The following is a 72,089-nucleotide window of genomic DNA, read 5'->3' as shown; positions in this document are numbered from 1 at the left end:
TTTTGGATACATTTTCTATCAAGATTGTTAAATATATAATGTTCAGGACTTCTATACACTTTAGAAAACTTACCTTGCCAAGATATTCATTTAAGAGAGTTGATGGTATTGTTAGAGAAGTTTCTAAAGTCTCAGGTTCTTGCTCTTAAAAGCCCTCCCATTTTAATTAAAGTACTTATGACTACTATATTATGAGTGCTCTTGCTCATTGGTTAGAGGAGTTTGGAGGCAACCTATGATTGCTTGGAAATATGTGAAGAGATTAGGAAAAAAGCCATCGATTATGCAAACATTGCTAGAAACATTAGAATGCATGGAAGGTTAGACATTCTTAATAGCTCTTATTATTGCAATAATAAAACATTTTCTCCTTTCATTGACAATTCTTTAGGACATAGTGTTATTGGTGATAATTTTGTCCTTTATACTGATTTTCTGAGGGAGAATTTCTTAAAAGGCATAAAATTTTGACATTCTTCTTCCTAGGATGCGTGTCTATGTTTTCATCCAAGTACTTTCAAGATCTTTAGGGTCTAAGGTCTCTTAGTTTTGAAATGGTTGGTTCAAAACTTAGAGACCTCTGATAATGCTCTCTCTCTCTCTCTCTCTCTCTCTCTCTCTCTCTCCTTGCATAATTTCTTGAAGTGCAAGCTAGGACAACAATGATGAGAGCATTGTGTGTGTAGAGTGGCAGCAAAGCTCCACTTGTAATATCTTGAGCCTGAAAGATGGTATGATTAATCTTAAAGGATGAGGGTAGCCAAAATCCTCTCTAGAAAAGATCCAATCGTACTTGCAAAATCATGATCTAGAGAGAGAAATATTGAATCTAGAGAGAGAAATACTAAAAGCCTACACTTTTTGAGGTCCCCCCACTTTGTGTAGAGACCCAAAAGGTCCCCCCAAAAGCAAAGGGACTCTTGTCCAAAAGCTCCTACAAAAGAGGTCCCACCACGGAGGTACCTACGAATTGTGTAGAGACCAACATGTATAAATATCTCTCAATGGAATGAAGCTCCCACTCTTTGGGGTTCATTGTTCAAGCTCACTATTGTGTTCATGTGATTGATCTCCATTGTGTCCATGCTCTCTTACACTATCGTCTTCTAGCATGCCCTTATCCTTGCACTCCCTATCCTTGTCCTCCCTCGTCCTCCTCCTCCTCCTCCTCCTCCTCCTCCTTCCTCTTCTTCCACCCTCCTCCTCCTCCTCCTCCTCCTCCTCCCTCCTCCCTCCTCTACCCTCCTCCTCCTCCCTCCTCTACCCTCCTCCTCCTCCCTCCTGTTTTACCCTCCTCCCTCCTCCTCCTCCTTCCTTGTCCCTCCTCCTCAACCCTTACCCCTCGAATCCCCGAAGGAGACTAGCTCTCCACTCCTCAACACTAGACTCCTCCTAAACCCTAGAACTCCTAGATAGCTCTCTCAACCTGTCCCCTTTCGAACCGTGAAATCCCTTTCTAAACCCTTGAACTCCCATGGCGGTGAGAGCCTCCATCCATCGTTGTGATCAAGCCCTCTTTCTCACCCATGCGTTCATGAGATTTGCTTTCCATGCTTTAGCCTACACCTCTCATTGGAATATGACCTGAGGACCTATGCTACACTTGTGAACACCTATGCTACAACGAGAAATGACATGACTCTAGGTGACCAACACACTCGGAACCTGCACTTGGGAGAAACAAAGACTAGCACCTGAAGCAAGAGTGGAGCATGTGTTTGCATGTGTGAAAAAGAACCCCCTTCGAAAAGCCATTCAAGGCACATCCCTCAAAGCAAAGGAGAAAAAATACTTCCAAGTGATGCAAAAGGATAATGTTGCCTACTACATAATCACATTAATACACTAGACACAAAAAATTAACCCTTAATCTCCCCCACATCCTATAAAAGTTGTTGAGATACTGTGCTCAACATCATGTGATTACACGTTCATAGCACTAACACATATACAGTGCTATAAAGGGTTAGATGCCCTAACCCTTACCCTAAATGGGTTTGTATATATTCTACATTTTCAACTAAATCTAGTGTACAGTTAGTCATTTGCGGTGTGCTCTCTTGCTGTGCCCTCTCTCCTCATCTCCACTCTTCTCCTCTCCCCTCTTCATATTTTGTCATGGTATCAGAGCATCCTTGCCGAGAGTATGACAATGTGTGATTGATTGAGAGTTCTCGAGTGATTGCAAGTTCATTTTCATTCTCTTCCGTTGAGAGAATTTCCATCCATTTGGTGAGAGATTTTCATCATTCTTGAGAGAGAGAGAAAGAGAGAGAGAGAGAGAGAGAGAGAGAGAGAGAGAGAGAGAGAGAGAGAGAGAGAGAGAGAGAGAGAGAGAGAGAGATTCATTATTCACTTCATTCCATTGAGAGATTGTGAGGGTGAGATGCTTTGAGAAAAAAATAGGGAGAGTTCGAGAGTGTCTCTAAGAGAAAAAGAATCGAGTGAGAGAGTTCTTGTGTGAGAAATTATGAGAGATAAGGAGCCGACTCCTATCTTGATGCACAAGTAACACCTTCAACCTTCGCCATAATCTAAGTGAGGCTCTTGTAACTCCAAAGCCTCCTAGCCTCTACAACTCATGGTTTCTAAGGCAATTGGCTAAGGTGCGGTTTCCATCAATACTCACCTAGAGCCTACAACGACGACAAAGCTATAGGGTGAGCAAACAACCCAAAGTTGACAAAGATTAGCCACTCAACTACAAGCAAAAGGATACACAACGAGCCTCTACAAGCACCCACACACAGTGCCCATTGCCTCCACACACATGCTTTAAAGCTTACGGGAAACAAGTCTATGCCTATCTACGAGCTAGTAAACCTCAGCACCATAGCCAGCTAAAGAGTGTCGTCCTGCCTCGCCTCCAACAAGAAATACGATGATAGAATCTCAGAAGCTCCTATCAGCACCTTAGAAGATTTTGACACACATGGAGGATAAACACTCACCATGGTCAGGTCAAAACAACCTTGGGTCTAGTCGATGGTCACAATCATGACACGTGGTAGATAAGAGTTGACCGTGATTGAGTGGTACAGTCAGGTTGACCCTGAGTCATCCTTCTAGATATGGTTGGTTACATAACCCAAGTTTAAGTTAACCCCTGGGTCAACTTAACTTGAGGTTGGGTCACCACAGTAAGGTGTGGTCAAAATTGTGACATGTGGCACCCTTATCCTCACTGCCACCTCACCTACCACCTCAACACTGCCACGTGGCAGTCCCTTGGAAGTCATAGTTACCCCTTGTCAAGCATTGCATGTGAATCCCTGTGCCACCTCATCACACAATGCCCCAAAGGCACACCCCTCCATAGGCACTGTTTTTGCATGTGACCCCCTGAGTGCCACATCATCACTGAGCACATTTGCACTCCTTTTGCCCCTCCACCTAGATTAAGCCATATCTCTTAATCCAAGAAGAATTTGAGGATGCTACAAAAAGGAAAATCACTCGATTTTTTGTGCTCTACGTACTTGTCACATCACATGCACATTTCGGTACAAGTATCACTCACTTTTGAGCCTCATCGACAAATCCACTTCCTAGGAACATCAACCTCTACATCGATGCATCTGACCAAGCACATAAAAAGAACCAAAGAAAAAGAAATTATTTGTTGTTCTTTCATTGATCGATGGTTGGTTTAGATCTAGATCATAGTAGACTAGGTCGCCACAGTGGAGATGATTTGAATTTCTCCAACTTGCCAATCTAAGCCATGCCCAAAATTCCCGACTAGTTCCTACTCTGACTAGTTCCTGCTCGAGGTCAATCCCTATGCTCACATGCAATTTCACACTCATTACATTTTCTCAAACCCTACCATCTTCAGATCAGTGAGTAGTCTTCAGTGGTATTGGCACATTGTATCAATTGGCAAATTGTAGACTATTGCATATTTTCACTTCACATTGCCACCATTGTAAAGCCTTTAATCAGGCTATTTTTTGGCATTTGTGCACATCATTTTGAGCCTTGTAAAGCCTGTTGGCTATTTCTGGCATCATTTGTCATAAGCCTTGAAATTCATATTGGATTATATATTGCAATTCCACCTTCACCGACAGTTCAGATTTCACTTGCCACAGTCAGTGTTTGGCAGTTGATTTAGATAGTGATTTTCATGGTACTTTGAGTACATTTCTTGCACCATGTCTATGACTAGCAACCTCAATCTGGAGGCATATGCTAAGCTAGATAACTCCAATTACGGCACATGGAAATACCGAATGGAGACCATTCTTGTACTTCAGGACAAATGGGAGTATGTCAATGGATCTACAAATAGTTTTTGCACCTGGTGTCATGCTGTTGGGCGTCGCATGACCCACTCAACGAGGTGTTGCCACACGAGCACTCCCTCGAGTGCCGTGAGCAGCGACTTAAGAGCCTGCATCATCCTGTAAGAAAATAATACAACATATGTGCTCAACAGATAACAAGATCTCATATGCAAGAGAGAAAACAAGATAGTATGAAGAATAAAAATTTTGATTACCGTAGAACTGATACAATAGATGGCACTGCCTCCCAACCATGCGCTCCTGTGAAAGAAGCTTCGATGGTGTGTCGGAAACAGTAGAAGACGGAGGCTGGACGCTAAGGAATCAGGGTTGCTATAGCCAGTGATGAAATGGGCTTCACTGGCTTGCTCTTATATAGCCACCAGTCATAGTCGGTTAGGCTCAATTGGGTGGCCGACCTAGTCCCGAAATAGACCACCGACCATACAATAGAACCGGTGCGCAAAATAGAGCAATTGACCTACGCACACCGTTCGGCCCACAGCCATCCGGGATCATCTGAGGCTCCAAATGGGCCCCGCAACCCTGAGAGTGGGTTTCCCCGGGAAATGCTCCGTCCACCCTCAGTGTGGTTAGTCAAGGGGTGCCTTCCTGTACTTGCATGTAGCATAGTTAGTGGCGTGCCAACTCTATTTAAAGCCGTCCAGCCATCAGGCCACACATGGCCCCCATCTGGTGTCCAAACCAGGACCTATCGGATAACCGAGCTACTCAAATGCCTTCTCCTCATATGGGGGGCTTACAAGTAGAGTTAGCTGGTTCCCGCATAGTTACACGAGAGTGGAACATTGATATCTAACACCCCCCCTCAATGTCCACCCGCAAGTGAACTTACTTTTTCGGCCCGATGCCAAGTCGATGAAGATGCCTCTCCAGCAAATCTCTTACAAGAGCCTTCGTGAAGATGTCCGCAACATTCTTTGTAGTCGGACAGTAAACCAAGTCGACCTCTCCATCCATGATGAGCTTGCGTACAAAGTGATATTGAATCTCAATGTGTTTTGTGGGAGCGTGGAACACCGGGTTCTTTGCAATCACCATGCAACTCTAATTGTCACATGATAACTGTGTAGGCTTGTTCTGCACTACACCCGTCCCCCAAAATCCTCCTCAACCACACTGCCTCGCAAGAAGCAAAGCATGCAAATTTGTACTCGGCCTCGATAGAAGAAAGAGCAACTGTGGGTTGCTTCTTGCTGACCCATGACACACAACTCCAGCTCCAAGTGAGAAATAGTACCCTGTCACTGATCTCCTGCTGTCCACGTCTCTTGCCCAATCCGAGTCACAGAATCTGGTCAAGATGTTGCCCTTGGTATAGATGATGCCATAATCAAGTGCACTCGCATCCCTGCCCTCCAATGGTTCTCCCGGGGCTTATTGGAAAACCTGCTTAGTACACCCGTCGCAAAATGATGTTCGGCCATGTATTGCACAGGTAGATCAAGCTGCCCACAAGCCTTCTGTACTTCGCTTCATCCACCAGTGGTGATGAATCCTTGTTTGAGAGCTTCGCGTTAACCTCTATAGGGGTATCAACTGTCTTGCACTCAGCCATGCCAAACGCCTTCAGTATCTCTCCAGCATATTTCAGCTGTGAAATGAAGATCTGTCTTGGCTCTTACCAAACTTCAATCCCCAAACAAAAATGCATCAGTCCGAGGTCTGTCATTTCAAACTCTCTTCCTAGCAAATGCTTTGTCTACGAGATCTTCTCTTCATGGTTCCCTGTTATGACAAGGTCGTCCACATAAAGGACCACGATCATACACCTGCCTCCTTCTCTGAGGATATACAAATTTGCATCAGATGGGCTCCTCCTAAACCCGTTTTGTAGAAAGTAGGCATCAATTCGCTGGTACCACGCTCATGGGGCATGTTTCAGCCCGTAAAGTGCCTTCTTCAGTTTGCAGACTTTACCTTCTGAACCGGGGATCTCAAAACCAGGTGGTTGTTCCACGTATACCTCCTCCTTGAGATCTCCATTCAAAAAGGCAGATTTCACATCCATCTGAAACACGGGCCAACTTCCCTGGGCAGATAAAGACAAACATTGCGAATTGTGGTTAGTCGAGCTGTGGGAGCAAAAGTATCTTGATAATCAAAACCATGTACCTGTGCAAATCCTTTTACCACAAGCTGAGCCTTGTACTTATCCAACGTGTCGTCGGACTTGTACTTGGTCTTGTACACCCACTTGGTTCCGATTACCTTGCGTTTTGGTAGGCGATCCACAAGGTCCCAAGTGTTGTTCTTCATTATGGAGCCATACTCTGACTGCATAGCCTCCATCCACCTATCATCACCCTGTGCCTCTTCAAGACACTTAGGTTCATCAGCACGGATCACTTCTGTCATCAAAGCATAGTTGACCAAGTGTTCTTGCACCCTCCTTTGCTCGTCTAATCTCTTGGACCGGCGGTGTTCGGATGGTTCCTCCTCAATGGCTGGAGGTTCTCTACCGTCCAAAAGCTACTTTACCCACTTCGGGAATGGCCGTTGCCATTGTGGTTGTGCAAGCTCTTCTTCATCTTCTTTGTCTTGAATCCTCCCAAGCACCGTTGGGGGAGTTCGGTCTGCTGTTGGTGGCGGTACTAGATGGATATCCTGGTCCTGGTTGTCTGGGAAGGAAGCATCCTCCTCCAATTGATGCGGCTGTTCAGAGAAGACCACATCGTGACTTACAATTACCTTCTTGGTAATAGGGTTATAGAGACGGTAACCCTTCGCCTCTTCAGTGTAGCCCAAGAAAATACACTTCCAGCTCTTCGGTTCCCATTTGGTCCTAGTAGCATCAGGGACATGCACAAAACAGTCACATCCAAAAACTCTGAAATGTGCAGCTGAAGGTTTCTTACCAAAAAAGGCCTGCAGTGGAGTCATCCCATTCACAGCCTTGGTGTAGCTACGATTGAGAATGTAAAGTGTAGTGTTACATGCTTCAGCCCATAAAGTCTTTGGCAAATCTTTCCCTTTCATCATACTCTGGCCCATTTCGTAGATGACACGCATCTTGCGTTCTGCTACTCCATTTTGCTGTGATGTATGTGGCGGGGGTTTCTGCCTCTTGATTCCATGATTTTTGCAATAACTTTTGAATTCAGTCGATGTGAACTCTCCGCCTCTGTCTGATCTCAGCTTCTTCACCTTCCTCCCCAATTCTTTCTCAACCATTACATGCCATTCCTTGAACCTAGTGAAAGCCTCGTCTTTTGTCTTCAGGAAGTATATCCATATCCTTCTACTATAGTCGTCAATCAGCATCATGAAGTAGAAGGAACCACCCAAAGCTTCCACCTTCATCTTTCCGCAGAGGTCCGTGTGAACGAGCTCTAGAGGAGCCTTTGCCTTGTTGGCCTCTTTAGGAAAGGGATGTCGATGCTACTTGCCCATCATGCAAGCTTCACATACATTGAACGATCTGAAATCTGCAATCATTCCACTTTTATGCATCTCCTTCAAAGAACTAAGGTTTAGATGACCAAATGAGCACTGAAAGCTGAGAGTTCGTAAATGTTGTTGCGCCGTGTACCTTTACCAACGAGCTTCCCTTGAAGATCCAGGATCTGTGCACCATTCTTATCGAATTAAACTTTGAGGTCCCGATCCGTGATCGCAGAAACGGACAACAAGTTCCTCTTGATATCTGGCACATAAAGAACATCGGACAACTGTTTTACAACTCCATCTCACTTGAGAGCAATTGTACCTTTTCCTTTTGCTGGACATTTTGCATCATTGCCGACTGCTACCATGATGTCATTCCCTATCGACTATAGAGAGGTATACCAGTCCTTCCGACTGGTCATGTGGCGTGATGCACCACTGTTAATGATCCAAGGTTCATCCGCAGGTGTATGAACTTCCTCCATGCAAATCTCCTCAATTGCTACGAACTACTCTATTGGTACTGCTTGTGCGCTGTTGCTGGGCTCTTTCTTGACTCCGTTCTTCTCATCTGCAATCTTCTTTTGGCACTCATTCTGCTTGCGCCCTGCCTTGTTGCAATAGAAGCACTTGATCTTCTTCTTTCTCTTTTTATCATCAGAAGAAGATGGGTTACCAGAGTCCTTACACTTACCTTTCTTTGATCCGATCCAGAAAGCCGAATCTTCTCCAGTCCTCATCTTTTGACACATCTCCTCCTTTAGAAGCATCGCGCTGAAATCCTCAAAGTTGAGGGGTGGATTTCTATTTTGCGTATTTAGCACCATAACAAGACCATCGTACTTTGGTGGGAGAATCCGTATGCACCTTCATGCTAGATTCTTACTGATGATGGTGATGCCAATCGCAGTCATCTGATCACGCAGATTCTTCACCCTGGTGATGAACTTCTCTACCACTTCAGACTCAGACAACTTCTCGTTCATGAGTTGAGTCTCCAGATTTTAAATCCGCATATGATTCTGGTCTCGTACTGATTTTTCAAGACCGTCCATGCCTCCTCCGCTGTGGTGACATGTTGAATTAACGCCATGACGGAATCACTAACACTGCAGACAATAGAACACAGTGCATTTGCATTTCTTCTTGTCCATGCGAGAATCTCATCCGCAGTTGGTACTATCTGTTGTCCTGCATTGGCTAGATCCGGTCTTAGAACCGCCGGCCTCACGTCCACCCTAGTAGCAGTGTCCCAAAGCTCATATGCGCTTAGGATGGTCTTCATCTTGAACTTCCAGAGAGGGTAGTTAGAGCCGTCCAACTTTTTGCTTTCGCCGAACGGTGGAATTCGCAGTCTTCCGGGCTGGGCCATCTCTCACAATCTGCTCGCAAACAGAAACACACTACCAAATCTTCTTGCTAGAGTCCAAGCTCTGATACCATGTAAGAAAATAATACAACGTCTGTGCTCAATAGATAACAGGATCTCGTATGCAAGAGAGAAAACAAGATAGTATGGAGAATCAAAAATTTGATTATTATAGAACTGATACAATAGATGGCGCTGCCTCCCAACCGTGTGCTCATGTGAAAGAAGCTTCAATGGCATGCCAAAAACAGTAGAAGATGGAGACTGGATGCTAAGGAATCAGGAATGCTGTAGCTAGTGATGAAATGGGCTTCACGGGCTTGCTCTTATATAACCACCCCAGTCGTAGTCGGTTAGGCTCAATTGGGTGGCCGACCCAGTCCACCCAAAACGGTCGACTGGGGGTCGGTCCCGAAATAGGCCAATACGATAGAACCGGTGCGCAAAACAGAGCATCTGAGATCATCTGAGGCTCCAAACAGGCACTGCAACCCGAGAGTGGGCTGCCCCGGGAAATGCTCCATCTACCCTCAGTGCGGTCAGTCAAGGGATGGCTTCCCACACTTGCATGTAGCCTACTTGGTGGTGTGCCAAGTCTATCTGAAGCCATCCAGCCATTAGGTCACACATGGCCCACATATGGTGTCCAAACCAGGACCTACCGGATAACCGAGCTACTTAAATTCCTTCTTCTCATATGGGGGGCTTACAAGTAGAGTTAGCTGCTTCCCGTGTAGTTACATGAGAGTGGAGCATTGATATCTAACACATCTGTCCTCGGCTGTCGCAAGGAGAGAGGAGAGAGAATATAGAGAGAGTGGGAGAGAAGAGAGAGAATAGAGAGACTAACCAGCCCTTAGGTTAGTCAAGCTAATCGTAGGACATTAGGTTAGGGTAGGCACAAAAAAAGAAAAAAAACAAAAAAGGTAAGAACAAACTCATAATAAGTTAGGATAGTATTTTAGGTTAGGTTATCCAATCCTCCCTCTTACACACACACACCCCTTTCCCCCCCAAAAAAAAAAGGTCTCTTTCTTAAAAGTGCCCATTTTCCCCCTTCTTTGGGGGCCCGTATCTTGGCCATTTGAAGGCCAATTTGCACTCGGTTTGAACGCAAATTTTACGCATGTAAAGACTTATATCAAACAAAAAATTTCAAGTCTTTTTACTATCATTTATAACTCTCAGTAGTTGCCATCACGTAGGGACTGATTTTGACCCATCGATTACATATTTTTTGCCATTTTCGGGCTACAAAGGTCAAAATCAATTGTGGATTTCAAAGTAAAAAACACTCACTTGAAATATACAATTAAGCATTGTGTATGCACCTCAGATCTGGAGGAAGACTAGCACTTGCATACTTTCGTGAACTTTCTTCTTCTCTCAATGCTCTCCAAGAATTCAACCTCTCACCATCGACAAGTACCATGGAGGACCTAAGGGTTAAAGAAAAAAAAAATAACAACGATCTGCATCCTACAAATGACTTTGATCAACAATGCAACCACAACAACAACAACAACAATGGCAGAAGAGATGTTGGTAAGCTGGAAATGCCAAAGTACAATGGATGAGGGGATCCCGTTAGGTTCCTTCAACTCTTCGACGTAACATGTTGTGCTGGAGGCGATTAGTCAAATGAAACCAAAGCCGCTTGGTTTTTTATGGCCCTAATAGATGAGGCCTTAAAATGGTACTTCGACCTTCTCGTAGAAGAAAGAGCCACATGGGCACTAGATATCTGAGCAGTTCAAAAAAAGGTTCCAAACAGAAAGGTTGCAAGATGACCCCACATTACAACTAGGAAATATAGCAATGCGCAACAAAGAAAAGGTCAAAACATACTTAGGAAGAATGAAAAGATTAATAGCAAAGTGTGTTCCCCATCCGGATGACAAGTACCTCATAGCATGGTTGATCTCTGGACTGAAAAAATCCATTCACAAGGACGTGACAAAAGTCAGCAGTTATGCACATTTTGGCGATGCTCATGAAAATGAGGACATCATGATCAATTCTGACAGTGATAGTGATGGGTATAAATCAAGGCATTGCGATAAGAAATCTTCAAAGAACGGAAGCACTTCCAACAAGGATCACACCACCAAGGACCAAGTGGAGGCCATGGACCTAAGAGTAAAAGATGAAATGATGCAGGCCATCGACCAAAAGTTGCGCATCTCTCAGCCACCACAATACCCATAGAGAGAAAATGTTGAGTGCCCACACTATATGGCCAACCATACATCCAATGAATGCCCAATCCTGAGGAGCAGAGTAAACCCACTAGAAGTGGCTCAACTCCCACGGTTATGGTGTCTCATTTGCAATGTTGCAGGGCATGATGTAATTACCTATTTCTATAATATGTGGGTAGCACAAACCCGGCCCCAACAATTCCAACAGTCGCCAATCCCAATGTACAAGCAACCAACACTATTAGCTAATGCACAAGTGCCACGTCTCAACCCCCTCTCAGCGAGGGCACAAGTGCCTCAACTATTGAGAAATCCCAATACTCCGCAATATCCTCGAGGCTTCGGTATAATGGCATTCCTTGGGGTTATCAACACTTTAAGTGTCCATAAGAATATCGTGGACCTTTTCTTCATGATTATTTATTTATAGAAAACAAGAGATGGATTTAGCATCCATAACCATGATAAGGGAAACCCAAAAGGGGGTGGATGTGATTTATATATGTTTAGACCCCAAGGATTTATATAGGTTGAGACCTCTTCTTATGACCTTTATAATTAAATATTATAAAAAGAAAAATGTCCTTGGTAAAAGCTTAAAACAACTTGAACCTCCACGTGGTGAAAAAAGAGATGGCCCCTGCACAAGTACGCATTCTACACTTGTCAACACTTTAGTGACCTATTACTAATGAGTTGTATATTAACAATTTTTATATATTAAAAAAGATAGAAAATGGACACTTGTACCATAGGAACTAGATGATGGAGGGTGAACAAGGCATCTTGATTGGACCACTAGTGGAATTCAATGACTCTGGTTGGCCTGTGATCCTTCAGGATCTTTTTGTAAGAGATTGTTTAAGAGAGCCTATGTGGGGACTAGACTGGACATCGTCCTCCTCGCCCTCTCTCCCTATTACCAAGATGGAGTACCCAGCACGACATTGGGGGACTGCATACACAGCTCCCAAGCTCATGTTGCAAGAGAATGGGGACGACTCCACTGTACTACGAGAAGATCTAAAATAATGGACTTGTGGGAGCATGGACTTCTATCGTCTTCGCAGCAGCATCAACTTGGAGAATCGTGCTCGTCTCCATTGCACAGGTACTCAATAGACTGTGCATTTTTTTCACTTTGTAAAGGAGCCTCCGTCTCCAAAAAGCAGCCCACTACATTTGCACGTTAGCCATTGTATAGTTGCTTGAGTATTTTACTGAAGCTCTGTCTCCTGAAGAGAGACTTACGAAACAAACATGCTGGGGAGATGGACGAAACAAATTGTATAGCAGCTCTCTATGGCCACTACGCTTACTTGAGACCCGAGTAACAGCTCTCTATAGCCATTATGTTGTCTAAAGATCACGTAGCTTCCTTAAGGATCACTGTGCGACTACCTTCCGTTATCAAAGGACGAGCGCGATTCCACTCAATTTTACGTACACCTCTCTCTATACATAGATGATAGAGTCCATGCGATAAACAAAGGCAAAAAACCTCCACGGTCGAGTCCGTGTTCAAGACGTAATCGAACTGTGCTTGATTGCCTTTAGTCCACTGCTTTGCTACTCCCATTTTTTTGGGTTGATATTTCTTTAATTGGGATCTGATGTGGCACAACTCAATAGACATAAGAGCTACCGGTCTATGCGACCCCAGAAAGCTGTAGGTGCCTTCTACATTCGCACTGCCCACTGTGTTTTTACTTACTTCGTTGTCACGACTTCATACTCCTTGATACTTTGTTGTTGCTTAGTATTTGCTGCCCACCAGCTGCGAGAAGTATTTTAATGTTGGCAATCTTTTCTGGTAGAGAGTTGTGTTGTTGATGGCCCTTAGACTAGTCACTGGCGCAGCCAAGAAGCTCACAAATGTCCTGATCCAACACATGATACTTGGAGCACAAACACTGGCTGGCAGTCATCACGTAGCCAAGCAATGGCCTGTCCCTTTGAAGGACCTTCAACTGTGCGCACGTACCCGTTGGGATCTAATCCCAGACTTGATCGATCCAGTTTTGAGAACTGTTCCTGTCAAACGAGCTCTCTAGTAATGAGAGCAGAATGTTCGCAAATATTATAGTCCCACGCCAACTTTTCATCCATGCAAACTGTAGAGCACCAGCGAGAGGAGCCTTCCCGTTTCGCATTGCCCACTGTGTGTTCACGGACTTCCTTGTGATGGCTAGACTATAATGGACTTGAGGGATCTTCGAAACATTACCACGCCAAGTTGAGAGTAGGATACACGTTGATTGACATTCATAGACTAACTATCCCGCGACGGGATCGGCCCAGGAAAAACACTTATCCAGAGATGTGGGTTTCTTTTTACCCGAGAGACTCCTTCTGAGTAGACACTGAGATTTTAACGTTCCAAACCTGTGGGAATAGCTTTAGACGTGTACAGCTTCATATGCAGGAGATTGCCATGACTTCTTGCATGAAGCATCAAATGAGCCTTTAGCATAAAACAAAGAGTATTTACTTTACATGATCATTCAAATGAGGCTATTGACATGAGGTTATTTAGATTTTCTAAAAGGTTTGTTTTGTTTGCTATTTGTGAACTAATAATGGATTTCCAGGGAATGCTTTATGGGATCTGTTTGAAAAATTTGCATTGTATGCTTTATGGGATCTATTTGGATAATTTCTCCATTTTTAATAGTCTCAAATTTGGGAATGCTCATAGGATTATTTTGGATGGCCATTCATATAGATGGACTCTAACCATTCATATAGATCTTGGCATATCTTCCTATGATTCTTGGATTTGAAGTGACAATTGGGACTTTATAACCCCTTACTATTATTTTTATTAGAGTGTGATTTTTATAGCCTTGGACTATTACCACTACTCCAAGTACATATGGTTGGAAGAAGATTTTGCTGACCAAGGTTTACTAAGTCTTTCTTAAGGATTCATTAAAAAGCAATGGAATTCCCTTTGTTAGACTGATTAAAACCCCCTATGTTTGGGTTTCCAAAAAATCGCTTGGAAATGTCTCTAGCAATTTTTAGCATTTCCTTAACTTTTTGGATCCACCTACTATACCTTCTTTTGGATCCAATGGCCTTAACTTAATAGATAACCATGATTTAATCAGTTTCGATAATATGGTGAGATTGTTTTGGCATTCTTTAATCCAAGGTGATAAACACCGTCCCATTGCATTGGCGTTTGAAGAGAATGTCTTGCCCTATGTTCTAGATTAGTCAAGTGAGAATTCATTTTGCATATATGCTGAGTCAAGAGATATATATTTTTTACCCTTTGATCTATATGCAGGTGTCTATCCATCATTGCGTTGGGTTCTTGTGTGCAGGCCTAACATGATGCAACATCATGATTGGTTGAGATTTGATCAAAGGACAACATGGCCTTTGATTAGTTCATATAACCCTTTGGGAATTCATGGTTTCTTGGAGATTCCCACTTATTACTTGGATTTCACTAACATTTTAAATGCATTTCTTCATATCTTTATTGCCCACCTTTGATTACTATTGAATAGTAAAATGCCAAGATTTGATTATGCTAATCTAGATCGAGTGACACAGATAACAACTATGTGCCGGCATTGAAGCCTACAGTCCCACAATTCATAGTGTGCATGTTCTAACATGCTATGTTTGTGGATGGATGCAGGTGCTTTGGCATACCTCTCCATCAGGTTTGCGTTAGGAAAACTAAGGCATGAAGACACGATGTTTGCAACTACGAGGAGCACTCTACAACAGATTTTCTCCAAGTACTACTAAATAAGATTGAACTCTCTATTGGGGACTAATCATCAGTATCATTATACTTTTTGCAATGTACTGATATAAATGTGAGTGTAATAATTGACTCTCACTTTGACACCATGTTAAGAGGAATGGTATGATATGGATTATTCTCACTTATGCAGTATTGAGAGGTTGGTTATTAATGGACTACGCTCACTAGGTGTTTGAAAAGGGCAATAGTAGATGTTGGCAATTAGTTTACTACTATGACATTGAAAATTGGTCTAGTAGTATAGTAGGATAGATGTTTGATAGGTTAAAAGCACACACTTGTATATCCATTGTAAGATAAGAAAAATCTTACAACTAATGGCTATACTTGGATTGACCTATTTCGACTGATTGACGTTTGAGGCCTGATTGTGGCACGAGGATTATGGGACCAAACCCTTTTCTTAGTTTTGCTATGCTGTGATCCTTGGACCAACATCAAGTTATTAGACAAATCCATTGCCCATGGTATGGAAGATTGACAAAGAGATTTCACATGAAGTCTCCATATGGTAGAGGTAATCTATCTAGAAGCTCGAAATGTTAAGTATCATTAGAAGCATGTTATTTTGATACTTGGGACTGATACCATCGACTAGCTGGTCAAGCATCTTGCACTAGATACACTCTATGATTATTCCCGACCTATTGGTGTAAGGACTCTTCACCATGGAAATTTGACCACCCTCCACCGACTAGTTAGAGAGGATTGATACTTTTTTACTTTTCACTTATTGGTTAGAAAGGATTAATGAGACACTGGTATGTTTATGTTTTAGTTTATGACTTAATCTAGAGCAGTAGTCTAACCCAATCCATTGTGATGGGCGGATTACTGCCTTCACTTGGATTGTGTGTTGGATCTATGGGAATGCAGTCGGTGGGAAATACACACACACACACACACACAAACACACACATCCCCTTCAGTATAATGGCATTCTTTGGGGTTATCAACACTTTGAGTGTCGATAAGAATATCGTGGGCCTTCTCTTCATGATTATTTATTTATAGAAAACAAGAGATGGATTTAGCATCCATAACCATGATAAGGGAAACCGTAAGGGGGTGGATGTGATTTATATATGTTTAGACCCCAAGGATTTATATATGTTGAGACCTCTTCTTATGACCTTTATAATGAAATATTATAAAAAGAAAAATGTCCTTGGTAAAAGCTTGAAACAGCTTGGACCTCCAAAATGGTGAAAAAAGAGGTGGCCCCTTGACCAAGTACTCATTCTAACAAATTTTATATATTAAAAAAGATAGAAAATGGACACTTGTACCATAGGAACTAAATGATGGAGGGTGAACCAAGGCATCTTGCTTGGACCACTAGTGGAATTCAATGGCTCTAGTTGGCATGTGATCCTTGAGGAGCTTTTTGTAAGAGATTGTTTAAGAGAGCATATGTGGGGACTAGTCTAAGAAACGTGCTCTATTATGGGAATAAATGTATGGGGAAGTACATCCTACTCCTCGCTCTCTCTCCCTATTACCAAGATGGAGTACCCAATGCATTCTACACGAACACGACATTGGGGGACTGCATACACAGCTCCCAAGCTCATGTTGCAAGAGAATGGGGACTCCTCCACCACACTACGAGAAGATCTCTCTCTCTCTCTCTCTCTCTCTCTCTCTCTCTCTCTCTCTCTCACACACACACACACACACAAAATTACTCTTGCTCCCCCTTCCCCTTCATTCCCTAATTGTCACCCTTCACACCCTACCGCTACTACCCACCCTCCTTTTTCGCTCCTCTTTCCCACCTTCCTCCCCTCTTTCCCTCTATATCCTCCTCTCCTCTCTATTTATCCCCTCTCTCCATTCACCCCCCTCTCCAATTTCCCTCTCTCTACTTAGTTATCCTCTCTCTCTCTCTCTCTGTGCCCCCCCTGCAAATTTTTTCTTCCCTCTAACTACTACTATAACCCTTTGCCACTCTCTCCAATGATTCTCTCTTCTTTTACTCTCTCTCCACTTATGTTCTCCCCTCCTCACCACATTCTTCCCTCCCTTTTCTCTATCTATTTTCTTCTCTCTCTCTCTCTCTCTCTCTCTCTCTCTCTCTCTCTCCTCTTTCTTTCCCTCTCTTTCCTCTCTAACCCCACCAGCCCCCTATTAACCATAACTTCACTTCTTATCCCCTAACTACATACCCTAAGTATCCCCTAACTACTTCCCTAGTCACACTACTCCATAACTACTCCCTAAACAACCGTCCCTGCCTCCTTGACTCTCCCTCTCGCTCTACACCATCTACCCCAACTCTCCCTCTCCCTCTTTACCGAATGTGATCCCTTTCCCTCCCAACTAGCCTAACTTGCTATCAAAACCCTACCTCCCCACCTCTCTCACACCGTCTGCTCCTCCTGCTCTACCAACCCACCACTCCAATTGCTCTACCCTCTTCATGCCTTGGGCTGTCTACAGCCTTTACTTTTGCACTAGTTTCCCCCTACCTCCTCCCCACCGAAGCTATTCACAGCTCTCTTACCCAAGCTTTTGGCTTCCATCTCCACTCACCGGTAAAGTCCATCGCTTCCATTGTGCCTTGCCCATACTGGCCATCTCAAACACAACTTTGAGCAATGTCCTTTTCAATCTTTTTGATGTTTCCAACTTCTATCTTAACTTCCATTTTCTTTTATTATGTATTTCAACTTTTAAACTTATATTTGCACTAGGACTCGCAAATGCCTCTGCCAATAACTTTCATGTGTCAATAGATGAAGGTAATGCTCTTATTCATTTTTCCCCCTTTTTTTTTAAATGCTCTAATTTCTTGAGCCAATGCTAGTTTTTGACACATTGCTAATTTATGGAAGTTTTTTCTAGATACGGCCAAGGTTCATGCTCAACTTTGTGTCCTCCCATCATATCTTTACACTGAGGGATTTTTGTTTAATATCTACATGAATCTCTACACCTAGGGATTTGTGTTGAATATCTATGCAAATCTCTACACCAAAGCATAAATCAATTTTGCCAATGCATTCGGGCAAGTTTCATGCTCAAATCTATGTCCAATGGGCGAGAACCATCAACATCAGCATCAAAGAGGAAATCATTCCAATAGAGGGTCAGAAAAGTCTCCATGTCTTAAAACAAGCACTGAGAAGTTGGCATAGTAGAATCGACAAGTATTTGGGATACATCAAGTCCCAATGCAGATCATACTCTATACTACAAAATTCAAGGGAAAGACACTACTATTGCACTTTTCTATATAGATGATCTGATTGTGGACAAGAAGCAATGAGAGCTACATCAACGAGCTGAAACAAGACTTATTTGCAAAGTTTGACATGGAAGACCTTGGACTTATGCATTATTGTCTTGGTATTGAGTTCTAGAGAGATTTATATAGAACCTTCATGAGCCAATAAATTTTTTTTGGATTGCAATATTATCTCAATTTAGTTTTCTTATAAAATTTCAATCCATTGCTTTTTATAATTATCCAAAGGATTGAATTAATTGTATGGTTCATTTATTGTTGGGATTATTAAATCTACACACACACACACACACACATTTAAATTTATTTATTTATTTATGTATGTATGTATAAAATTCACAAAAATAGGTCTTGTGCTACAATTGTTCCATGTGTATATTTACTCAAATATACTCTCTTCATAACATAGAATCCTTGATATCATTAACTTGCTGTAGAACATACATGGCTTTGCATCAAATATTACATTTCCTAGCCTTTGGAACTTGCTATCAGCAAGATATATGAATCACATTGAGGTGAGGAAAATAGGCTAGAAGATAAAGTTTTAGCCCTTATGACATTTGATGTATGCCTTTTGATGAGTAAAGTTTATTGGAGAGTATTGGTTCTGAGTGTTCACAAAGAGCACAATAAGTGTATCCTTGGTTTTTGGTAATAGTGCACACAAAGACCATAGAGTCATGCTCTTGTAATTCCACAAACCATTTGATTTAATGAAGTGGCTCCATGTGTGAACCCCTCAACTTGGGATGGGATGTTTTCTTACATAGATGGAAATGGAGGTGCGAATTTTGCACATGCTCTCACCAAAAACAAAGTCTACTCTCATTTAAAATATTCAATTTCACCTCTCATTTTCAATATTCAATTTGAATTCGAATAATAATTAGCTACTGGAAGAGGCTCAGGTTCACCCCTTATCTTTGCAAGACATGGCCTGCATCGGGATGTTTTGCTCGCCATCTTCTTTTCAAGTCTCGCAGGTCTGTACTATACACAGAATCTCCGATCCGCTTACTTCTTTATCGATTCAACCAGCTACAGCAATTAAAGATGAAAAATTCTGATTTTCATGGTAGCCGGCTTCTATGGTTTTCCTTAGTTTTTTCTTAAGTAGACGCGTTGCAGCAGGTGCACTCAAGAGGCCTTTTATTTGCGGAAAGAATCGAGTCTGAACACGACATGTGGTTGCAATCTCAAAGAAAACAGAAATATTCGGGACAATGCCAAGCACGAAATCTTCCACCCGAAAAAGGTCGAGGCAGAAATGCACGAAAAGCCGCAGCGGAAGGAATTCAACGTCGCATGAAAGCCAAAGAGGCAGATATGGAGGGATGGACTCAAGTACGGAGAATGACAGCTTTTGTGTGTGCCTGTTTTAAGCACGTGCACATGTGCTTGTTTCTGTTGTCTCTACCAAATCCTTGTTGTCTTTAGCAAATGCCTAAGCACAGACCGTTACAACGCCATTCCCTTCCTCATTTTCACGCTCAGCAAGGCCTGCGAGTCCCGAGGGATCTTTCATAGAAGCTTTTTGGCGTTTCTCCACTCACATGTGTCATTGATATGAGCCGTTAGTTCTCGTACCCACATAAGAGAGTGCTGTTAAGTTGAATTTGTTAGGCCTACAGGGGAGGACTTAGTGTCAGGTAAGTAGGAATTACCATGCAAAAACTCCACTAATCAGTCAAGAGAAGCTCCTGTCTGAATCTATGCTTAGACATGCACGTGAGTGTCTGCAGTTAGGCTGATTCCTTTGTATGAAAATTTAGGCGTGTTGTTACTCCTTGTTTTTCAGCATCTCACCCCTCCAGCGATTGCTCGGTCCATGATTGCAGTCTCTCATGGCTTCAAATTTTGATTATAGTTACAGGACATTTTGCAAACTGTTAACAGCGAAGGGTGTTTATCTGATCGCAGCTGTTGCCTTCAGGTGGCTTCCTTCGATGATTTACGAGAAAGTAAAAACAAGGCAATCATATACAAAGATAAAGGGTAAGTATTAGGGATGCCTTTTCTCCAAAGCTTTTGCTTTTAATTGTATCGTTTTTATAAGTAAGATCACTTCTGGTTCTGTTGGCACGTGATGTTGAGAGAAGCAGAATCTCATCTTGCCTTGAAATTTGGTAGTTGGTTTGCAGTTATGTGTTGGTAAAAAGCGGCAGTGTTCTTCATGCCATTGAGGCCAACTGCACATCTTGCAAGTTCCCAGTGATTGAAGGCAAGGTAAACAACGTAAAATATTGAATATGTTTTATAATGATGCTGTGATGATGTTTTCAATGATTGCTTCAGAAGAATTGATCCTGGCAGGTTTTGATGACTTCTTTGCAACAGGTCATTGAACAAGAAGACGGGGAGCTTAATATTGATTGCCCTTTGTGTCACACAAGATTCTCTCTGGTGGATGGCAGAGTCGTTGATTTCTGCCCCAAGGATGGGCCCCTCCAATGGGTGATTGGTACCTTAAAGGATAAAGCTAAACCAGAAAAGGCAAAGGTATGCTTTCATAAAGTACTTATTTCTCCCACACATGGTTACTGTTCCAAGGATTAATGATTTGTATACTAGAGGTAAAAGCTGAATCATAGAATACTCGGTATTTCACTTTCATAAGCCATATTATGAAAGAAGATGTGTTTGAATCGTGCAGGTATTTCCAGCTCGCATGTCTAACTCGGGGCGTGTTTATGTACAGTTTGTCAATGTTCAAATCATATGAACTTGCCTTGTTATCAATCATCATGTATTCTCTTGCATACTGTAGTATAAGCATGCCATGTCTGAAAAGATTATATCATCTGTAGCATCTTGTGTTAAATTGAAAGATATGCTGTGTGCCATTGTGAAAATTCAGGCTGGTACTTTCAGCTTTGTTAAAGTTCATCAGTTACATAGCAAGGTCCTTAATCATGTCCCTTAGCCTTGTGCTGACAGTTGGACGGCATCAACTCTGTTGTTCTGAGCTAAAGTTGGAATCAAATCTCTCTCTCTCTCTCTCTCTCTCTCTCTCTCTCTCACACACACACACACACGCACCCCTTTTTTTTTGGGGAGGGGGGGGGGGTTGAAATTTCTTTTGCATTATATTACAGAGTCACTATCCCAAAAAAAGGAAAGTGCCCAAATACATCAAGAGAAGATCTCAATATATGACAAGTACACATCATAGTCTATGTACTGAGTTTGCAAACAATCATTAAAGGATTGCTGCAAAGAGAGCCTAAAAAAAGAGAGAAGTGAAAAAGTTGGATCTCCAAAAACTCTTATGATTTTTGTCCTTCCATAGAGTCCAGAGTGCCTTATAGCGAACCCAGCTGAAAAATAAACACACACAAATGGTGGGGTGAGTGTATGTGCAGTAGGAGAGAGACGTGAGTGCTTGTATGAGCAATTATGAGACGTATGCACTATTCAACTAGAAGGGGACCTGTGCATTCAGTTTGAACTACTTGAAGAAGTGGTGTTAATTTCCATTTACAACCAGTTTTTAGTCTTGCAAGGTTAGGCTAAGGTCTCTTGAATCTATATGCAACCCCCTATAGCACTACCAATACCCCCTAGGTACCTAATGCATATGCATGCATTCTTTGTTAATTATTGTTCACCATAGCAATGGTTTAGTGATTCCATCAGGTTTGCATTGGAAACATTAGTCAAGATGTGGCTTTAAGATAGGCCATCTTAAGGTACATTAACTTGCCATGATCTTAGTACTTTAAAAGTAGTAAGCACCTTGGGTGTGGTAGGTAAGAGTAAAATTTGATCATATATGCCCTCAAATGAAGCCTTTTTGGTACATGAATGTGTGGTATTTCTCATGAGACTCTATAGCAATGGCATGATTGCTATAGTCCAGTCGGTTCGACCATTTGACCCCCCCATAAGTTCGCCTACAACTCCTTGACCACGGTTAGATGCCACCCACACTCATGCAAGGAGTTGGTGGGTGGAATTAAGCACATAGGAAGGGAATCCTTGCATTTATGGTGAAGTCCACTAACGTTGGAGAGAGACGTTGGAAAAGTCTCCCCTTGTATCATGTAATGGGCTCCTCAATTTTGGGGATTGAGTTGAGCATGATTTGTCTTCCCGTTATGTTGTTATGCAAGCTTCTTCCTTCTTCTCTCTCTCTCTCTCTCTCTCTCTCTCTCTCTCTCTCTCTCTCTCTCGGTTGTTATGAGAGTCGATTTGTGAAATTTCTCCTGTTCAGGGCTTTAGCCCTCATCATTTTGGCACTCTTGGCTTTGGTTCTAACTTCTTATTCTCTCCTTTTTCATTCTCTTTGGGTGCTGCAATTTCTTCCAAATTTATTGGTCTTAGAATAAGGTTCAACGCCTTTTACTGTTGCTATGGTTGGGCCTACTAACCTTGTCACCTTGGAACCTCCTATCCTAAGCAAACATGCACAAGTCCTCTCAGAAAAGATTTTGCAAGGCCTTATGCTGTTGATGATCAAATGTCTCTTGTACTTGTTGTGTGAGGCCTTGCAACAATGGCTCTTTGAGGTTGGGACGATTATGAGCAAGCTTTGTTTCAATTGTGATAGCTTGCTAAAAAAAGTTTCCCTCCTTACCCACTATTCTCAAGATATATTAACAACCATGTGGCATGAACATTTGTAAGGAGTTGTATGCGTAGGTAGAGGAATTGATACCATTGACATAATTTTTGATAGATCAGCTTCTATTGTGCACAACGGCTTATATACTATGCAGAAATGCCTCCACAATGGCTTATATACTACACAAATGCCTGCAATAGCAAGGCACAATCATCATGCAATCTTGTGTAGGCTAGCTCAAAAGAAAATGTTAGGGTTCTCTCATCCATAGATTGTTGGTACATGCTCCTCGACTTCAAAGATTTGGGGAGGTTTGAGTGCAATAAATATGAAGACATGTAGCTCTTGATTTCTCGTTAGAAGATGGAGGGCTCGATCAAAGGTTCACAAATAGTGTTAGCTTTGTCAAGGCAGATAGGACGTTATTCATGGACTTTTCTACATTCCTATTGGGGACAACATATGCTCTATTTGTCTTAATTAGAGCTCTTCTGACTAACATGCTTGTGTATGATGAAAGCTGTGCTCTAAGCCAACACAAGAAGATATTGCAGTGTCGAGTGTTAGCATTCTCGATCATTCAACGATTGATACAAAGAGGTTCATAACAAAGCCTTTTTTTGTAAGGAGGTGTTCTGGCATAGTTTAGTAGGATTCCAAGGTGTGGCTTGCAATGACTTGCACAAGGTGGCCAAATGTCACTGTAAGGGCCTCTAAGGCTTCATCTTGACTTGCTGTCAACAAGGGTTTTGTTAGAGTAGTCTTGTGATAAAGTTTTGGACAAGGCAATTCATGCCATTTGATCCATAGATTGGCTTAAGGATATGCTACGAGTGTAGGTGAGGAAGGTGTTGGCCTCTCTGAAATCAACAGTTTGAACTACGCATTGTTTAGCTCATTGTTAATCACGCCGTCGTACTCACGCTAACGGCATGGCACAACTCGAGGAGCACACAACCCCCCCTTTCGCCACATTCTACAGAAGCTTTCCATCCTTCTCAGCTCAACACAACTTCAGCGGTGCCCAAGTGCCCAAAGTGATTGGTAGAGTGGAGATTGTGCATAAAAAGGGTGCAACCCTTAATGACTTAGGAATGATGGAGCGCAGTGGTCAATGACCCCCTTTGCCCTTTCAAGAGGCTTGCAAGCTCAAAGCTTGTATGCACAAAAATTGCAAGCCATAATGTTTTTAATATGAAAACGGGGAGCTCAACCAGATCTTGGAGCTTCCATAGCAGATAAGTGACTTGATTTTTGTAGATAACCACATTTGTAGATGAGAGGGTCCCCCTCGGAATCAACATCAACCTTTGTAGAGTTTGATTGCAAAGCAAGCCAAGGATTTTAGCCAAGAATTGCCAATGTAGTATACATGTAAGCAATAGAGGCAGTGTCTTTAATTTTGCTGATGAATGCGAGCTTGGAAGAGCTGCTTCAAGCATGGAACATGCTCTAGAGAGGTTGCATGGCTTGGAAGATGAGTTGACAAAGATGGCCCTCGTTTGTAGCACATAGCCATGCTAATTTTGTCACTAGGAGCTGTTTTTGCACCATTGTGATTACACAGGAAGACGTTGGATGAATGAAAGGTAATGTGTGGATTGGAGTAATCTCTCCTTCATGATCCACCGTATGACCTTGTGAGCTACCTTAACTTGTTCATGACTTTTCAATTCAACCAACAGGCCTCGGTTTTTGAATTGTGGATCCACATAAATGTTGTAGTATGTGGAGTTCTAGCTTTCACTATAAGTGCTATTACCATCGGCTTGTAGATCTTGCACTTTTTGTTGGAGTAAAGGCCATGTGGCCAGTCCCATGTACATAGTATACTATGCTTCCACTATATATACTATGCATACCTATTCTTTGGTGTCTCTTGACACCCCCACATTGTGTGTTCTCCTCTCCTTCTTGTTGCCCTTTGCTGTCCCTGATCCCCTTCAAACTGGTATCAGAGCTCTGGGAAGCTTGGTGACAGCCTGATGACCTTGAGTAGCTTGGTCCGGAGCCACTCGGTGGAGTAAGGAGTTCTGTTTCCTGGAGAGTTTAAGAGAGAGGTGAAGAGTGAGAGACCCTTGAGCTACTTGCAGCTGTGGAAAAGAAATCTCTGGTGTGTTGAGGGAGAACCCTGGTCGTGGTTGAGGATAAGAGAGACGAATCTCTGGCTTGTCCTCCCTTCTACAAGCAGTTTTTGGTCACGACGTCGAAATTTTGCAAACAAATACTCTATTTTACTCAATTTCGACGCTCTGAGCAATTTCAGGTCCTTTGGACCTGGATTTGCTATTTTTTGGCCGAATTCAATCGTTTATAGCCCCAAATCACTGTTTCAAAATTCTCAGACAGTCATTTTTTACTGGACATCAATTTTTGAGATTTAATATCTCTTTTTCTGTCAGTAATTTGGACTCATGGTCAACACAAGACTTGGAGATTTTTGGATTTTCTACAAGTTTGCCTGCTACAATAAAGCCATCCGACATTCCGTTTGGGAGATATTCACTGACGAATCCTGCTCATAAAATTTGCAGACATTTTGTGTGACAGTCACTTTTCTTGACAGGCACTTTTGGAGCTGCCATATCTTCTCATCCTTGGAGAATTTGGCTCAGCTCACTTCTGAGAAGTTGGAGTATTCCCAACTTGCTACAAGTTTGCTGTTCATCGCTTTGCCATTTGACCACTACTTTGTGAGATATAGCGCTCTTTTGGCATGTCATTTGGCATTTTTTCACAATTCAGTGAAGGACCAAGTAAGAGGCTATTTCTTGCACTCGTCTCTACCTTATTTTGTTTTTTGCATTTGTTGCAATATTTTCTTCTTGGCATGGCCCACCGGATGTGGTGGTAGAGCTTGCCATTTGGTAGAGTGGTGGTGAGGTTTGGTGCAGGGCACAAATTTGACACAACGTAAAGTACAAACTTGAGCATGGCTTTTTGAGGCATTTTGGATGCCATATGCAGTGAATTTTTGGGCAACAGTTGCAATTGGTAAATGCTACATTTTGGGTGCCATATGCAGTGAATTTTTGGGCAATAGTTGCAGTTGGTAAATGCTACAATTTGGATGTCATATGCCATGTTGGTTCAATGCAATTGTATGCAAGGATTCTTCACTTGTTGCAGAAGGTTTTGGCACTGGTTTAAGTGCGGGCACTTGTTGTACAGGCTGTGCACTTGTAGTGCATTTCACTCTTTGGTGGCATTGATTGCTTGCAAGGAGCTAAGCGTTTGAGCATCATTATTGTCTTGTTGTTGTGGCTTGGACATTATGGCAGATTCGTCATCTATGATGAACATTAAAAAGCTAGAGGGAACTAGCAACTTTGATGTGTGGCAGACACAATGCATGAACATACGTATCTCAAGGACCAATATGTTCCCATTCAAGAGTAAGGCAGGAAGCCTACGTCTATGACAGATGCTGAATGGTGGAGGCTAAACACACTTGCTAAAGCTACTATTATGTTGACATGTTGCAATGACATTGTTATGAGCATTCGGAATGAGAACACTGCATGGGATGCATGGCAGAGATTAGGGACATTGTATGCATAGCAAAGCGCTTCTAGCAAAGGATTTTGGTTGAAGAAGCTTGTGCAATTGCAAATGAGAGAAGGGCAGTCTGTATTGACTCATTTGAATGAGTTTAATAAGACTTTCAGTCATGTTATTCAGCATGGGCTGAATTTGGATGATGAGGTTAAGTCATCATTGCTCTTGGTCAGTTTGCCTCCCAGTTGGGATACATTTGTCACAACCACTAGCAACTCTCATCATTTGCAGGTCTATGCTGATGTAGAGGGTGCCATCATGCAGGAGCACATGAATAGGCAGAATAGAGCAGGTTCCAAAGCCTCTAGTGCTATGAATGTCAGAGGTAGACAACAGGACAGAGATAAAGACAAAAGAGGCAAGTCTAGAAACAAATCTAGATCTAAAAAGGACATTGTGTGCTTTTATAGTGAGAAAAAAGGGCATTATAAGAGTCAATGTCATAAGCTACAGGTTGACAAAAAGGCAGGCAAAGTGGAGTCAAAGGATAAGAAAGAGGACGATGACAAAAACAAGGACAAAGGGAAGGGCAAAGTTAAAGCAAATGCTCTTTCATACGCTTCTCGAGGTTCTCATGATAGAGGTGTGACACGCCAAGGTGGTGTTACCATTGAGGAGATTGATAACATAGTGGATGAGTATGTAGCAGAACAGGAGATACTTTATATGTCTTCTCATGATGACCAGCACTTGCTAGCTAGCATGGGCACTGCTATGCATACTTGGCTCATTGACTCAGGAGCTTCGTTTCATGTCACTCCACATCGTGAGTGGTTCACGACATACATGGCAGGTGACATGGGACCGGTTTTTCTTGGAGATGATCATGAGCTACGTATTGCAGGCATTGGTGATATTGATCTCCAGGTTGGTCATGGATGCATTTTTACACTTCATGATGTAAGGCATGTACCTGAGCTAAAGAAGAATCTATCACTGTAAGTCAGCTTGACTTGAGTGGTCATGTACTCTCTTTTGGGCATGGAAAATGGAAAATATGTAAAGGATCTTTGGTCATGACAAAGGGATCATTGGTTGATTCTCGATACCCTCTTTCTTGTACTATTTCATGTAGTTCAACTCATGCTACCACAGAGCTGCCAACAGGTGTGTTGTGGCATCGCCGGTTGGGGATATGAGCAAGAAAGGAATGGAAATCTTATCTCATTGTGGCTACTCGCGTGTGTTTAGTGGCTCTGAATTTGCTGGTTGTGAACATTGCATTTATGGGAAGCAAGTTCAATTACCTCACAAAAAGAAACTTATGCGTAAGCTCTTGCCGTTAGATTTGGTACATACAGATGTGTGTATGATGCCACAGCTTTCTTTGGGTGGTGGCAAGTATTTTGTGTCTTTTATTGATGATGCTACACGAAAGGCATGGGTGTATCCCATTAGGAAAAAAGGGAGCTCATTTTGGGGCCTTTTAGAAGAGAGAGAAAATAGGCTCTCAACCAATTAGGAGTGGGCCAACGTAACGTTGAAAATTCAACAAAAGAAGATGAAAATAAGAAAAAGAAATAGTACTATATGTTCGTAGAAGCATGTCACATTAATAAGGTGATCTGATTTAAATCTTTAAAAATCTATTTTCTGTGCAGAATTTGATGATTCTGACACTGCAGACGCGTCCGGAACGGCCCAAAACCCCAAGAACGGCACTGGAAACGCTGGAATCGGACATCCGGAGACCCGGAAACGGCCAAAAAAGGCCGAAAAGTGGGATTTGCAGCAAAATGCGATCTGGCACCTTTTGAAATTAAATGCTGGAATCGGACATCCGGAGGCCCGGAAACGGCCAAAAAAGGCCGAAAAGTGGGATTTGCAGCAAAATGCGATCTGGCACCTTTTGAAATTAGGCCGAAAAGTGGGATTTGCAGCAAAATGCGATCTGGCACCTTTTGAAATTTCAAAAGGTGCCAGATCGCATTTTGCAGCATCCCACTTTTCGGCCTTTTTTGGCCGTTTCCGGGCCTTCGGATGTCCGATTCCAGCATTTCCAGTGCCGTTCTTGGGGTTTTGGGCCATTCCGGACGTGTCTGCGGTGTCAGAATCACCAAATTCTGCACAGAAAAGTGTTACTCTTATATGAACATTGAATGTAAAGCATGTGAAAGAATATATTTATTCCTTTTCACACTGACATTTCTGACGCAAGTATCCATATTTTCTTGCTTTTGTAGAGAGAGAAAAGAGAAAATAGTGAATTTCTTACAGGGCCCCAAAATGAGCTCCCTTTTTTCCTAATGTATGTGTCAGAAAGATGATGTGTTTCAGACTTTCAAGATATGGCTTGCATATGTAGAAAATCAAACAGGCAGGTCATTAAAATGTCTTAGATCTGACAATGGAGGTGAGTATGTGTCGAAAGAGTTTGATAACTTCTTGGCTTTGAAAGGTATCAAAAGGGAACTCCCTCCACCTCACAACCCATCACAAAATGGTGTTGCTGAGAGGTTAAACAGGACTTTACAGGATAGAGTCCGTTCAATGTTGTCACATGCTGCTTTATCTCATGGGTTTTAGGCTGAGGCAGTAAAAACTGCTATACATTTAATCAAACGTTCCCCTCATCATGCTTTGGATTACAAGGTGCTGAAGAAATGTGGACAGGCAAGCCTCTATCTTTTAAACACTTGCGCGTGTTTGGTTGTGATGCGTACGTGCACATACGCAGAGAGGATCGCAACAAGATAGATCCAAAAGCACAAAAATGCATATTTCTTGGTTATGGTGAGGAGGGAGAGATGGGATATAGACTTTGCGATCCTAGCCATCATAAAATAGTACGCAGCAATGACATTGTCTTCAAAGAGCATTCTATGCCAAAAAGATCAGCTGATAGACCAGAAGTGGTGAGACGCACCATATTTGAGGACACATACATTGGACAGCCAGTTAGGCAAGTACAGGAGGAGATAGAACAATCTCCAGTTCAGCCCGAAAATGTATTGGATGGTGGTCAGGTAGATCAGCCACCCACAGGTCCACATATACCACAATTTCAGCCATATAACGATGTAGAACAGCCATGTTTTGATGGGCAACGAGCCTCACATGAGCAGCCCGCCCCTCAGCTGAGGAGGAGTACTCGACTGTCACATCCTCCTGATAGCTTTCAGCCAGGTTTGGACTATCTTATGGTGACTGACTGTGGTGAGCCTTCATGCTACAAAGAGGCTATGCAGAGGGCAGATAAGATTAAGTGGGAGTTGGCCATGAAGAGCGAGATGGCATCTCTCAAGAAGAATGGCACATGGGATTTGGTGCCTTTGCCGGATGGGCATAAAGTCTTGCCATGCAAGTGGGTGTATAAGCAAAAGTTTACACTGGCTGACACTTCACTAAAGTACAAGGCCAGGCTTGTGGCAAAAGGTTTCAAGCAAGAACATGGGATTGATTTTGATGAGGTTTTTTCTCCCGTAGTCAAGATGACTACCTTGCGGACTGTTTTAGCTTTGGTTGCTAGAGATGACTTGGAGTTGTATCAGATGGATGTGAAGACCGCATTTCTTCATGGTGATCTCCATGAGGAGATATACATGCAGCAGCCAAAGGGGTTCGTTGACAAAGGGAAACCTCGTCATGTATGTAAGCTCAAGAAGAGCTTATATGGCTTGAAACAAGCTCCGAGGGAGTGGTATCACAAGTTTGATGCATTCATGAGAAAGCAGGGCTTTGGCAAGAGTGAAGAGGATCACTGTTTCTATGTAAAGAGGGCCAAAGATGGCAGTCTTCTTATTTTGCTCATCTATGTAGATGACATGCTTCTAGCCTAAACATGTAAGCAGTCGTTAAATGCCTTGAAAGCTGAACTACATAAGGCATTTGAGATGAAGGATTTGGGCATTGCGAGCCATATTCTTGGCATGCATATTCAGAGAGATAGACAAAGGCGATTGCTTTACCTGTCTCAAAAGGAATACATTGGGAAAGTTTTGGAGAGATTCCATATGCAAGGTGCGAAGGCTCTTTCTACTCCATTGCCTCCGTACTGCAAACTTTCTCAAGAGGATAGTCCGAAATCAGATGAGGAGCGGGTTGCAATGTCCAAGATACCTTATGCATCAGCTGTTGGTTGTTTGATATATGCCATGGTTGCTACTAGATCAGACATTGCTTATGAAGTGGGAGTAGTGAGCCGATACATGGCGAATCCTGGCAAACGGCATTGGGAAGTAGTGAAAGGGGTTATGAGGTATCTCAAAGGCACTCAGGATATGTGCATATGCTTTGGGCAGACAGATTCAGCGGTAATGTAGATGCTGATTATGCAGGTTGTCCAGTGAGTAGGAAGTCGACTACATGCTACTTGTTCACATTCGCAGGTGGTGCAATTTCATGGGTCTCTCGTCTACAGGGTTGTGTTACCATTTCTACCACTGAGGTAGAGTATGTGGTAGCCACGGAGGCCGCAAAGGATGCCATATGGTTTTCTCGTCTCTTGGCAGAGTTAGGTATGTTACAGGAGATTCCAGTGCTATACTGCGATAGCCACAGTGCTATCATGTTGGCCCGGAATCCAGTATTCCATGCCAAGACAAAGCACATTGATATCAAGTACCATTTCATATGGCAGGTACTTGATGATAAGCTCATCCAGCTTGCCAAGATTCATACGGACGACAATCCTGCAGATCTTCTTACGAAGAGTCTAGCTTCAGCAAGGTTTGCATACTACCGAGACCTCATGGGTATTGGATAGGTGACCTTCTATTGTTGTACATTGTTGTACATACTCTCACTCCCCTTAGGCACATCGCCTTTAAGTGGGAGGTTGTTGGGGTAAAGGCCATGTGGCCAGTCCCATGTACATAGTATACTATGCTTCCACTATATATACTATGCATACCTATTCTTTGGTGTCTCTTGACACCCCCACATTGTGTGTTGTCCTCTCCTTCTTGTTGCCCTTTGCTGTCCCCGATCCCCTTCACTTTTTTGGAGACATAAGAAGAAGATTAAATAGTGCTTTTTAGGGAGAGGAGGTGCCATCGTGACCCCATTTCGTGAATTGCTTCCTTGAGATCAAGATGAGCAAGAAGCTCAGTAACAGAAGTCATCCTAGCAACTGCAACTCCTTTCTTAAAAGAGAAAAAAAGAGAAGTCATGTGGCCCATGAGGCGAATCCAATTAGTGACTCATAGGCACCCATAATGAATAAGGAACAATAAACATATGTCATAGATGTTGGATCATGGTGAAATGAACTTGATAAGCTCTAAAAGATTACAAGAAGAAATCTCACAGGAGGTAGAGGGAAGTTGGAAAGTTTGCGAGAGAGGATGTTTGATATGCCATAGCCATGAATGAAGGAGGAAAATGGTGGATGAGACAGGTGACAAAGCATAAGGGATGGTGATGGCAAAGACATTATGGAAGTTTTGGGTACAGTTGAGGTCTCCACCAGCAAGTACTCATCATAGTAGAAGGCTATGGCATGGCAGAAGTAGAAGATGTTAAAAGAAGACAAATTGTTGCCAGTAAGTAGCAACTTCAGTCCTTCGGAAGCTTTGGGTTCCAACTAAGGGCCATGGGTTTAAATTTTTTACCATGAGTACCAACTCCGGTGCATGATTGTTGACTTCCGACCATGATATCCGACTTCTAGCGTTTAAACAAAAATTCCAGTCAGATTCAAATATTTCGACTAGCTGATGTAGTGTCCAATGTTCCAGCAATTTTCAACGATTCGACAATTCCATTTTGAGATTGGATGAGATGTGTAGCGAAGCACAATTTCTTCTATCCGGTGATGTGAGGATGAGTGGTCGATGCTTGTATTTCTCTCTCCTTCAAATTGTGCCATGATGCACATGCATTTTCTCTTTGTGTGGTGGATACACATGACTTCTCTTCCTTTGGATTGTGCAGATGCACGGATTCTATTTTACGTCCCTCAGTCTATTCGATGATTTGTCAGTTCTTCAGAACGTCATCGGATTTCCATCATTAGACTTTCATTAGTCGGTCCATTCGTCGTCTGTCAGTTTGTCATTAGTTGTCCATCCATTGTTGGTTGTTCGTCCGTCACATTTTCTTCTTCTTCCAATGTAAGCGGTCGATGCTCCTATTTTTGTTTCTCTCAGTTTTGTAGTGGATGAACTTGTTTTGTGCATATATGTATAGGAATTAGTATTGGGCTATCTTGAAATCCTTGCAAGGTAGGTAGCTGCTTGTAAATCCAAGGTCGATGTGAATGGTGTGGAGCTGCTTGGAAAACCAAGAAAGATATGTAGCTATTTTGTAAATCCATGATCAAATGATTTGTGAGCCATTTGTATGAAATTTGATAGAGCATACTCAAGTTGTTGTTTATCATAGATATCAACTTCTAAACCTAAAGAAGATTGACTAATGCTGAAATCCAAGGATCTATGATAATTTTCACTTACTACACTCTATACTAAGATAGATTTAGAACATTTGAAGTCACAAATAGGAATTCTTGTTTCACAAGTTTTCCATTATAGATATGACAAAGATGGATGCAAATTTTTTGCATTTTGACTTTCGTTGGATGGAATCTAAAAAGCAATACCTTAATTTGAAAAAGACAAGGTGCACAAAAGTTGTAGATGTTGAAGATGTCCTTTGTTGGTTAAATTTTCTTCTAGATAATTTGTTCATAACTCTAGGACACTCTTTATTTTAACAAAGCATTGATATTCTTAGCAAACTTCTACCTTTTTGGAATTTGAGTTATGCAACGATTTATCTCTTGTGAGACTTGCCCAATTGCTCTTTTTAAATTTGTTCATGTTAGGAGATTCATATATGTCTTACTTGTCCAAACTTTACAGATTTGATGTACAAATATTTAAACTCGTTTGGTAGAGGAACTTATCCTCAAAAGTTTTGTGAACTTAGTTCTACATTCCAAAATTAACCACGAAAAGATAGGTATCTTTGGAACCAGGAATCCTCCCCCTCGAGCCTTGACTAGCAAAGGATGTAGACTTTTAAAAGAAGGAGAAATCATTAGGCTTCTCGGAGTTCCTATGGGTTTCAAATGCTCAAATAAGGACACATGGGAATGGGTGCTAGATAGAATGAGGACAAAAGTTCAAAGATGGCAAGGACTCGGATGCATCAATTTTACGAGCAAAAACCTATGAGCAGGTTTATTCGAGCGTATTTTTCAAGAGATTTAAAAAATTGTATTTCTTTAGGAAACATGGTTTTAAACTTTTAACTTCACTAGAACTAGATCCCTTTATCATAAAAATATATAGAATAGTTACTCATTCAATTTTACATAAACATAAATTTTCTTATTTACAGACATCCTTTGTACCCCTGTTATTACCTTAAAAAAAGTGTTGAAAAATAATTTGTTTAAGAAACATTCCTCATAATCACTCTGAAATAATATTATACATATATAATTACTTATTAAACACATTTATATCAATATAACAATAGCTTTCTAGTGTTTTAATAGCATAAATAACAAGATATTTATGGGTATGTTTCTAAAGAAGTTTAAATTACTATTGATAATTATTAATGGGCTTATATATCACTCTCATAAATACATGTAATGTTTAATACTATATATGCAAGATTTCTCAAAATATAACTCTATAGATGTGCTTAAATGGGGTTTTTCAATCAATTTGAGTGGTTGAATGACTATATTTGGACATTGGATGTGAAAGTTATGCCACTTTTAAAAGTGATATCCATGGTAGTTTCGCCAGTGAAACTACCTTGAAAGACTTGCTTCAAAGGGGTTTCGTCAGCGAAACTACCTTGATGGCTTACTTTAATGATGTTTCTTTGGAGAAAACCCTTCATGAAGCTAGGTTGAGAGAGGGTTTTCAATGTCACCCCTTATTTAAGTAAAAGTTGTTAGAAGGATCATAAGGGAATTTTCATAGAGAAGTCTACTCTACATGTGGGTTTCTTCAAAATCCATCCCAATATGTTACTCACCATTCCCAAAGATTCTTGTAAATATTTGTGTATGATATAGGCATTGCCATAATACTTTGCATATTTCTAAGTGAAACTATGTTTTGTTCTGATCTATTTTTGTCATATTTTTAAATAGTTGGAAGCTTTTTTTTTCCCTTGCTCGGACGCTCGGAAGATTTTGCTCGAAAAATGCTTGTCTCCATAAGGACTCCAACAATCTCTTGCTAGAAGAAAGGTTATACTTAACCACTATATCTATCCTTCTCTAATCTACTATGTCTCCTGTTAGTTCTAGTCAAAGAGGGACTAGTTCTTGTCAAAGAAGGGCTTTGGCCAAGTAAACAGTCTTTTTTGAACCTTCCTTTGGAGCGGGGATTTGGTCAAAGGAAGATGGCCAAAGTCAGGCGGCAAGTCTGTACCCTCCCAAGGGCGGCAGGAGGTTTAGGCATTGTAGATGTAGAAAATTTTGAGACCAGATTTATGGCCTAGTGGATCTTGAAAGCTTATCCGATCACGGGATCAGTTTGGGCTACCCTAATCATAAAAATATCTCTAGGGTAAAGATAAAAATATTCAAACATTGGAAAAATTTGTCGATAAGAGCAGCCCTCTTCGAGAAAGAACATTGCACGGCAAAGGATTTGAACTCTGGAAGGGCATGTGGAAGGCTTGGGAATGTGTAAAACCATTCCTAACCTAGAAAGGGTTCACTGGGAAGACGGTAACCTTTTGCAGCCATGACTCCATTTGGTTCTCCTTCATCAGGAGTGGTAGCCGCTCTCAGACACTGCACTCAACGATGCTTTATGGCTCTATAAAAAAGGTCTCAAAAATTGGGATGACCTTTGAAACTGCGGTCAGGTTTGGTGGACAAAAGATAGGATTCTCTAAGAAAGACATAGATTGAATAGGTTCGACCTACTCAGAGGCAACCTATCATGGTGGATGGGTGGTAGACCCCAACCCTCCTTGCAAGAATTCAGATGGGTGGGGCAAAATAATCTCTTCCCAAACCTAGTCTTTGTGGTAAGTGCGCATACCATGACAGACCAACTTAATAAAAAATGGCTCAAACGATACTCAAAAAAGAGATGGATATAAAGGGTTGAGATGTTGTGGACAAGGGACAAGAACCTCACCTTGGGGATAGACACTTGACGTCGGAGCCCGTAACAACAACAAAGTTTGACACAAATGTGCCTCTGGCATCCAGCAAAGAACAAGCTGGACACATACTCTACATGGCTCCTTACTCGCTATGCTACAGTGCGGCATCCACCTCCATGTCATTCATCATAATCATCATGTCTAGGTCTAGGTGAGTCAGTATGGTAGGCATCTCACCTGACGCACTAGCAGCACACTAGTCTCTGTCAAACACATCGCATGTGCACACACGATCAGTACTAGGTGACTAGATTCCATTCTTGCATTTTTATAAGTGCTCATGTTCTCGCACGCTGACCTCATTATCATGTGGCACAACACAAGTGCACTCTGCTCTATCCACATTTTCCCCCACCCCACTCCTCCTTCCTTCTCTTTTCCCCATTTTTTTACAAAGTCACTACCCTGCCGACTGTCGCCGAAGCATTCCCCATGGACCATCACCAAAACGTTCCCCACCGACTATCGCCGAAACATTTCCCATCAACCATCGACAAAATGTTTGTTGTTGACCATCGTCAAAAGGTTCTACACTGACCGTCGCAATCATGATACCCTACCAAGTCATCGCCATCTGAAACAGCACCACCCTGTCACCATTTGAGTACAACTGTCGCCTAAGATACTCCACATTGATCATTGCCATAAAATATGTATAATCCTAAATGCCTAGAAAAGCATCTCCTAGCCCACACACTCAATATGCTAAGAAGGACATAGAGACACGCTATATGGTCTAGCAATCCTGGTGAGGGGGTACATACTATATTATTTTGGGCTATTTATTATGATTCCAAATACAATGTTTCCCTTGAAGACATGGCCACAATGTACACATGTTTTTCTAAACATTGGCGTGTTTAGATAAACACCTATTGCATAATAATTATTGGCTCAAATTCAATCTAAAATATGTAACTTTAGCTACATAAATCCAATCAAGCTAATTCCAAAGCAAGCACTTTTTAGAAAGTGCAAAGAAAATTCACATTCTAAAAATCCACAGCTCAAAAATTTCAAATTAATAGGCACTTAATGAGATTGTGGTTACATATCTTAAGGTACTAATGCCAACACTTTATTAACCTACCCTTAACCCTCTCTTCGCTTAACCTAGCTGTAATTGAACACTTAGTCTAATCCTAAACCTAACCCTACCCTACCATAAGTTGTTGGAGGCTACCATGTCTATGGTCATTCTCTCACTGCCTCTACTCCTTCAACCAGACATCAACAGCAAGGTCCATAGAGCATGCAAGGGCAAGAGGAGGCTTGGTGCTTCAATAAAAAGGTCACCACTGAAAGAGGAGGCTGGGTGCTACAATGCCAAGGGGCAAAGGCCAACAAGGCAAGGTGTGAGAGGTAGGGGCACCGCAAAGAAGAGGGAGGAGCATCAAGGAGAAGAGGCAAAAGCACTTGGCCCCAACAATGAGGGAAACAAGCACCAAAAGTGAGGCTAGCGAGGGTAGCCAAGCAAGAAAAGAAGAGGCAATCTAGGAGCAAAGGTAGTGGTCGCCAAGGAAGGAGAGAGAAAAGATAGTGAGGTGACAAGGAGAGAATGGACGAAGAAACTACGGAAGGGCAAAGCTGAGAGTGCTCTCAATGGAAGCAAGAACGGAAGAAGGAGAGAGAGAGATAGAGAGCCACTCAAGTTTTGGTGGGTGCAGAACCACCCTAATCTTCTTTTTCATTCATTTATATATGTGTTTGATATTGTACATAACCGGGGTAAAGGCACAGTGACCTTTAACCCCCCCAACCTCCCACTTAAAGGACAATGTGCCTTTAAGGGAGAACAACCAGTGAGCATACTATCCAATGCCCATCAATACATGACAATACTCAAACCGCTGACTAGGTAGACTCTTCATCAGCATATCTGCAGGGTTATCATCTGTATGAACCTTGACAAGCTCTATGCGCTTGTCCTCAAGTACCTCCCTGATGAAATGGTACCTGACCCCAATGTGTTTGGTCTTTGCATGAAAGACCGGATTCCGTGCTAGCTGAATAGCACTCTGGAATCACTATGCAATGTCGGTACACCTGTATGAATCCCCAAATCTCCCACTAGCTGATCAAGCTATATAGCCTCCTTGCAACCCTCTGTGGCTGCAACATACTCAGCCTCTGTGGTAGACAAAGCAACACACTTCTGTGCGCGAGACATCCACGACACTGCACCACCTGCAAAGGTGAACACATAACCAGAAGTGGATCTCCTACTATCCACATGCCCTGCATAGTTTGAATCTGTGTACCCAAGTACACGCATGTCTCCTTTACCAAAGCAAATGCACATCTCCTTGGTACCCTTCATGTACCTCATGATGCACTTAACTGCCTCCCAATGCCTCTTTCCTGGATTAGCCATATACCGGCTAACAACTCCCACTGCAAATGCAATGTCTGGTCTAGTAGCTATCATAGCATACATAAGACTCCCAACTGCTGATGCATAAGGAACCTTGGCCATCATGGCCCTCTCCTCATCTGATTTGGGACTATCTGTATGACTCAGTTTCACATGCATAGTCATTTCCAAGATGCACACAACCTGTCTTTCCACTGTCATAAGTGGAGAACCATTCCCTATGGGGAGTAACATGGAATGAAGCACCAGAATCCAAAATCCAATCCTGGGAATATGCATCATCTGAAGTGGTAAGCAACTCTGCAGATAAACTAGACATGAAGAGAACGTCATTGTCACTATCATGTGTGACTGCATTGATCTCCTAGATCTTCACTTTTCCTTTGTCCTCCCTTGGACTCTCTTCCTTTTGATTTGCACCCTAATTTGCATTCTTTTTCTTATCCTTTTGCTCTCTTTTCAGCTTGTAGCAATACTTTTTCATATGGCCCTTCTTGCCACAATGGTAACACTCAATGTTGTACCCTGGATTTGCTACGAGACTTCCCTCTTTCTTGGGACTTCCCCTCAAACTGTGATCTGCCCCTTTGCACATTTAACGCTGCATCCTGCTTGTTGCCATCCATAGACTTCCATCTAATCTCCTCGGCCAACAAGCTACCCACAACACCATCAAATTTCAGTACTCCACCAGGTGCAGAGTTACTGACAGCTATATGGAAGGTATCCCATGAGGATGGCAATGAACATAAGAGAAATATTGCCTTAGTCTCCACATCAAAATTCATTTTCTGAGCCTGAAGCTGGCTGAAAATAATATTGAATTCATTCAAGTGAGAAGCAATGGAGACCCCTTCCTTCATCTGCAGCTTAAACAACCTCTTCAAGAGGTAAACTTTATTAGAGGTAGTTTCCTTCTCATAAGTGGCACATAGTTTCTTCCATAAATCTTTCGTAGTCTGCTCATTTACTACTGTGAAATAAAATGACTCTGCAAGATGAAGTCTAATAGTAGACTTTGCTAATGCATCCAACTCATTCCAATCATCCTCAGACATATTTGCAGGCTTAGCTTCAATCCCTGCCAAGGGTTTAATCTGCTTCTTTTGAATAAGCACATCCCTTATTTGTTCTTTCCACGAAGAAAAGTTTGTCCCATCAAACTTTTTAATGTTGAAAAACTCCTTTTCAGACATGGAAGAGGATGCCATGATGCAAATAAAGCAAAATCCCAAATGCTAGTGCCTCAAGAGAGAATCACACCAAATACCAGGTGCACCCAAATGTGTATGCCACAATAGAGTGAAATATCACCAAAATTCAAAGCTCAAAGCATCAAAAGATGCATCTGACTCATGTGCATATACTATGCATCCATATGAGTAAATCTGGCCCAAAAGAAAATGCCAATAAGTGCCAAATGGCTCAAGCATAAACATTGTCCACTGGCATATGCATCAATAATATCTCATCCAAGAGAGCATAGCACTATCAGTGCATCACCCACAATGTGTCAAAGCTGTCCCTCAGCATAAAATAGCATCCATGTGCAAAGCGTCCATAAAAATAGCATCCCACAAGGCAATTTGGCCTATCAGCGCATCTAATAAGGACCGCAATGCATCCAAATGGCCTATAAATCATCCACTGCAACCTAATGCATACCACAAATGAGCACACACTGCTCAAACTGCAACCAGAGTAATTTGCATAAGGTATGCTCAAGAAATCATAGTCCCACGATAATGACCGCTACTGAAAATAGAACCTGAGATGCCTCAAAACATGGGCGCCATTGCATAATTGGACTTAGCAAGAAAATCTGTAAATATCTCTCTTCTGCCAGAACTCCAAAATCCCAACCGATGAGTGAGAAATGGTAGTCAACACTTATCCACTGCCATGTGGCATAAATCTAAGGTTTCAAAACCTTAGTATGAAAAATGCATAACAGAGAGACGAAATCGAATACACAAAGATCTATAACTCTGAAAATCCTCCACCGAATCGCGCAAGATTTGATAGGTAGGGGTTTTTGGGCGTCCGAAACGCAATGGGACAGACGGTTTTGGAAACCGTGGTCTCAATCACTGGGTCCAACACACGGGCTGAAAAACGTTTTTTAAAATAGAGCTATTTGTAAACTCCACCGGAGTGCGAATGATGAGCAACATAGAAGTTTTATGACCTCCTGAGTCCACCGGAACTGACAGATCTGCAAATGGTTGCTCCAAACTTGAGTTCCAACACCCGGGCAAAAAACGCAGAAACTGACACAGTGAGCCATAAATCCAATGAAATGATCCCAGATTCAAGAATAAAGGTGTTTCCAAGCTCCTGAAGTGAAGTGGACACCAAAAGCAAGCAATAGTTGCCTCTACAAGTCAATGCGGAGTCTCTGTCATCAAACGGAACAGGGAAAAGCTCAAAAAATGACTTTTTCTTTGAAAACTCTTGACAGGCTCTCAAAACCACTTCGTAAAGCCGAAGTAACTTTTCCAAAGGTTCTTCCAAGGTCTCTACACACTCGGATGCAAGTAAAGTCACCCACAAAGCTTCCCACAGAGCTTCTTCTTCCTCCCACAGAGCTGCCGAGCTTCAAGCATTCACGCACGCTCAGCTAGATCACCCGAGCTCTGATACCAGTTGAGAGTGCTCTCAACGGAAGCAAGAACGGAAGAAGGAGAGAGAGAGAGAGATAGAGAGCCACTCAAGTTTTGGTGGGTGCAGAACCACCCTAATCTTCTTTTTCATTCATTTATATATGTGTTTGAGTATTGTACATAACCGGGGTAAAGGCACAGTGACCTTTAACCCCCACAAAAGCAAGAGCGAGGAGGCAATTAGACAGCCATGGGGTTAGGGGAGGGGGATTAATTTTTAAGGAGGATTAGCTTGGGAAATGTTTTCAATCCTATAAAGGAACCCATTTTAACTTACCATAATTTTTTTGTTCGAGGTGAGTGGAACACTAATTAATACAAAACTTGATGTAATGTTGTTGACTCGACACTAGTTTTTACCACTTTAAATTTCTCATGGAGATTATAACACCAAATACAATGTTTCCCTTGAAAACATGGCCACAATGTACACATGCTTCCCTCAGCATTGCCTTCTTATAAACACCTATTACATAATAATATCCCTAATTCAATCTAGAATTTGTAACTTTAGCTACATAAATCCAATCAAGCTCATTCCAATCTTTGAAAAATGCAAAGAAAATTCATATTCTAAAATTCCACATCAATCACAAGTTACAAATTTCACATTAATAGGCATTTAATTAGAGTGTTGTTGCATATCTTAAGATACTAAGGCAAGCACTTTATTAACCTACCCTTAACCTTATCTGTAACCTAGCACTTACTCCTAACTGTAACCCAGCACTTACTCTAACCCTAAACCTAACCCTCATGCTAACCCTACCCTAACATAAGTTATCCCATGCTGCCATGCCTCTGGTCATTTTTTCGACAGCGTTACTCCTTCTAGCAAGCATGAGCAGCAAGGTGCCATAATGCACACAATCGCAAATGGAGGCTCGATGCTGTGATAAAGAGGCCGCCAGCGGAACAAGGCTAGGCACTATAACACCAAGGAGCAGAGGCAAGCGAAGCAAAGGGGAGAGAGGCAAGGGCACCACAAAGAAGAGCGAGAAGTAGAGGCAGGAGTACTGAAACCCAAGATTGAGGACAAAGAGACCCAAAAGAGAGGCTAGCGAAAGCGACAAGGCCAAAACCAAGAGAAGAGGCCAACAAGGATCATATGTAGCGGCTGCCTAGAAAGAGATAGACAGGCAAAGGGGAGAGAAGAGACGAAGAGACCATGAAAGGGCAAAGTGAGAGTGAGGATGGAATGAGGTGCGAGGGCCAAGGAGATTAGCTAGGCGAGGGTTAACTTAGGATAATTTTTCATTCGAAGGAGGGGAACAATAATTAATACAAATTTTAATTTTATGTTGCAAATTCCAAAGTAGATTTTCCCACTCTAAATTTCTAATCGTGAAGGGGGCATATTATATTATTTTGGGTTATTTATTATGAAGCCAAATACACAATGTTTGCCTTGAAGACATGCCTACAATGTCCCTCAACATTGGCTTCTTTATATAAACACCTAATGTCTAATAATCAATCCAATTCATCCAAAATCTACAGTCAAGCTAATTCCAAACCCTTTTTTTTTTAAAGCAAAGAAGATCCACATTCTAAACATCCACATCAATCCACAAGTTACAAATTTCACATTAATAGACATCTAATTGCATTGCTATTACATATCTGAAGATACTAATTCTAGGACTTTGTCAACCTACCCTTATCCCTATCTTAACCTAACCTTACTGTAACCCAACACTTACTCTAACCCTAAACCCCCTAAACCCAACCCGTATGCTAACCCTAACCTAACACAAGCTGTCCCATGCCATCGTGCCTCCAATCATTCTTTCACCGCCTCTACTCCTTCCAACAAGCATGAGCAGCAAGGTGCCATGAGCAAGGGCGAAAGGAGATTCGATGCTACGATAATGAGACGCCACCAAAAGAGTAGGCTGGGCAATACGACACCAAGGAGCGAAGGTCACAAAGGTGAGGTGAGAGAGGAAGTAAAGAAAAAGGAGCCTCCAGAAGAAGAGCCAAGAGCAATGAGATCCAATACTACGCACAACCAGACCCAAAAGAGAGGCCAATGAGGGCAACAAGGCAAGAAGAGAAGAGGCTAGTGAGCACAGGTAGTGGCCGCGAGGGGAGGGGAGAGAAGAGATAGAGATGCAAAGGGAAGAGAAAAGATATAGAGACTACGACAGTACAAGGCGAGAGCAACGTGGCAATGATAAGGAGAGAGATCAATTTTAGGGTTACCTTAGGTTACTTTTTCAATCATATGAAGGAATCCATTTTTACTTAACTTAATTTTTCCATTCGAGGTGAGAGCAACACTAATTAATACGAGATAGAGGCAAAGGGGAGAGAAGAGCCAAAGAGACGATAGAAGGGCAAAGCAAGAGTGAGAAGGCAATGAGGCAACAAGGGGAAGGGAGATTATCTAAGGGAGGGACATTAATTTTTTAGGATGGTTAACTTAGGATAAGTTTTCAATCATATGAAGGAACCCATTTTAACTTACCATAATTTTTCCATACAGGGTGAGAACACTAATCAATACAAAATTTGATTTAAAGTTGTAACTTCAACAATAGATTTTCCCACTCTAAATTTCTCATGGTGAGGGGGCACATACTATATTATTTTGGGTTATTTATTATGACGCCAAATACAATGTTTCCCTTGAAGACATGGCCACAATGTACACATGTTTCCCTCAACATTGGCTTCTTTGTATAAACAACTAATGCATAATAATAATGGCATTAAGTCAATCTAAAATCTATAATAGTAGCTATATAAATTGGGAACCACAAAGAAGAGAGGAGCATCGAGAAGAAGAGACATGAGCACAAAGACTCAACACTAAGAACAAAGAGACGCAAAAGAGAGACAAGGGAGGGTAGCAGGTTGAGAATCGAGAGAAGAGGCCAAGGAGCAAAGGTATGAGCCATTGGTTAAGGCGAGAGAAGAGATAAAGAGGCAAAGGGAAGAGAGAACAAAAGGGCAAAGCAAGATTAACTTTATTGAAGGTTAACTTATGATCATTTTTTAATCAAATGAGGGAGCCCATTTTAAAAACCCTAATTTTTCCATTTGAGAAGAGGAAAACACTAATTAATGAGAATTTTGTTTTAAAGTTGTAAAGTCCACATTACATTTTCAAACTCTAAATTTCTCATGGAACACTATGTGCCTCAAACTCCTCGGGCTTCCCATCTCTCAAATTATCGTAGTCTCCCTCGCTCAATTTAGCATTCATCCTTCTTACTATTGTTTGAGGGATTCACTTTAGCTACATAAATCCAATCAAGGTGATTCAAGAGCAAACATTTTTTCATTTTTTCATATTCTTAAAATCCACGTGAGTCAATCTCACATTGGCAAATTTTCGAAATAGTCTCTTAACGTTCAACTATGATTACGACTATTGACATTTAAGTAATATGCCAATTTCTTATCCATTCACTAGACTTATCTTCATCAATACTAATACTCTTGATGTTATCTCAACACCCAAAGAAGGGCTTGTTCCCTTGAATTATAACTCTTTGGGGAAAGCCTTATGAATCATTAAATACCATTCACCTTGTTATTTAAAGTTGTAAATTGCATAAGTGGATATTCCCATACTATATATTATTTTGAGTTATTTATTTTGACGCTAAAAACGATGTCTTTCAATATTTTTTTATTTTTTAAAACGATGTACAAGTCGTGGCAGGTATGTCTTATAAGGAATGTTGCCTTTTGGAACCTTCACCTTCCGTGTCTTCATCAGAATCCCGCACTACTGCATTTCTACCCCGCTTCTCCAAGGGTCTTCTGAACCTGCTTGCGTGGACTTGTTCACAGGTATCATCGTTGACATCAAGGTTGCCAATTTCTTCTTGGGAGCCACTCTGTTCTTTCTCTAAATCTTCCTTTTCAGACTCTTGTTCGGATTCTTCTTTCTCAGAATCCCGGGAGTATGCTTCCCCGCCTGCAGGGGATCCTCTTGCTTTTTCTTTCTCCGTTAGCTGCTTACACTTTTTGCCGTTGTCAAGGATCTTGAAGTCTCGAGCTGTACTGCGCTTCGCATGTCTCAGCAGATTTACTTTCGTAAATCTGCTGAGTTGGATAAGATAGCGTTCATAGTCTTCCACATAAAATACAAGGTTGGGTATTGTTCTAACTTCACGTTTAATCTTACTTACGGATCCTTTTGCTTGGTAATTCTCTTGTTGATCCTGGAGGCAAACATCAAAGGAAGACCTTATAAGATCAATAGATTTTCTAGTACTTGGTTACATCCTGGCCATAGGCGCACGTGGAACATATGAAGTACTTTATATGTATAGAGAACAAGTTCCTTTACCCTCTGCATGACTGCCATAAATGAGTAAAGTGGAGCGGTCATTCGTTTGCAGGTCACTTCTGCCAGTAGTTGGAACTTGTTGCTGGGAAGAGCTTGTTTAAACCCCTTCGGAGCTATACATATCTTTGTGGCAGCAGCTAGACATTTGTAAAGCCTCACTGTAACCCTAAGAAATTGCTCTGCCAGCACACCTGCATTGCGAGATGAATGAGTAACCAGTTGAACAATTAGAACTTTAAGATGCAGCATGGAAGTTAATTCTTAACGTGAGTTATGAGATTTCAGTTTACCGCTTAAGCTCATGTGTACAAAGCTTGAGAGGACTTTGACTAAAGTCTCCATTCTTGTGTGCAAAGCTGCTTCCAACGTCAACCGTGAGGTTTCAAAATGACTCGGTGCTTGCAATTCTATTGAGAGCTCTGAAGACTTCATTAATGGCTTTAATTTAAGCTTGGAAATGAACCATTCCAAATCAGCCAAAGTAGCATCTGCATGCTGTAGGAGAAAGCCACTAATAGCATTCCGTGTAGATGTGTTTACGACTGGGTACATCCCAGAAACTTCTATCGCATCCAATTCTTCTGTCCCCATTACCTTCAACAATTCTTCGCTGACATTTTGAGCTATCATTAGATCATCTGGAGTCGAACTAAGGCAGACAGATAATTTTATCAAAACTCGAGCTGCAGCAGTAAATGTTAGCTTCAAGCTTTTAGATTTTGATTCAGCCCACGTTCCATGCACCTTCATTTGTGAAAGTCGCAATTTGCTCCCCAAATACAACATGGTCCCTGCAAGAATCTGACAAAACATTGAAAATAGAGTCAAAGGAATGTCTGCATCTCACCTCTGATACGAAGCTTTTATAAGACATAAGAGCTCCTAAGAGGATCATAGATCGTAAACCACCCTAATTCTGCTTAACCAATACACACCTAATGCAGCTGAAGAATGAGAACCACATGCTAAGCAATTATGGATAAGCAAGATACATCCGAACGTAGGGTTCAGTATTCCAATTTCCTCTAGAGATTGCACTTAAATGAAAGAACCTTTTGTCACTTCTGATAACCAAAAGGGTACCATGTAGATACACACCTTCCAATGCAGTATGCGTTGTTTACAATTTTCATATATTTATATTTATTTATTTATATTTTTAATTTTATTTGTATTTATATATTTGGATTTATATATATACCAATGCCACCTTTCTCTCGACTTCCTCCCTCACATTTAGCTTTGTAGTACTGCACAATTTCCCCACTTCTACGGACCTCTCAGATCCACCTCTCACCTTCCTTTTCCTTCCTAATAAATGCATCCGTCCTTGCATAGCATGAGTTGACTGTTATTGGTTTGGTCAGTAGCCTTGAGTACTCCCCCTACAAATCTGTTTTAGGACACAAACATGATTCAGGAGAGTTTTGGATCTCCGGAGATTCATGCCAAACCAGAACTATTATCTTCTTGATCACCATGCACTAGGGGACATTGCAATCCTACAACAAATTTGAAAGATGGCCTCTATATAGGAGACCTGTCTAGCTGCAAGATAAGTGACAACAGCCACATGTCCATCATGTACCAATGAACAAGAAAGTTATTAAGAGCTGCAACAAGAGATTAGTATCATGTTTGTCCCATAGATCCTATTATATCTCTTTTGGACATTAATACGATATTTCATTTCTCCCATCCACCTTTGCTCCCATCTAGGAGCAAGATCACAACTTTGACATGGAGACTTGTATTATCTATGGGAGCACACAAAACAATCAAGTGGATTCCTAATCACTACGTAATCCTAGGCCCAATGATTGATTCATGCCATTTTTTGGATCTGCTAACCTCGGCTAAAATGTTGGTCATGAGCACAATTTGCATCTACTAGGTGTAAGCAGTGGACCAACGCGAACGGCTCTTCTTTAACCACATTGGCAAACTTAGTTCAAAATCATCCCCCTTGAATCATTCTTCCTTTTTTTCCTTTGATCCATTTCTTCCTATGACGACCAAGCATATCACAATCCTAGCACCTCTTCTTTGTACCCTCTTTATCAAGAGTGTCCACCATAGGAAGTATGTTTATCCTTCTTGGTCTTATCTTTCCCAATTTTACCCTTACCTTTAGCTTTATCCTTCCCTTTACCCTTCCATTAAATGCCTTATCTTTGTCATATAACCTTTAGCCCATCTTGGATCAACAAGGGACCAAGCTCCTCAAACACGAGTGGCTTTTATCTCTCTCCGACTATCATTCTCTCCAACTATCAAGGTCATTACTGTTGAAGCTTCTTAGTAGTTTACTAAGCATGAGGGTGCCAATTGATCTCTTAAGACCTTTACTTTGACCAAACGTTTATTTCTCAAGTCCCCTTCTTCCATTGTCAACATGGACAGCTGATTGTAAAGAGTCAATATTTGCTACTTATTGCTAGTCACAAGCATATCACACAAGATTGTCCAAGCCTCTTGTATCATCATCACCAACTAAATATGCAGTAGCATAGAATCTATAGCCGTTTCGATGATTAGAGATAGTGCATCAGCATCCCTAAGCATAGAATCCTTCACATCCATGGGACCTACCACTTTGATGACTTTGCTTGTGGAATCCACTTGATCCTTAGGCTGAGTCTTCACTCCTTAAATAATCTTCCATATTGCACGTGCAACTATGATGGCTCCAAATCTCTCTTCAAATCAGATAATTAATCTCATCCTATTTACTCATTTTGTGTGAGTTTGAGATCACATGCACAATGAGATCTAGTACTATGAGAATTACTTCAAAGATATTTCTACACACTAATCTCTTGTCACACCTATTTAATTAGAAGTAGCCTTCCTCTTTCACTTGTCAAAGTCATACCTTCGATGCCAACTTTTATTTGGGCTTGATCTCCAAGGCTGTCACTTCCCTTGGCTACAATCTCACTCCCCTCCTCCCTAAAAACATGTTAGAGAAAGAATGCTAGCTGTCCTAGAGCCTAACCTCACAATGGAAGATTTCTTCCAAGTGGATTCAAAGTAAGCAAAACCTGGGTACACTTGAAGATGATGAGTGCACAAGAATAGCGTAGATCTAGAAAGTTCCAAACAGCAGTAGGTTAAACTCTTAGAAAGGAAGCTCTCATCAAGTGCCCTACACCAGCAAGAACTCTCCTGCCCATGAAGAGCCTTAAATCTACTACAACCCTACCTCACATTTCTGCTTGTTGTGGTGCTCCCTACATGAGGTTTTAGAGGAGTTGCTCAGTTAGTGAGGCTGAGGACATACTAGACACCTAGAGAAGACAAGGACAAGATGCATCTAAAGCATGGAGACAATGACCATTGCAATACTTCAAAGCTAGGAGCAGCCAGGAGCCACTCCCTTGGGCCTCACACTGGGGGTGAAGGAGAGTTGAAGGTACAATGATGATGAGGTGGATGGATTTCCAGCAATGGTGGCATCTTCACAAGGCTGTAATGGCAAACAAGAGTGGGACAAAGTCCAATTGGCCTCAAATGTTGGTTGACTCTCTGTCAAAGGGAATTACTCAAGGTATAATTCTCTCTGCTTATTTTGAGATTTCAAGTACGAGGGTGAAGACCTTCTAGGCATTCAAAGGGGAAAGCACCATCTAGGCTGATGTCTCTGCTGCCCACGTGGCAGCCTTGTATGCTGCCCACGTGCAACTCTCTCCTCTCTCTCAAAGCTGCCCCATCGCAGCTTTCTCGTGTGTACACATGGCTTCCTATTGAGTCCAACCTATATTGTTGGTATAGTTCCTCCACATCAATGGTGAGTTGGTCTCTAACCTCCAACACACCCTCTCAACGACCCACCATGGGCCAACACCCATTTGTCAATGCAAACATTCCATGAACTCTCATAGAGAAGCTCTCAAGAACAAGTCAAAAAGTCACCTTCAGCCTCAAACCCACAACTCATGTTTCTCCAAGTCAAGCTCCACCAAGGTTAGCCATCCCAAAACACAAGTACAATCTAAGTAGCTCCAACCATCATGGTACTACCATCATCAATCACAAGCATACCAAGCAACCTTCATCTTTCCAAGGTCATAATACTGTTACAAAGGTTGTGAAGCTCTTTAATGATGGAAGTGGGTTTATCTTATGACCAACTGCGCCAACTTCCACCTCACAATATCTCCCTCCCTCATTCTCATGGTGAACAATTGATTCTCAAGTTGGACGACCCTCGTAGTATCATTTGTTTTGTACATGTCCTTCAAGGTGTCCCATGCTTCTGTCAAAGTATCTACCAACTAAATGTGCAGAATGGCTGTGTCTAATGTTGTCTCGATAATCATTAGCAACACTATGAAATACTTTACTTCCCACTCTTCTAACATATCTAGATCAACCTGTTTTGTTACCTTTCCTATCGCATCCACTGTGTCAATCAATATTCAAATCCTCTCTTGTTGCCTTCCAAAACTTCCAAGCCAAGTGGCTTCACCTCCCAAACAAGGTAGTTATCCTTTTTCACTTTGCCCACTTCTCCAAGCTTGGGATTAACACACGTGTAGCTGTTGGACAGAATTTCTTGGAATAGAACATATATGCAATTGACACTAGTGATCTCTCACTAAGGCACACTTGTGGTCACCTTCTTTCTCACAAAGAAATTTGTCCTTCAAATATAGGAGTTGACTTTGATTTCTTCACACCTAAATCAAGACCTCCTTCCCAAAGTTCTCACCTCCAAGCTCCGCGTGCTTGTGAATCTTCCTTAAGGCTTTGATACTATGTTAAAAGACAAAGACAAAGGTTGCTTTTTGTAGCCAACACTCCCAGAATGGAAGAATATAGAGATATATAGCCCAAGAATCACCAATGCTAAATCAAATCTCTCTCCTTTCCTTTGTGCACACAATTGTATAAAGAGATAGACACAAACACAGATCTTGAACAATGCACAATAGTAGAAACAGCAAAACGAGTAATATAGATTGCTCCAAAGATGGCCAAAACTTGATATAAAAATGTGCTCATATTGCCATCGTCTAACAGCTAAGATATTGCCTAGATGTGGACCCCTAGAACTTGTCAAAGCTTTCTACTTCCTCCTACTACCTCCAACCTTCTATCAACTTGCTCCTGCTGTCCTATAGCTATACAACAACTGTACTGCTCCACTCCCTACTGTCAAGCTTGTTGCAACCAACTAGGTTGTTGTCTCTATTACACACATGGCAACGTACATGCTGCTTCACGTGGCCCCTTGCAGCTTTCTCATCTGCCCATGCGACTTCCCTCTAAATTATGTGCTGGTTTAACTCCCCCATGTCCTCATGTCGAGCTCATAAGCGGGCAGTTGACCTCTGGCCTCCAACATGCAAAAACTATTTGCAAGAGGATATATATGATGGTGGTTGACCTAGTTGAAGACTTTGTGTCAAAGATTGGGAAGGGACCAAATGAGAGTTTACACCTGACTATGATAGAATCAAGGTTAAGTAAGAGATTGGTAACATAAAGTAATGGATGCAATTCAAAGATAAAGATGGTGAAGAAAATTTTCATGAGCCAACCTTAGACAATCAAGAAATGGAGCTACGTGATTAATGGGTTGAAATAAACCCATGGTGCTTGGTGCCTAGCAAGATCCAAGTTGTCCCTAGTTTAAAGGGAAAGAGCTAGATGGCCATTAGTGTTGGAATATGAAGCCAAAGTAAGTTTAAAATGAGTGTTCTAGGTGTGTTTTATAGTCTAGTGAGTCCTAGACATGCCACGTGTCATATTGAGAGTTATCCCATATACACTATGGCTTTTTCACACTATATAGTGTTGTACTTGTCTATTGTCTATGACATCAATCAACATCAAGCTTTATATCATGTGAGTATTTTAGTTATCATTGCCTAGCACTTGTTCTTTCATTTTCTTTTCATTTTGCTTTTCATTATGCTTTTCACATTTCCATTTTATTCCTAACTAGCTACTAAATCTCTTCATGTGGTATCAGAGCCATGTTCCTAGCCCTGCTCTCTCTTTCTCTTTCCCTTTCACTTTCCCTTTCAAAAGATTGAGGTGAGGGAGACCAATAAAGCTACTCTACCTCCTCCTCATTGGAAGGCTGCCCTCTTCTCTCCTTCCTTGAGCTCTCTTCTCCAGGCCATGCCACCTCTCTTCTCCTTCCTTCAACTACATCTTTCTGTGACCTACGAAAGATGTGACGCTTCTATCCAAATCTAGAAGCAAAATCACGGCTTTGTGTCTTCTGTAAAGTTAGAGAACCTTGAGTACTACAAATTTTGTTTTTACATAATTGCAATCTAAGTTTTCTGCGAAAAGTCACATTCCTTGCAAAAAAGTGACAAAATTTATTTTTGCGTGCAAATCTTGTTCTGGAGCTCAATAATTTGACAGCCCAAGCATGATGCAACCAGCTCAACGTGGAGCTGCCCATCCTCTTCATCGTTGACCTCTACTTCAGTCTGCCATTTGCTCCTTCTGCCCAACATTCTCTTGGAGCTACTTCCCGCAAGTTGGTTTCCATATTCTGCCCACCATTCTGCTTCACCTAACTCCGTTTTCCATGCAACAGTGAGCTCTTGACATTACATTGCGGTGACTCTTTTATGTGACTACTCTAAACTTTGATGAAGACTTCTCGAGCTAAATGTGAGTTCTCCGATGATACTCCGACATACTCAACTACAGTGATCTCTGTAATTAGTGCATTACATCGAGCTTGATGTAGACCACTCTACATCAACAAGTGACTTCTTCAACATTGCTTATTCGATTGGTGCCTGAGGTACTTCGCATTGATTGACTTCCCAATTGGCTGTGATACCTGAGACTTCTACTTCGACATTGGTGATTCCCCTTCCTACATTTTGAGAGTCATGTAGTAATTGCTCCATGTAGCTACCCATGGACTTCACCGACACATATTTTGCGACAATTCTACCTAGCGCTTCATCGACTCACAGGGATGTGCACACATGTGCATTAGCTACTTAAAGAACATCTCTTTCAAAAAGACATATTTTTATTTATTACTACACACTTGATGTATTTTGGAATCCTCTTGCCCTGAGTAGTCCCCCTAAAATGATACGTATTCAGTTTTTGGTTTTTATTGAGTCTAAAGGTCCTGAAGCCAAGGAAGGATGTACTGTGGAAGCCATGTATTGGCTTTGATAGGTTTAAAGAGGGATGTATTATGGGAGTCATGTATTGGCTTTGATAGGTCTCGTTATCAGACCTAGCCGAGTTTCAAAATATTGGTGTATTCCTAGACCTATGAGCTGGTCATGCCATGCTATAACGTGCCTCTGAGCATGTTGAGTCTCAAGCCATGAGAGTGCTTGGATCAACCTTTCAACACACTCAAACTTTAGCCTCTGAGTTACATAAGGTGCACAGTTTGATGACCGTCATTGTCATGTTCTGTTCTTGGTTCCATTCCAATAGTCTCTCACCTTAGACCGTCATTGTTCTGTTCTATTTCCATTCCAATAGTCTCTCACCTTGCTTTCATGAAAGGGTGTTGGAATATGAAGCTAAAGTGAGTCTAAAATGAGTGTTCTAAGTATTTTTTATAGTCTAGTGAGTTCTAGACGTGCCACGTGTCATATTGGGAGTTATTCCATATACACTATGGCTTTCTAGAGTCTAGTGTCACACTATAGTGTGTTATACTTGTCTATTGTCTATGACACCAATCAACATCAAGCTTTATATCATGTGAGTATTTTGATTATCATTACCTAACACTTGTGTTCTTTCATATTTCTTTTCATTTTGCTTTTCATTATGCTTTCCACATTTCCATTCCATTCCTAGCTAGCTACTAGATCTCTTCAATTAGCTCAAGGATTTTCTCTATAAATATGACCTGATCATTACTAACTTTGACCCATTGGTTATAGTTGATGGTAAGACCTAGGCATCTTAAAGATTTCCACAAGCAAGTAGGGAATGTTACAGTTGGTGCGTGTTGCAATTTACATTGAATCTAGTTAGGCAAGATTTTTAGTTAGAGTCAAGAGCCATCAGTGGTCAACAAGGCCTTACAATGTCCTTGCTTCTTTAAAAAGTTGGAGAGCAACATCACGGACTTGTAGTTCAAGAGTGAAGTCAAGTATTAAAAGACCAAGAACAACAATTAGCCATCTTCTTCAAGTTGGCCAAGAGCACGATCAAGAAGACTTTGTATAAATGGATGCTCAAGTATGTGTGGATGTGTCGACTTGTAAGTGTGAGGATATGTTTATACTATGGTCTATACCTACTATTGGGCGCTGATGTCATTGGGATGCTTTAAAAGCTTTAAAATTTTTTGGAATACTAGAAATTGTCTACGTGGCCACTGCATGTTTGGCTTCGCATTGTACAATCAATATTTATTGCTTACATACAATTCTTTTTGCCATTGATGACATTTAGCAAGAAAGAGATTACATGTTTCATGTCTTCTATTATGGAAATTTTTTGGCGCTCAAAGAATGGCCGTAATTAGATTACTCTCCAAGGAACATCTATGTTCACCAAAGATGCATGGTGCTTTGAATGTCTTGAATATTCATATTTATATTTTGGCACATAAACAAAAAATGATGCTAGAATTTATGCAAGTTGACAAACCTTGGGCTGCTATGTTGCATCATTTACTTTACATTTGACTACTGATGCGTTTGGGCATTGGCAGCCTACTCAATGGGATTTTATTACGGGAAATATTGCGAAGTTAAGGGATGTCCTTTTGCCACCCGAATGTTTTCAAATTAAAAAGAGATAGTTCTCTCATCTTAAATGACAAGGTCGGTGAAATCCCTCACGCTCTTTGAAAGATAGCAATTTCTCTTTGATTCACTACGAACCTCCTTCCTAAAAAAACAGCAAGCACACTTTCCCTTTTGCTCTCCCTCTCTCTCTCTCTCTCAACAGAGACACTAGGGCCCAGGACAACATGTCGGGCTGGACCCCCCCGAAGGTATTTTATTACTTGAAGAGAATCTGTTACAAAAGCTCAACATAGAGCTGTTTGATACACACTCTTTCAAAACGTGAAAAACCACCCCCTTTATTACAAGAGCTTCAAGCTCATTTCAAATTGGCAACATGCCACTTGTCTAAAATCTAGACTAAGTCCTATTACATGCCACTAAGGGCCACTCTGGAGTCTTCAAAGCACTTGGCCACACGAACCGCCTCCTAGATGCTTATTAGGCTCCCGTAGCGCTTAGGAAAAATAACTCTTTTCAGTACCTGCAACAATTAATTAAAGCGCACCACCATGGCACCCATTAATTGTTAGCGCTTTGCATGCAAATAACACAATGTGGACTAATTCTAGTCACGGTGGGCGTCCCCATTGAACACATGTGCACACCTAAACAAATATAAAAATATATATTTATTCTCTGGTTGACCGGAGTCAACACTCTTGATTATAATTAAGGAGCTTTGACCAAGGGTCGAGGCGCCTTAATTATAGCCAAGTCTCTCTAACCGAAGTTTGCACATCTTGGTTAACCGGGGTTAATCCTCTTGACGCATGCCAAGTCTTGTTAACCGAAGTCAACACTCTCTGACTGTAGTCAACTCTGTAGTTCTCTAGTTAACCACAGTTAACCCTCTTGGTAACAAACCAAGTCCCCTTGACCGAAGTCAAGTTTACTTGACTAGAAGCAAGTATCTTTGACCATAGTCAATCCCTTGACCATTAAAAGAACCCTTTGACCATAATTAACACATATAAAACACTTTAATTATGATCAAATAAATGGTCAACTGTACTTTGACTTAGGATATTTACATTGTGGTGACATCCCCTCGGCTTCTATTCAGTTGACCTCAACTGAAAAGCTTCCTTGTAAACATCCAAAAGCTGTGGATGGTCGGATAACATGTCTTTGTCCATCCACTTGGCATCTAATGCCGTATAATTCTTGAATTTTACAAGATACTTGTAAAACTCCTTACCCTGAGGGCCTTTGCGCACAGTATGGTACACAATCTGCTCTGACTAAAGGACCTTCTCCAACTCATCCATTTTTCGTGGATCTTCTGATATTGGTTCAGTAGGCTCTGGTCCCTGGAATTTCTTTAGAAGACTCACATGAAATGCATTGTGAATCCTCTAATGCTCTGGCAATGCTAATCTATATGCAACCTCATTTATTCTTTCTGTAACCCTGAAAGGGCCATAGTATCTGGGAGATAACTTTGCATACACTTTCTGTTTTCCTTTAAACTTGTGGAGCCACGTAGTATTTCAGCATATCCAAAACTCTAGAATTTGCAACTTCACTTTGACCATCTGTCTGGGAATGGAAAGAAGAAGAAAAATTCAAATTCGTCCCCATGTTATCAAATAAAGCTCTCCAAAATAGACTGGTCATTCTGGGATCTCGATCACTAATAATGGACTTAGGCATAACATGATGCTTAAAAATCTGTACCATGAAAAGCTTAGCCATATGATCTGCCTTTATGGTTTTGCGAACCGGAATGAAATGAGCTTGCTTGCTGAATCTATCAATGATAGTCTAAATCCCATCATTCCTTGACTTTGATCTTGGCAAATCAAAAATAAAGTCCATTGTAATACTTTCCCATGGTGCCTGAGTCACGGAAGAGGCATAAGTAGGCCAGGTGCCTTCCATCTATCATACTTCACTTTCTGACACGTAAGGCATTCAGTAACAAACTAATGTATATCGTTCCGCATCCCTGGCTAAAAGAAATACCTCTCTAGTGCTAGAGTTGTTGCTGTATGTCATACACATCTCTTGATTAGTTCTCTATTTCGTATCACGGGAGTAGCACCATGTATAACCTCGCAACCATATCTCGCTGAGCCTGACCAGCAGACAGAGATCTTCGTTCGAAATTCAACATGAATAATTCCCTTCTCTTCTCTCTCTAGCCTCACCAAGCCCCAATCCCCTAGATAGATCTAGATGCCACATGTCATCCACATAGGGCCTTCCAAAAGCAACATTCCACTGCTCTCTTGGGATGCATTAAATCCTTTGCCCCTAGGCACAATCTTTGCACTAGGCCCTTGGCCTTAGATCTACCTAGTCTAGTGCTATCAGCCCTCACCTAGGACCTTGACATTAAATCCCTCCCGATCATTTACATGAAGCACAAACACATATATTACAAACGTAGATCTTTAAGGGAAACGTCGACTAATTCTTTCGAGGTCATGCCATCTTAGCTAGAGCGTAACATTCCTTCCCTCTTCAGACATCAACGTCCTCGATAATAAAGTCTGGGAACACTCTTCGCAACTAGTATACGAATTCCCAGGTAGCTTCTGATAGAGACTGACCATGCCATGCAACCAACACCGTGGGTGTCTTCCGATTTCGCACTTGCAGTGTTCCTCGGTCCAGGATTCTTGTTGGTTTGCATCTTGCATTATCCTCTATCTCCTAAAATAAAACCACATCTTCGATTAGTGAGTCACCTGTATGCAAAAATTTCTTTAAACGAGAAACATGAAACACTGGGTGCACCTTGCAACCCTGTGACAATTCTAATTTATAGGCTATCTTGCCTATTCTCTTTAGAATTAACCACAGCCCACAATATCGAGGTGATAACTTAGCACACTCTCATGCAGTCAAAGACTTAGAGTGCGAAGGAACTCTGAGAAAAACTTTTTCTCCTTCCTTAAATTCTCTTATAGACCGGTTTTCATCCGCATACGCCCTTGTTCTATCCATAGCCTGACGGATATTAGCTCTCGCAAATGCTAGCATCTCCTGCATCTGAACTACAAAGTTCGCGGCACTAGGCACTTTTTGAGGTATTCCAACTATAGTTGGATTTGCTGGTCTATAACCATAGTTCAGTTCAAACGGACTAAACCCGGTAGAGAAATGTTTTCTATCATTGTAGGCAAACTCCAACAATGGCAAGCACTTCTCCCACGTATGTTGCCTTAATGACACATATGCCCTCAGCATATCCTCTAAAGTCTAGTTGACTCTCTCCGTCTGACCATCCGTCTCAAAATGATTCCCACTACTCATTCCCAACTTAGTCCTCAGTGTCTCAAATACCGCTGTCCAAAAATGACCGATAAATTTGACATCTCTGTCTGACACTATGGATCTAGGCAATCCATGCAGATGAAATATATGTCTAATGAACAAATCCACCACTTACGGGGCACTCACAGACTCTCTAGTTAGAATGAAGTGAGTCATCTTGGTTAGACGATCAACCACCACAAGGATAGAATCATATCCTCCTTGTGTCGTAGGCAACCGTACAATAAAGTCCATGGAAATGCTCTCCCACTTACTTAGTGGTATTTCCAAGGACTGTAAAAGTCCGGGTGCCCTCACCCGCTCGGCCTTACTTACCTGACACGAGAAACACCGTGTCACATATTCATGAATATGCTTTTTTATCTTTGGCCAAAAGAAATCTCGCTTCATGAGATCATGTCTTCTCGACTCCTGGATATCCCGCACACGGGCTATCATGGCATTGTCGAATGACTCTCTGCCTGAGATCATTCTGACTAGGTACTACAACCTTGTCATTTCTAACTAGCATACCATCCCCTATGGTATATCTTGCATAAGTTTAGCCTTTTCTGGATGCGAGATCATCCTTTTCACTTTCCCCGGGTTTTAACACATGAGCTTTAGGCCACAAGCTCTGGACAAACGCGTCCACTTTTTGAGTTTCTCTTATCTCGGTCATTAGAGCACTCTCTAAAACCGTGAAACTTAAGTTGTGCATAGCGAGACAACGCATCAACAACCTTATTGTCTTTTCCTCTTCGGTATCGAATCGTTAGATTAAACTCCTTCATGAGCTCTGCCCACCTAGCTTGGCAGTCCCTCAAGTCAGGCTGTTTACAAAAATGTTTCAGAGTATCATGATCCACATCCACATAAAACTCTAAACCATATAAATAATGCCTCCATGTTTTCAAAGCATGGATAACAGCATACCACTCCAATTCATGAGTTGGCCAATTCCTTTGAGAGGGAGAAAGCTTCTTGCTTTCAAAGGCTACTGACCTTCCCTCTTGAAGGAGAACTGCTCCTACCGCAATGCCACTTGCATCAGTTTATAGGAACAACGGTTTCTGGGGATCAACTATTTTTAACACCGGTGCTGTGACCACAGCCTGTTTTATGGTGTTAAAACTTTCTTATTGATGGCCCTTTAAAAAAGGTACTTTATCTGAGGTTAGATCAGTCAATGGCGATACTATTCCGAAATATCCTTTGATATCCCTTCTATGAAACTGGACAAATTCCAAGAATGATCGCAACGTGAACAGACTCTGAGGGATTGGTCAAGTTAGTATCGCAGCCACTTTCTTCGGATTCATTTCTACCCCCTGTGGAGTAATTATGAACCCTAAATATTCAAGCCTTACCATACATAGTATAGTTTTCTTTTTATTTACATAAAGACTGGCTTTCCTCAAAGTACTGAACACTACTCTTAAGTGTTCACGATGCTCAGTAATACTTTTACTGAATATCAAGATATCGTCAATAAAATGTACGACGAACTTTTTGATATACGAACGTAGCAAATCGTTCATAAGCATGACAAATGTCGCTGGAGCATTGGTAAGTCCGAAGGGCATTACCAAAAACTCATAATGACCAAACTTGCTTCTGAAAGCGATTTTATGCACATCCTCCGCTCTAATCCGGATTTGATGGTAGCCACATTTAAGATCAATCTTACTGAAAATCATGGCTCCATGTAATACATCTAGCAAATCATCAATCCGAGCCATCAAATACATGTGCTTAACAATGATATTATTCAATGCTCTGTAATCTATACAGAGGCGAAACGTATCATCCTTTTTCTTCTTTAATATCAATGGCGAAGCAAAAGGTGAGAAACTTGGTTGAATCTACCCCAACTTGAGGTATTCTTCCAGTTCTCTACGCACCTCCGTCTCTTCGGTAAAACTCATTCTATAGGGAGGTCTATTTACAGGTTCTACCCCCGAGATCAGTTCAATCTTATGTTAAACTTTACGCTCTGGAGGTAACCCATAAGATAGTTCATCCCTAAAACATTCAGAGAACTCCTCTATTATAAGATTAGCTAGCTTGGCCATCTCACCACTTTGCGCAACATCAGTGCTAACCGAGGAATCATCAACCGGCTCTACCGATGCTGTGCATGGGAATAAAAACTCTACTTGAGCTTTTCTTATTTTCATCACGGAAACCAACGGTCCTTGAGGTATATCTTTTTCACCTCACAAGACATAAAGCACATCATTCATCTTGAATTGATATACATGCTTTTTCCAATCAATGGCTGGATTCTTCCTAGAATGCCATGCCATACCCAAGGCTATATCTGCATGAGCAAGCTTGGTCAGTTCAAAATCAAGCTTCTCAACGTAGTCTTGAATCCAAAGCTCCAACTGGATAACCCTTTGGTCCCATACTTCAGTTGAACTTCCATCTGCCATCCTAACTGTATACGCATAGTTAAATGGACTTGTCTTTAATTTCAGCCTCTTCATGAGCTTGGAGGTAATCACATTGTGAGTTGACGCCGAGTCAAAAAACACAATGACATGATGATTGGTCACTTGCCCTTTCATTTTAATTAACTCCGTATCATTAAAGGCCGTATACCTCGTTACCGCGAGCTTAGATAGAATGTTATCAGGTGCACTCGTCACTAACTTAGTAACAGACTATAAAACAAAAAGAGAGTTGGTAAAAGAATCCTAAAAGCAAGGTCAACATCAAATTGACCCATAAGAGAGACAGCCAAGAGGACCGCGCTCCAAACCAATCACATATCTAGAAGGTGGTGCCTTGCAGAAAGTCTCAAAGTCGAAGCTCAACCTCAGTGGGGCTGAAACAAAGAGGCGAAACCATTGTTGCGCTAACAACTGTTGCAAGGCATTCTCCAGCAATGCAATCCTGCCAGCTAAAGTATGAGCTACTGGGCGCAATCCCTTCTGGGTCAGCCGGACTCCTGATTCACCAGGGTCCCTCTTGGAAGCTCCTTCTTCTGCTTTCATTCCGTTCAATGGGTGTTTTGTTTTGTGTTTTTTTTTTTTTAACACCACTAGAAACTGTATTTACAGGCTGACACAATTCAATCCACTAACAATCTGGCACAATTCTCTATACTAGGGAATTCATGCAATCCCACATGCACACTGACTAGGCATTTGATATAAGTATAACCCAAATAGCGCTTTCCCTTTACTAGGGAAGCTCCTGCAACTAGCTCTGACTAAAGCACACAGGCATATCCTCAAGCTTAATCTGTCCTTGCTATAGCATCATAAACTGCGACCTCTGCTAAAACCACAAAAGTCTAACTGCTTCTGACAAAACAGGAATAACGAAAACCAAAAGGGAAAATAGATAAAGTGCTCCCTAGAAACTCCCCGCAACTTGCAGAGCCTGCACGTACGGCCTGCTCTCAGATCTTGATCGTCAACCTGTCGCCTGGCCTCATAGTCTCAAGTCATCCGTAATCTCTGACTGTATATGCGCCAGGGAAACAATCGACAGCTCTTACCAACAACTCTCCACGGGCTTCTCTATGCACCGAATAGCCTTCAACAAGGTCACCTCGACACAGCAACGACACCTTCTACCAACGACTAGCGAGTTGCAGTCAGCCACGTAACATGTCGAAGGTGAATCGCTCCCACGAAACAGTCAACAAGCCTCTGCCCACGAACTCCTGGCGTCAACGGAGAAGACGGCCAAATCCACTTCCGTTGAAAAACGCACATGCATCATACGCCCACGTCGATCCTTGTCAACCTGCGCTCCAGCTTCGACGCCTACGTGCCCATTCCGTCACCTTCCCTTGGGCTTCTTATTTATCTGGTGAGCCACCAAGTACCGATGTCAAAGGACCATCCAGGAACCTTCCGCTCCAACACAACTTCACCGCCTGCGTGTCCTACTTCTAATTCATGGACGTCGCAAGTTACCAGTCGCTCCACCTGTACTCCAGACACGATTCAGAAGCCTCAACTTTCATCCAATTGGTCTCCCTGCTCCCGAATTCCTAGCGTCAACGATTTTTTTTTCACACCTGCGCTTCACATCTCCCGTATCTGCCTGAGCTTTCCGTTGATTTGCGATCAATCACAGACTGTCAACATCGAAGGGCCTTACAGGAGCCCTCCGCTCCAACGCTCTACGACAAACTTGCGTAGCCAACGCCAATGCATGCATAGCCCAATCGTTTGTCGTCAGCACGTAGCACCAACAGTCAATCCGTCAATCTGGCGCTCAGATCGTTCGACGATCCAACTCTCTCCTCTCCACTTCGTAGCCTCGGCTCTGATACCAATTGTCATACACATCTCTTGATTAGTTTCCTATTTCGTATCACGGGAGTAGCACCATGTATAACCTCCCAACCATATCTCGCTGAGACTAACTAGCAGACAGAGATCTTCGTTCGAAATTCAACATGAATAATTCCCTTTTCCCCCTATGCACAAACTCCAGCACTCTTTCAAGAAGAGTCAACTTCACTGCCTTGCGATGAAACCAAGGCATTCCGAAGACTACATGATGTTTCAGTGGAGAAATGAAGAAGTCTTCCTGATCCACATAACTCTGAACATGAAGACGGAGCTTCCCTATCAAGGGAGTGACTGGCACAGGATTCCCACAGAACATCTGATCGGCATCCAAAGCCCTGCCCAACTCCTCTGTCTTTATTTCCAACCTCAAGCTAGATCCTCTGATATGAAATTATCAATAGCCCCTGGATCAAATAAAATTAGCGCTTGCTGGTCTCTGACTTTGCCCCATGATAGCAGCAATTCTCGTTCTTCTAGGTTTGAAACATGACCCAATATGTCAGGAATCCCCCCCGCCATTGGCTTTTGCGGTCCTCGTGGCTTCTTTACCTCTTTTTCCTTCGAAGTTGAAGGCTTTTCTAAGCACTGGGCAGCCACATGCCCCTCTTTGCCGCACTTGAAGCATTTCCCATCTCTACGGAATTCAACTATCTGTTCAGGGATGAATAGAGATTTGCCTTTATAAACCTTTGAAAACTGAGTATCCCTCGGCTTCAAAGGCTGAAACCCTTTCTTTTCAACCTTGGGATACTCTTTCTTTTTTTATTTTAAAAAATCAATTTTCTTTCTATCAGCACGTCCTGCATGCAAGGATAGCACTGTAGATGGATCTTGTAACGGCACAAGACTAGCTACTGAAGCTAAATGCATAAGGTCTTGAATGTTCTTTGTCCCCAAAGCATTCACTACTGTCTGAATTTTTGGAGTGAGACCTGGTTTGTACTTTCTCATTTGGGTCCCTTTGGAGATCTTTTTGAAAGGTGCAACCTACAAATAAGCATCCCAAAACTTTTGGTTGTACACATCCACTGTATCTCCTGCATCCATATGCAAGCTATCCCAATCTTGAAGAACATGGTCTCTAAACTGTTTAGGCATAAACTGCTGGTAGAAGGCTTTCTTGAAGTCCTTCCACTTCCTTGGGGCTGACCCATCTGTGGTCTGTGCACTCCACCATGCACTAGTTGTTGCTGTCAAGTGCAAACTGACCATTCTTAATTGGAGGATTCTAAAAACTTTTCTGTGCCGAATGCAGCATCAAACTGCCTGATGAACTGAAATGCTTTGTCTGTATGACCATACTGTCCATTGTAGGTCATAAACTTGACAGATTTACCTCCCTCTTTGAATTCCTTGGTCTCTCTGAAAGACTCTCTTCCTAGACTTCTTATGTTTCCTTCTTTTTCTGGATGGTTTATCTGATAAAGAAGAAGAAGATACAAAAGTCAAACTCGAGGTAGACGGTGATGGACTAGGAGATCGGTGATGATGCCTCGATCTCTTCCTGCTATGAGATCGTCCCCTATGAGATCTCTCTTTCTCAGGCTGTACACGAGAGTGTGCCTCTGGCATTGGCACGTCATATGCTATATTAGGCATAGCTTCTGCTTGAAACAAATGCTGAGCCCTTGGATCTTTTCTGAGATTTTCCATCTCTTGCATACGAGCACGTACCATCTGTTCAAATTCTTGTTGAGTTTGCTGCACACTTCTCTGTCTTGGATGTACATCCCTATCTTGTGAATCCCACTGGATAGGTGATTGATCCATATTCTGAGATCTGCAAATTTTTCACACACCGTGTAGGTAACTGATGCACAACTACCTTTGCTTTTCCGACAGAAAAATACCTCAACAAGAGGTGTCTTGCATTCACAACTTGTGCCAGTAATTGGCCTATCAATTCAAAGCATAAACCCACAAAATTGCTAAAGCATCGACAATTGTATTGCCCTTTTTCTGGCTACTGCAAAAAGCACTCAAAAGCATCTGATTCATCTTCCCAGTGCACAAAGGCATGCATTTTCTTTTTCTGCAAATCTCTGATTTCTCTGCTTTTCTCCGCTTTTCTGCTGCTTTTCTGACAGTAGAAGTCTGCTTTCTCTGTTTTCTCTGCTTTTCTGCTGCTTTTCTGACAGTAAAAGTCTGACAGATAGGTGAAGTCTGCTAGCAGAAACAGTGTCTGCAACTGTCCCCCTTTTTTTTTTTTTGAAAGAACAGTAACCAGATGGAGTAACTGGCTAGTTACTCTAACCAGACTGACTGGTTCTGGTCTGGTTAGTCTGCAACTAGACTAACTGGACTGGTCACAGTCTAGTTACAGTGACCAGACTGGTCTGGTTGGGTCAACTAACTGGACCTCTAACCAGTCCACTAACCAAGGTTAGGCTAGATAAACCCAAGGCCTGCCACATCAGCCACCTGTCTGCCATGTGTCAGTGCCACATCAGCATCTGATCTGGCTGCCACATGTACTGCCACATCAGCACCCTTCAGGCCTGCATGCCACATCAGCAACTTGCCACGTCAATTTGTATGATTGCCTGTGTGACACGTGTCAGATCTGCTGAGCTGTCTGCCACATCATCTGCTGCTTGGCTGCCACACCAGTGCTTGTGCAAGCCACGTGTACTCCTACCCTGGCCACATCAGCAACAGCCAAAGGTTTCAGACCTTGGCAGCGTCGCACCGGCACCCTGCGCAAGGAAATGGTCGACGGAGCCACCTCGTCGCTACTCGTCAAGCGAACACCATGCTACAGTACGTCCTACGTGAGGACCATGTGTGCCCGCGTGACAGCATCAGTAATCCCTCCTAGCCCTCCGCCCTGAGCGTAAGCAATCGTCTGCTCCTCGTCTGCATACGATGCCTATCGTATCAGTTATCACCGGCGTATTCTCCTTCCTCACAATTAACAGCAGTGCTCTGTTTCTCTGTGGAAGAGATCAGCAACAAGACCCCCGTAGACTCGTCCTCGTCAAACAGCGAAAAGACCACCTGTACCATCGTAAAACTACAGCAGCGCCTCTTTCTTTTTTGTTAATTTTTCAGCAGAGTCACACATCAACTCCTTGGATCGTCACTATCTAAGAAGACAGTATAACTGTGCTCTGATACCAATGAAATCCCTCACGCTCTTTGAAAGATAGCAATTTCTACGAACCTCCTTCGTAAAAAAAACAGCAAGCACACTTCCCCTTTTGCTCTCCCTCTCTCTCTCTCTCAACAGAGACACTAGGGCCCAGGACAACATGTCAGGCTGGACCCCCCGAAGGTATTTTATTACTTGAAGAGAATCCGTTACAAAAGTTCAGCGTAGAGCTGTCTGATACACTCTTTCAAAACGTGAAAAATCCCCTTTATTACAAGAGCTTCAAGCTCATTTCAAATTGGCAACATGCCACTTGTCTAAAATCTAGACTAAGTCCTATTACATGCCACTAAGGGCCACTCTGGAGTCTTCAAAGCACTTGGTCACACGAACCGCCTCCTAGATGCTTATTAGGCTCCCATAGCGCTTAGGAAAAATAACTCTTTCCAGTACCTACAACAATTAATTAAAGCGCACCACCATGGCACCCATTAATTGTTAGCGCTTTGCATGCAAATAACACACTGTGGACTAATTCTAGTCACGGTGGGCGTCCCCACTGAACACATGTGCACACCTAAACAAATATAAAAATATATATTTATTCTCTGGTTGACCGGAGTCAGCACTCTTGATTATAATTAAGGAGCTTTGACCAAGGGTCGAGGCGCCTTAATTATAGCCAAGTCTCTCCAATCGAAGTTGGCACATCTTCGTTAATCGGGGTTAACCCTCTTGGCGCATGCCAAGTCTTGTTGACTGAAGTCAACACTCTCTGACCGTAGTCAGCTTCGTAGTTCTCCTGTTAATCGCAGTTAACCCTCTTGGTAATAAACCAAGTCTCCTAGACCAAATTCAAGTTTACTTGACTAGAGTCAAGTATCTTTGACCATAGTCAATCCCTTGACCATTAAAAGAACTCTTTGACCATAATTAACACATATAAAACACTTTAATTATGATCAAATAAATGGTCAACTGTACTTTGACTTAGGATATTTACATTGTGGTGACAGTCGGATCTCTCTTGAAGGAAACTCCTTAAGAGGCTAAGAGTTTATATTTGTCCGAGGTATTTCCTTGCCCATTGACATTACAGGAACTCAAATGCTCCTATTTTATTTCCTCTTAAGGAATCTAGACTATGGGGGATGTACTTAAGGCTGATGGTACTTTTCTAGCTTTTCCTTTGGAAGTTAGACAATCTAGTCAAAAGTCAACGCATTGACTTTTTGGTAAATGTTGGCTTTTTTGACTGATCTGGTCATCGGTCGGCGTTGACCAAGTCGGCCAAGCTGACCTATTAGCCTATAAAAGGGCAGCCTTTGGCCCTCATTCTTCATCCACTCCTCAAGCCTTCAAGCCTTCAGAGCAGTAGAGTCAAGCCTCCCCGCAAGACCAGCAGGGTAGCCTCAAGCCTCCCCGCAAGACCAGCAGGGTAGCCTCAACCTCTTCAAGGATCTAGTGAGGATTCACCTCCTCTAGGTAGTCTAGTATTCTAGTTTTGCAGTGAGGGTTTCAGCCCCTTCATACAGTTGTGTTCAGCCCTTTGGGCATTCATTATTCAGTTGTATCTATTTCCTCTTCAAAGGTCCACTACATTCTCTCCCTCTTATTTTCTCACTCACATCCACAGCTTACTTTGTGTATTGAGTGCATCACCTTGCAATTTCAGTTAGTATTGAGCAGGAGAGAGAGTGAGGATAGTCTATCTCCCGCTACAACCTCCAAGTTTCACTTTTTTGGAATATCACTATGACTGTCTATGTGCTCGTCAATTAGATGCTTCTTCTTACATGTCTTATAATGACATTTTCTGAGGTATTAGCATGTTATTTTTTCTGGGAACTGCTCACTGTAATATAAAGTTTATGGGTTTCACTTTTTTTAAAATGTGTGTGTGTGTGTGTGTGTGTGTGTGTGTGTGTGTGAGAGAGAGAGAGAGAGAAGCTTCCTTGGACTCCCTAGGGGGAAACGTTTCCCACAGAAACGCCGTTTCTATTCTAGATCAACCCCGAAATGCCATTTCACGTAGAGTGGTAACTTTTAAACTATCATCTTACTTGGGAGCATCACTTGGGATGCATGATATTTACATGACTTCTGGCTGTCTATACATATTTACCCATTTATCAATGAGAAATGGTCATGACTCCAGGCTTGAAATGCCACATGGAGGCTGAACCTGCGTGGTATTCAAAGGTGCCCAATAGCATGAAATGCTTGTGATACATTTTGGTGAAATGCCCGTGCGATGAGGACCATATGTCTGTCAAAACTTCCAGGTCACCCGCTGCTGTTATTCCTCAGTGCATACAGTTTTATAAATGATCCTAAAGTCAACTTTTTTCGCATTGATTCTCTATAAAGAGAGTTGCGAATTATTCCACATGCGTCCATGCAAATTTTGTAATCTACAAGCTGCAAGTTTTCAAGAATTTGCAACCCCACTTGAAGCTTGAGGAACTATATGCACGAGCTACGAGCTCATTACAAAACTAAAAGGAAACAAGGATAGTGTTTCTATATGTCAAGATATACCTGATAGACTATAACATACTAGATCTTTGAACTGTAGACAAAAGGTGCTATTTAACAAAGAGATTTACTCACCTCAAACTCACGAAATTGTGAGCAGCGCAAGAGCTCATCCAATAATGGTCGGACTTTCTTCAGTAAAAACTCTTGTATGAGGCACTCATCAGGCGACAATCCATGCGCTTTATTATTCTCCCCATCAGACTCACTCCCTTCTGCAGTTGGTTCACCAGCAAGATCGAGAGACATGTGACCAATGACATCTTTTAAGCAGTTTTTCCTTTGTGCCAACCTGCATATTTCATCTAAACACTTGACCAGGGTTAATAACAGTCCCTCACGTGCTTCATCAGCAGATTTCCTCCCTCTTGCTTGTTTCTCTCTGTCCTTTGATTTTTCCACTGGCCATGAAGAAACCCCAGTTATTGCAGCTGTAAGAGCCTGTAATAGAGGTTCCCCTAAGATTTTCCAATCACCGTCGATATGTTGTTTGGTCCCAATCAAGTCTTCATCTCCATCTCGATAGTCACAGGCAGCCATCTTCACATGACGAAGACAAGATCTAACAGAGAAACGAGCCACCTTATGAGCATAAGGCATTAAATCTTTCTTCCATGGGACCTGACGATTGACTTCAGAAATTGTAGGATTGTTTTGTGGCATATCTTGGCTATTAATTTGTTGAACATATTGTAGCAGGAAAGCAGCATTTGCAGGACTTAAAAATGGTACTCTCTGTGCTGAAATTTGAACCAAGCCTGAGTGTAGCTTTCCAGTAAGACCACAATGGTTGACAGATTCAACTGGCCTGAATTTTGCATTTCCAGAGCCACCTCCATGTTTCTGCAATATCTGCTCTAGTGCATCATAACTATTGATATAGGAATACAATTCTATCCCTGCTTCATCCAGATTTGAGTTATTTTCTGGACACACCATTTTGGAGACCACAGCATCTATCAAGACTTCATAAATACCAATGTAAATACGAGCCTTTTCAAGATTGGTCTTTCCCTCCATAGTTTCCAGTGCAAAGTCTTGAGCCTTGTCAAGGTTCAAATCTGTACCACAAATGGCAATCTGTGCGATAAGAGAGAATAGTATAATGGTATACTGAGTAAACCAAAAAGTCGATAGCTTCAGTGCCTTTTTTTTTCAAAAGGCAACTACCTGCTAATGACTTAAGCTGTAAGCTTTGGTGAATCTTGGAAAAAGCATCTGCCAGAGAGTCAGCAGCACATTGTCGCCCAGCCTGCAGCATGATCACAATTCAATTTCTAACATAAAATCAGTGAACAGACAAAAAGTGTACCTGCAACAACGTAATCACATTGAACAGATGCCAAGAGAGGGTTTAACGCCATGCATCACCTCATAATCTTGCGATAACGAGAAGCCTAAACAGGTTTCCATGGAATTCTGGCCCTGATTTTCTCGTGGCTGGAGAGTAAGAAGATTGTGAATGCAGAAAATAAGATGGTCAAGTGGCTCCTCAATAAACACAGTCCCATTATGAGTCTTCACACAGCAGTTTATGTTCAAGGAGATGTCTGTCCTCTGCAAAGCATTGGAGCACAGATTGTCTTTTTTCTGCAATTGTTTTTGCAATAAAACAAGCAAAGCAGCTAGGAATTGAGTCACAATGCATCTGAGACTAATAGAGAAAGAATTCAAAAAAATGTGGGTTAATTACCTCCTGTGTCTCATAATACCTACAGAAATGGGGCCAGAGCAAGTCAAATGCAGTCTCTGCAGCTGCAGGATCCATTAACACGAGTTTGACAAGACCTCCATACAAACATTCACGCATGTTTGCCTGCACAATTATTAGAGCATAATTTGTCATATTTGCATCGCAGCAAAGCAAACCTGATCAAAACCTGCAGCACTCCACCTGTTGCAGGAGACACCTCCGTAGCAATCCCTTCAATTCCTGCAGCAAACTCTGGTTCCTTCTGAAGCAAGTCCTGCCTTTTTGGCTACAGCTAGCTTCACTTGAAGAACTCAACAGTGAATCACAATCATTTTGTGCTTTTGAACGTCTTTCAAAAATTAATAGGCTAAGAAACCCTCGTAGAGCAGTCATGCGAGCCATTGCCTCCCGACCAAACATTGCCTTTCTAAGGACCAGAACAGTATAGCTCTGCCAAATCCCAAAAGTACAATTAGTAATTGTGTCGCTTTGCAGAAGGTGATTCAAAGGATGCTTATTAAACATGGAGCATAAGAAGATTACATGAAGGTCAGAGCTCAGGTAGAACAGGGGGCATATGCTATGGACTAAGGATGTAGCAGAAATAGGATGAAGAAATGCAAAGTAGTCCAGACATTCCTTCAGGCGCGATACGTGTTCCACCATTAGATGTGGATAGCTTTGCGCCAGTTGACCAAGCATCCTAACACACAGTTGACATAGATTTCCATAAGCTTTTTTTACGAGATAGACTCAGGTCCTCATATGTGAAGCTCTAGGCTACTCAGACTGATAAGGCTTTCCGTTGGATGCCTTGCCTGATGATCGGTGAGCTCTGGTCAGGCCTAAGCCCAATTATCTGACACTTGCTCTGCTCAATTATCTGCAAATCTGACAAATGCACAGGATCAACAAACAGGCCACAGAAAACTGGTCCACGGTGTCCACAAAAATGCTTCCCATTTAAGTAAGGATCACCTGATCCCGTGCCATCTCGTGAACTTCAAATGCTGTTCTTAAAATAAGAGCCCCCAAATCTTTGCACCCAGGCATCAGACAAGCTTTGCTAAGGTACTCGCAAAGGGAAGAATCTTCCGTCTGACCGCTTTCGATTAAGAGAAATCCAATGCTTACCAGGCTGGGTATAACATGGTCCCATCCAAAGGCTGTGTTACGAACCTGAAAGCCACAGAGTAGCCCAACATTTTTAGGGTAAATGGACGTTTGAATCTGTCCATGTGAAAATACCTCGTATGCTACTGATCTTTGGAGACCGCAAAATCAGTCCTACTCATCCGACATAATGGAAACTAGTTCATGTTCATCTCAAAAGGTCAAATCATTGTACAGTCTGCATGAAGGATTGCTCCACGGTTTTAACGCTTTCTAAGAACTGCCTTTTCAACGCCGGAGGAGCGCACCTCGATCTTCTGAAAATCATCCAGATTGGCATTAATACATTTAATAAGCAAATCTTACGTCTGGAGGACTAAACATTTCAGTAAGACCAAGGAAATGACATCATTGTTTACAATATAAATCACTAAATGGATGGAATCGAATCAAGGCAAGTTAATTTAAGCAGGCGAAGGTAACTTGCAATAACGAGCTATCAGATCCCAATCGACCATTACATAAGAGCGAAGCGCAAAAACATTGACCCTAAACTCGCAATTCTTGTCGAATCGAGCACCAAGTTTGTACCTGCCCTGCACTAAGTCTTGATAAGACCCCGTAACGGCAGCCTTCAGCAAAATTAGCGCCGGCTCCTCAAACCTTTGTATCCGAACAATGGAAAGGACTACAGAGACAATGAACGACGTCAGAGGTAAACACCTCATGCGTACTATGTGGAGGATCTCGTGCCCCAAGGCTGGATCCTGTTTCACAGCGAAATTTATGTGTAACACGATCGTCCCTTCAACCTGTCTGCGCGCCTCAACGGAGAACTTCAGCCCCTTCGACGGTGATTTCTCCATTCTAATTTCACTATGAGAAGCGGAGAGTCTGCTGAAGAAAGAAAGAATGCCGATCAAAATGACTCGCTTGAAGCCTTTTGAAGCAAGAAGCAACAGTTGATAGACAAGCGCAGGAAGATCTACTGGTTCGGCATGTTTCATCTGACCGAAGATTGTGTTAAGAAACTCCACAAGTTGGCTCTCGTTCAAGGGCATTTCACGAAGCATAGCCGTCAACTTGGTGAGAACAGCCTTCGACCACGGCAAGGATGCAATACGCTTCAAGGTATTGTCTCTGTATTCGAAGCCAGTGGCAAGGATCTCATTGCCGTCTCGCCCAGGTACAATGACTTGCTCAGAAGAGGATGTTATGCGGGTGAGGCAGCGGGGGAGAAGCAGCAGGGTATGACCTTGGTCATCACTATGATTGGAGTTTTCAAGGTGTTGGATGATGGACTCGACGATGGAGGGTAGTCGGCGCCGAGGCAAAGCATCAATTTCTTGAAGAAGGAAATCCAGGCAATCCCCCATTTTTTTATCTACCACGATCGCTGCTTGGTGCACTAGATCAATGATCTTCAGGACGAGAAGCAAAAGGAGAGACGCAGGCCTGGAAGAGTCGAGGTGTCTGGCGGAGGGAGCGAGAGCAAGGAAGAGCGCCCTGGTGTACTCCATGATGGCGTCGGATGCTGCGAGGGGTCGGCGGCTGCGACTGACGAGAGCTTGGATGAGGACGCTGTCGGACTTGGAAAGGATGAGGTCCACAAGTCGCGTGCGGTGGTGGTAGCTTTGCGACGACGAGAAGCTGCTGCTGCTGCTTTCTTCCACGATTTCGTCCTCCCACTCCATCTCCCTCTCCTCCTCCTCCTCCACCACGGCTTACTACTTACTTACTAGAAGACGCCCTTTCCCGCCCCTTTTCAAATCTTCTCACATTGAGATGGCATTCCGCATTCCCACCAAATCTGCCCAGACATTTGGGTGCAAGGGCAACTCTTTTCCAAGGACGAGATCAAGTGCTTAACTTAATTTTATGCCATGCCTAGGGAGTTTTTTCAGCACTACTAGCAAGTGTTGCTGAGTTTAATTCACTGGATTTGTGCGCAAGGTGAGATGCCACATGGGTATGCTGCACACAGAGATAATTAAACTGATACCAATGAGCCATAATCGGCTTAGCCCTAGTCAGTGGAGACCATTGGCTATGCTCAACACTATCTACAAGATAATACTAAGTATCTAAGTTACTACAAGAGACTAGCTAAGTTATTGTGGCAAATAGAATTAAGTTTATATTGGGAAGACGGATTCATCCTACTCAGTATGGTTTTATCACACAAAGAAACATTCATGACACCTCATTGACAGTAGGTCCTGCATTCGTTCAAAATGAAAGGTTGTTAATGCTAAATATGGACTTGAAGAATTCTTATGACAGAATCAGTTGGGAATTTATCATGTGTACAATGGATGCCCTCGGATTTGAAGCTTGCTTCTGTAGAATGACTAGGATGCTTTTTGCCAACGCTTGGGCCAGAGTGTCCATTAATGGCTATCACTATCAAAGCTTTGCCCTCCAGAGGTCAATGAGACAAGGCTGCCCATTAGCCCCGCTGA

The 72,089-nt window shown here is 42.1% G+C and overlaps 2 protein-coding genes across 4 annotated transcripts; one reads left to right on the top strand and one right to left on the bottom strand.

The window, feature by feature from the left end:
• The first annotated feature begins 19,183 nt into the window (after positions 1–19,183).
• LOC147898853 (uncharacterized) lies at positions 19,184–33,378 on the top strand. Of its 3 annotated transcripts, none has more exons than XM_087379744.1 (6): positions 19,184–19,290; positions 19,439–19,651; positions 20,241–20,302; positions 20,449–20,533; positions 20,645–20,806; positions 33,333–33,378. In XM_087379744.1, exons 1-6 carry the CDS (start codon positions 19,240–19,242, stop codon positions 33,369–33,371), a joined length of 612 nt encoding a protein of 203 aa, XP_087235870.1. In that variant the 5' UTR covers positions 19,184–19,239; the 3' UTR covers positions 33,372–33,378. The 3 variants fall into 3 exon arrangements, with proteins under 3 accessions (XP_087235870.1, XP_087235869.1, XP_087235871.1); XM_087379743.1 differs by lacking the exon at positions 33,333–33,378 and adding an exon at positions 20,961–21,276; XM_087379745.1 differs by lacking the exons at positions 19,439–19,651; positions 33,333–33,378 and adding an exon at positions 20,961–21,276 and having other exon boundaries at positions 19,195–19,290.
• A 10,830-nt stretch (positions 33,379–44,208) lies between these two features.
• Positions 44,209–71,321, bottom strand: LOC147898852 (uncharacterized). Its single transcript, XM_087379733.1, has 13 exons — positions 70,219–71,321; positions 69,863–69,944; positions 69,493–69,693; positions 69,333–69,397; positions 69,058–69,217; positions 68,716–68,964; positions 68,515–68,637; positions 68,193–68,378; positions 67,992–68,073; positions 66,897–67,882; positions 45,150–45,660; positions 44,860–45,050; positions 44,209–44,731 (listed from the first exon to the last, which is right to left on the bottom strand). Exons 1-13 carry the CDS (start codon positions 71,319–71,321, stop codon positions 44,234–44,236), a joined length of 4,437 nt encoding a protein of 1,478 aa, XP_087235859.1. The 3' UTR covers positions 44,209–44,233.
• Between the last annotated feature and the right edge of the window lie 768 nt (positions 71,322–72,089).

The sequence above is a fragment of the Dipteris shenzhenensis genome, chromosome 9 (assembly GCF_047967505.1).
Source record: "Dipteris shenzhenensis isolate YYH24624 ecotype China chromosome 9, Dip_SZ_1.0, whole genome shotgun sequence".
NCBI classification, from domain to species: domain Eukaryota; kingdom Viridiplantae; phylum Streptophyta; class Polypodiopsida; order Gleicheniales; family Dipteridaceae; genus Dipteris; species Dipteris shenzhenensis.
This window is presented reverse-complemented; position numbering and strand designations above follow the sequence as displayed.

What these genes read in the sequence shown, in the direction of transcription:
- LOC147898852 (XM_087379733.1), bottom strand. Translation starts at nt 71,321, where the DNA reads ATGGAGTGGGAGGACGAAATCGTGGAAGAAAGCAGCAGCAGCAGCTTC. An exon ending in CAGAGCTCACCGATCATCAG is followed by an intron (nt 69,218 to 69,332) that starts GCAAGGCATCCA and finishes ACTGTGTGTTAG; the next exon opens with GATGCTTGGTCAACTGGCGC. An exon ending in TGTACACATGAGCTTAAGCG is followed by an intron (nt 45,051 to 45,149) that starts GTAAACTGAAAT and finishes CTCGCAATGCAG; the next exon opens with GTGTGCTGGCAGAGCAATTT.
- LOC147898853 (XM_087379743.1), top strand. Translation starts at nt 19,240, where the DNA reads ATGGCCTGCATCGGGATGTTTTGCTCGCCATCTTCTTTTCAAGTCTCG. An exon ending in TCCCAGTGATTGAAGGCAAG is followed by an intron (nt 20,534 to 20,644) that starts GTAAACAACGTA and finishes TCTTTGCAACAG; the next exon opens with GTCATTGAACAAGAAGACGG. An exon ending in CTAAACCAGAAAAGGCAAAG is followed by an intron (nt 20,807 to 20,960) that starts GTATGCTTTCAT and finishes TGAATCGTGCAG; the next exon opens with GTATTTCCAGCTCGCATGTC.